Source organism: Taudactylus pleione, unplaced genomic scaffold (assembly GCF_031769625.1).
Source record: "Taudactylus pleione unplaced genomic scaffold, aTauple2 ptg000064l, whole genome shotgun sequence".
In the NCBI taxonomy this organism is placed as follows: Eukaryota; Metazoa; Chordata; class Amphibia; order Anura; family Myobatrachidae; genus Taudactylus; species Taudactylus pleione.
In genome coordinates this window covers 7709975-7782063 of record NW_028284466.1, presented here as the reverse complement: position 1 = coordinate 7782063, position 72089 = coordinate 7709975, and positions in this window count along the sequence as shown.

Below are 72089 nucleotides of genomic sequence, written 5' to 3'. Positions count from 1 at the left end.
TGAATGAAATAGAAATTGTTTTAGATTTTTTGAGAATAATGTCAATTAAAAAAATAGGGGTTAAAAGAAACAAATGGTGGTCTCTAAGCGCAAACTGGATCTGCTGCCTGTAGTCATTACTAGGGGTACCCTTCTGCCCAAAATGCAATTTAGAAAGACCTGGGCACTGAACATAATATAAACTCCACTGAGAGATAAAAGCAATAATGAATTTATTAAATAAACAAATAAAGATAATATCCAAATATCACAAAAAGTGAGTGAAAGCATACAAGCATACCAGTCTCTGATGGTGAGTGTCACCTTGGGTAAAGCAACAACAGGGGTTTACAGAATACACCCTTGCTGGACACTCACAAGCTTGAAAATAGGATCCTGGAATAGTAGATGGCTGCACACAGCTGGCCAACGCGTTTCAAGCAGGTTTGCTCTTCCTCAAGGCTGTCTGTGTGCAGTCCTGCTATCTTTAAATAGCAGATGCCTCATGTGTCATCTCGCGTAACCATAAGTCGTCATCCTGTGATTTTTGGTTTTTGGAACTCCCTCTGTATGGGGTAGATTGTGTCTATTCCTGCTTATGTCAATGCTTATAGTTGTTATCAGTGTTTGGAGCCACAAAAGAAAGTTCCTGGGCATAGTCAGTTTATTGTGCCGCGTGGTTTCCGAAAACCGGAAGTGCATCTCTGTGTACTTCTGGTTTCGGCCTTAGGCATGATGGTCTCCGAAAATCGGAAGTGCATCTCCGTGTATTTCCGGTTTCAGTTTAAAGCGCGATGGTTGATCCTCTAGTGTTTAGGTAGATGTTTCTCCATTTTGTTGTGGATAGTATTCGATGCCCAGATATATATGGGGATAAGAAGACAAAGCATTTAATCAGGAGTAAATGAGTTTAAGTGTATTAATAGAAGATATACTAAAAGTATATGTGTGGTACTTGGATATGGCATACTGAAACATTGTATATATTATATAAAATGATGGTCTATAACAAACATGTCACCTTCGCTGGAATGCATCAAAATAAACATATATAAATTATGAGGCATAGAGATTATAAATGAGTTATACATATAAAACCAATAAATATATGTTAAAATCCATATAGGAATCACACATATAAAAACATAAATATATGTAATAAAAGAGGGGCATGCGAATATGATAAAAGAACCTTATAAGAAATTAAACTGCATAAAGGCCATATAAAACCTGTAAAACCCAATAAAATATATGAAGGGCATGTAAACCAGATATACAGTATGTTATGAGTCTTTACAGAAACAATTTAGACAAAGAGTGTGTCCAGGCCCTTTTTTATATTTCAGAGATGTTCCATCATTCTTATTTTTAGGGCCTTGGATGTACATCTGATATACAGTAATCCACAAGCACATTCGATAAGGTAAATAACATTTGGAGTGACATGTGATAAAGTCTTTAATTGGGTATTCTTTTCCTTTGACTGGAAATTTAGTAAATTTTCTCTCTTTTTGGGTTACAGTTTTTCTTAATCGCTGGCTTGATGGAGTTCCCAACCTGCAACTCTTAAAATACCCCTGCTGCCTTTTGTAGAATGAAGTAGAACCTAAAAACATAGAGGCATACGTACAATACATTAACAGAAGGATAGCATTGGGAACCTCAAACTGATCGTTGTACACATTAATATGGTAAATACAAGATGTGTGCTCCATATTTCTGAGATGACGTCATCTCCAAGAGCCAGGGATCCGCGTCTTTCTATGCTGTGAACGAGACCCGGGGCGGATGACCCAGGTCACTCGTTCACAATGTAGGGTTACACTGGTCGTTCCCGTGTTCAACCCTGCTTGCTATTCGTGTTGGATTGCCAGGTCACTCGTCCCGGGAATCCAAACCTGGATACTTGCTCAGTGTAAAAGGGATATAAATTGCCCTGTAGTAGCTTAGAGTTCTGTATGCAGTCTTCAGAGTTGCACAGAAATCAGTTTGCAAAGTGGACTTGCATGCAATTTCTAACTCTGCCCCAGAGTGTGCTATGTTTATTTTTCAGTCTTCCTGGATTGCTCGTTGTTACTGAATAAAAGTTATGATCACACTTATGCTCAGCAGTGTAACAAGGCTGCAGTGCACCCTGTGCTGGCTCCGCCCCCTGAGTGTATGACATCATGACATTGGACAAAGAGGATGGGGCCAACAGCAACGAGAAGTGCAGCACTGCCAGAAGTGTTCTGAGGATTACCCAAGCAGCTGTACAGACTGCAGGGTGTCTGCCTGAAGCGTTCAAAGTACGCTCTGGAAGGCACTGCCGCAGTAAACCTGGCTGCAGGCACCCTGCTACCCAGGAACAAGGGCCGCGTGGGCAGTGACGGTGCCCTCCCCAGAGCCCTGCACTCTGAAAGCCCTGCTTATGCTACAGTAGGTCCTTAAGTAGCAGATTTATTTATAATTTGAATGACATCTGTAGAACCCCAAAGAGTGGTCTCATTAGAGGAAGCTAAGCCACTCACTTCCAAAAAAGTTTATTCATCCCCCATTGGCCTTGTTTGTTGTTTGCGGCTAAGTCATTAATTATTAATCCTATTGTCCGAGATTTCATTCCTAAATATAAACAAAACTAAAAGAAAATCTAAGTAAAGTACCAAATGTTTACTGAAGATAATATACATTGGATATCATTTTCACTACATGCTCTTTAATCTTTGGCCACAGCAGGAAGCTTGAATATTATAGTGTGGTAATCAAAATTTGTTGGTCGGGTACAAGACTTCTCAGCAGAGGTAATTAGTGTAGCAAGGCAAATGTCTGCTAGGAAAGGTGAAAGGATAGAATGATATAGAAACATAAAGCTTTTAACTTATCCATGCCTATATGATTCAAAGGTTCATTAGTTTCCGTTTAAATAAAATTATTTGCTAGAATTTGAAGCAAGTGAAGTGAACTAAGTGTGGCACTAATAATGATGGCCATCAATGTACGTTTGATGTACCTGCCATATAACCTCTGACCTTTTACATTAATAACCAATGTTTTAGATTCTAAAGAACTACAAAGTATTCTAAATAACGGGAGTTAAAAGACCTTATGCACTTAAATACACATTTCCTAATTAGATTATTGCATCCATTTTCTTCTGCTTATTATTTTTGTTCCAGAGGTTTGGATTGCTCTATCTTCTTTCAAGTGGTTTATAAGATATAAATGTACAAATAATATAAATATTTTTACAATGCTGTGCAAATTGATATATACAGTTTAGTTTCAAACCTATATGGCTGGAATTTGAGAACTGTTCAAGTGGATGAGTACCTGCAACTGCGGAAACACAGCAGAGCAATCCAGATTCCCCAAAACATGCACAAGAATAAGATTGTACTAACAGTGAACAAGGAACACCTCCTCTCTACCAAATGTATCACTCTCATTAAGTATCAGACATATTACCACAACTTCCTACTTAAATCAAACTAGTTCAGCTTTATCCCTTCAAGAAGACAAGATGAACCTCTCCATATTCTACAAACCTATCTGTATCCATGTAAACATTATTACCCCAATAAATTTATGAACACTAAAATATATATTCCATTGGGTGCACTGTACACAGTCCAAAAGACCATTGTATATCTACTCAAGAGAATCACCCAGGACTTCATCAAACATTAGTGTGGCTCATCAAACTTAGCTGACAACTTGCAATGTGTAACCTTAAAAAAGCAGATATTCTAACAAATCTTAATCACTACCATGCAAACTAGAGTAATGAGTTTTACTGTATTGTGGCAATCAGCCACCAGAGGGCAATATGATACCTACTTACTTATAAAAGCTTGATCTATGGAAAAGTACAAGCACAAATAATAACCCAAGGCAGCAAAATGTACAATTCTTGTCTTTTTGAATGACACCTTGAACCATCAATCTAGTGATTCCAAACATTCTAACTCTCAGTTGCCTTTAGAGAAGGGATGAAAAACCTATTAAAGACATTACAGTATTGGGACTACTGCTTAATGAAAAACTGGTGGGTCTTAAAAAATCAACTGATAGACTGACACAGTTAAACACAACTTTTAAATAGAGCAGAAAAATCTCAAGTGCAGGTAATGACCAAACCTCCAGAAAGACAATAGGGGAATAATCATTGGTTGACAAAGTACATAACTTAGAATCACAGAGGGTGCAATAACATCATAATAGTGAGCACTCCAGAGACAGTTCAGAACCTTCAACTAACTAACTAACTATGGCCCTCATTCAGAGCCGGACGCTCTGAGCAGAGCGCTCGCTCTGAATGAGGACCGTCCTCCATAAAAATGGAGCATCCTCCTGGACGCTCGTATAGCTGTGGGTCACCACCCACAGCCTATACGAGCGTGCAGGTTGATGGTCGCGATGGTCTTGACCATCGCGACCATCGCCACTGCGAGCCGGAGCCTGCGGTTGAGTTTCTCAACCGCAAGGCCCGGAGTGATTTTGGCTCTATCAGAGCCAAAATCACTCCCACTGACATCACTAGTGATGTCAGTGGGCCGGCTTCTGACGGTAGGCGTTCCCTTGGGAACGCCCCCGTCTGGGAGGCACGCCCCCGGCATGCCCACCAAAGGGGGCGTGCTGTCAATCAACATCGACAGCACGCCCCCTTTGATCAGACACAACGAGCGAAGGAAAGTCCTTCGCTCGTCGCGTCACGCGCATGCGCACGACGGAGCTCCCTATGTCATGCGCATGCTCAGTGCACACCATCGACCCACTTGCGAGTGGACAGCCGCTCGCGAGTGGGTCTGAATCAGGCCCTATATTCCATCCTAAAAATGGAGTACTTGCAATGATATCTGCTCAACTACAAAAGAGGTCCTTATTCTTTGAATCTCACATATGAGATTGAATTTAAGGGGAAGAAAGTTTGCGGCAATGATGGACTGAAGGACTGTTATACAAAGTAATTTTATTCCTAAATCTGAATGAAAACAGTAATAATAATCATCTGTCTACATGTTAGGGAACATAAGTGACTCTAGAGTAAAAGTACACCCTAAGATTTGTAGAGTCTTGGATAATTACACAAAGACCACCTTGGCACATTGAAAATTAAAGTTCTAGCTATGAGTTATGTACGGTGTCCTGGAACTAATTTACAGATCGATCATTAACTAAAAATTCTGAGTGATCTCTAAAGATTAAAAAATCTACCCCTCCCCCCCTAACAGCTCCATTACACACTAGAGAATGCCCCTCATCCGCATGGCAAGGAGTTCATATTTATTTTGCATGTCCATTCATGATCATTGGATTCTGATTGTAGTGGATGCACGTTCACCTGATGTCCAAAAGATGAAGTCAGTGTAATCTGAGAAGACTGTAGCACTATATTCTCCAGAAGTGGGTTACCTGAACAATTTTGTAGTGATAATAAACAATAGTAAATTTTAGAAGAATCCCAGATATTCTTGAAAAGCAATGGCATAAAGCAGTTTACGTCAACACCATACCATGCAGCCACCAAGAGCTAAAAGGTTGTTTAGACATTCAAGAAGGCTGAACATCTGTCTAGCAGGATGCCTTCAACTACAACTTGCAGCCACGATCACAGCTGCAGTGCTGTCTGGAACATCCTTAGGCCGCTCCAGACGTGCACACTGCAGCTCTTACAGCCCCCACCGGAGCACCCTGAAGATGCTCCAGGCAGTACTGTAACTCCCTCCGCTGGCGAGAGCCCCACCCCTTTTGACATTATGTGCTCTGGGGGCGTGGCCAGGAAACAGGGCACAGTAAACCCTGTTATAGCTCTGCAAGAGAGACTAGCTGTTACACAAGTTATTCCACAAGAATGTGAATCTTCCACTATAGGCGGGCTGCTTCATAGTACCATGGAGGCAGACACTGGGAGTGCATCTTGAGGAAAGTAATTGTTTAGGCAGGTGCTGTTCCCCATATGCCATGTGGTCAGCATGTTTATTCAAAACTACATACTTAACAAAGAATAAATTAATTAACATTTATAAAAGATCAAAATCAAATACTTGATTTCGAATAACAATATGTTTGTGTGTTTTTTTTAAATGAGAACACAAGGCAAGTGACAGGAGAATCAGTGGGTCCTCCACGAAAAGCCCTGTCTCACACCAAGTATGTAGTACACTTAAAGCAACAATGTATCTGCGTACAGAATGTGAGAGGGAAAAAGCCTGTAAAGTTCCCCCAAACAATAAAAGTATTAAAGTACCGGCCACTTTAGGTAGTGAAGCCTCCACCCACTTCATACAGAACACAAAATAAAGCTTAGATAGGATATGCTAATAACAGGGGGGTGCCCCTGGGTCCAAGACTGCAAGATGCATTTTCTAGACACTGCAGAGAGTACCAAAAGTAAACATCTCCCACCACCAGAGATGCAGAGAGATGGGTCAACGACACCCAGGATTGTCCACTCTGGACATAGGGAAGCATAATTGAGGAGGTGAGTAGAAGGATAAAGCTGTACCTGTCTCGAAAAATGTTTAATGGTAGGTCAATCCCTAATGCAGTGAAAGATAGAGGTATCTTGTGTCTTTTATTATTTGACAATATTGTACAGTATAGCAACAATGATTTCAAAATATGGTGCGCATGTAGACTGTTTGTGCATCCACCAAGTGTTTTTAGACTGTGCGGAACTCCTCAATTGCTGCAGCCATATCAGGAGCAGATGCCACTTGTTCAGCCATGCTAGGCAGAGGAGTAGAAGTCTGCTGTGCATTGTAGACTCTTGCATGTGGCAAATATGCCTCCTCAGTAACATGAATAATCACTTCTGCATTGTCCTGTGTGTCACTTGTTGTTTATTGTAGTTAACTATGATGCCGTGGTACAAGGAACTCATTGACTTGGGGGAAACTGTAAATAAATGTATTATAGTAATAGTGTAAGTACAGGTATGACAGTTATGGATAATATCTATGTTACCGGAACTTTGGGTTTGGTATGTTTTGTTGACATTAATAATGTTGATATTCATTATCTAGACATCATAATGTTGAGAGACAAAATGTTGATATGTTCAGAATACCGACATTCAAAAAACTGACATGTGCATAATGCTGACCCCCACTTTCAGCTATTGTTGACATTTTGACTGTGTTGACATCTCACATATTGAAATTTTTAAAGATGTCGACATTGTAGGTGGGCAGTGGCGGAACTCCCGGAGACAATGGAGGCATTTGCCGCCGGGCGCCAGCCCTTCAGGAGCTGGGCCTCCCCTGCACCCTCCGTGCACTCACTGAGTGTGTTACCAGCGGGCGCCCAGCTCCTTCTCTCCCCACGGCGGTAGGGCGGAGGACGGAGCTCACTCCTGAGCTCCGGCTTCCGGGTCCCGCAGTGCACTATGGGAGTGATGTCATGACGTCACTCCCATAGTTTTGAGGAGCGGGCGCCGGGGACGGACGGCAGCAGGCACTGGAGCGAGGTTTAAGGTAAGGTTTTATTTATGTATGTGTGTGTGTGTGCGCGCGGGGAGGGGGCTTTACTGGAGGCTTACTGCTGGGGGCATTACAGGGGGCTTACTACAGGGGGCATTACAGGGGGCTGCTGCTTATTACAGGGGGTTTACTAGTGGGGGCACCTTACAGGGGCTTACTACTTGTGGCACTACAGGGGGGTTATTACAGGGGGCATTACAGGAGGCTTACTACTGGGGGCACTACAGGGGGTTTACTACTGGGGGCTTACTACTGGAGGCTTATTACAGGGGGCTTAATACTGGGGGTTTACTACTGGGAGCACCACAGGGGGTTTATTACAGGGGACATTACAGGGGGCTTACTACTGGGGACTTACTACATCATTGAAACTAAATTCACCAGGAAATCTATAGCAATATGGGTACAGGGTTTTGTAGGTATGGAGAGTGGTGGAAGTAGGCCAGAAGGAGTCTTGTTCCTGGTGCAGATGTCAAAGGCCAGAACAAACTCATGGACATCTTGAGACAACAACGGCCACCATACAGAATGGGAAAGCAACTCCAGAGTCTTGGAGATACCCGGACAACCTGCTGCTTTGCTAGAATGAAAGTCTGCCAGGACTGATTCTCTGAGTCTTTCCGGAAAACAAATAGTAATCAAGGAGGGTTTCCAGAAGGAGCTTCTGACTAAAGAGCCTGAAGAGTGTCAGTCAAACTGTTGGTTAAAGCCACATGGATCCGAGAACCAGAAATAATGGGCTCATCTGAGGCAATAGATTGTTGGACAGGAAGAAAGCTCTGAAAGAGGACATCCGCTTTGATGTTTTTGGATCCTAGCCGGAAAGGAATTATATAATTGAATCTGTTAAAAAACATTGCCCAACAAGCCTGTGTAGAGTTTAATCACTTAGCAGTTTCAATATACGACAAATTTTTAGTGATCAGTTATCTGATGTTTTGCTCCCTCCAACCAGTGTCTCCGATCCTCGAATGCCAATTTGATGGCAAGTAACTCACAATTACCCACATCGTAGTTCTTTTTAGCTGAGGCAAAAGAAAAGAAGGCAAAGGGATGTAGTTTGTTGTCCTGGTGATCTTTAAATTGTCAAAAGCCTGAACAGGTTGTGGGGAGCAATTAGCTGTACCTGCTCCTTTTTTGGTTAATTCCACTATTGGTGCCACAGTATTGGAGAAAGATTTAATGAACCTCCAATAATAGTTTGCGAATCCAAGGAAGCATTGGATTGCCTTTAAGGTAGTGGGTTGGACCCAATCCAGAACTGTTTTCACCTTGCTGGGATCCATGGCAAATTCATGAGAGGAGATGATATATTCAAGAACAGAGACTTCAGTCACCTCGGATTCACATTTTTTGAATTTCGCCTAAAGTTGGACCTGATGACTGTGTTGATCCAGTGACTGGGAATAGATCAAAATATCGTCCAAGTAGACCACAACAAAAACACCAATAAACTTGTGGAGGACATTGTTAATCTGATCCTGGCAGACAGCCGGGGCGTTAGACAGTCCAAATGGCATAACCTGATATTCCTAATGTCCCAAATGAGTATTGAATGCTGTCTTCCATTCATCACCCTTCTTGATTCTGATTAAATTGTATGCTCCTTGGAAGTCTATTTTAGAAATTATGGTTGCTTCATGTATTTGATCAAAAAGTACTGAGATTAATGTCAGAGGCAAAAAAGGGAAAGGGGGTTGGGGATATCCCAAGCACTGATAATGAACACACAAAAAATATGGATTTAAAGGTAGGTGTATTCCAAATTATATAAATTGAAGAACAGTATCTGTATGATAATCTCTTCTATGGAGGTGCACCCATAAGAGTTATATTAGACCTTGAACTTCTTCTCTCGTATTAATGGCAGAGGGTAAGATTTTTTTACCATAACCTTGTTGAGTCCCTGATAGTTAATACAAGGTAGAAGCAAGCCATCTTTCTTCTCAACAAAGAAGCAACCTGCCCTCACAGGTGATTTGGAAGGACGAATAAAGCCTTTAGCTAAGCTGTAATGAATATATTCTTCCATCACTTTATTCTCCGGAGTAGAAAGAGCATACAGTCTGCCCTTGGGTAGTTTTGCTCCAGATACCAAATCAATGGCATAATCGTAGGACCTATGCGGAGGAAGAGAATCTGCCTTTTTCTTGGAGAAAACATCCATGAAGTCATGATAAAGGACAGGTAACTATGAAGGAGCAGATGACGAGGCAGGCTGTACTGTCCATACTGGAAGAGTGAGGCACCTGGAACAGCAATCAGGGCCCCATTGAATGATCTCACCTCAGTTCCAGTCAAGAACTGGGTTGTGGTCTTCGAGCCATGGTAACCCAAGGACAATTGGAGCCAAGGGACAATGTAGTAGAAAAAAGAAAATAGACTCTTTGAGTAGAGCACCCACTGTAAGACAGATGTATGAGGTTTGGGAGGTTATAGCACCGCTGGACAATGGACTACCTATTATGATTCCTGGAGGGAATTGACGGTATTGATGTAGAGCCAACTGATGACAGCCTTGAGGGCTGGAATGTATTGTACTAGTCATGTCCAAGGGTTAAGTATTTGGTTGCTGCCATTGGGCTGTCGATGCTGCCTTGGGGCTGGTTTGCTTTGGCTAGTTTTGCCAAGGGCAAGAGGTGTGACGCAGCCTGTGGGCTGTAGGAGCAGCCTTGAGTGCTGGTTGTGGTCTTTATAGTTGTGGCGAAGGTACTGGTGATCTGAAACAGCCTTTGGCCTGTTGGAGCAGCCTTGGGGGCTGATGGTGGCCTTTAGAGTGTTATGAATGTACTTGCACTATTTCTATGAGACCCCTAGAGCTCACAGATTGGGCTCATGCAATAGGCAGGGATCCACAGAAAATAATTTACCTGGAGTGAAGCAGCAAGCAAGGTAGGGGTTAATAGCTGATGCAGGAGTGTGCTGGAGACTGCTGCTGGAAGTAATCAACTGGCAAAGGTGGATATGCACAAAATCTGCAGATCTGGACTTGTAGCAGGCCAACTTTGCAAGATGCAGGCTGGAAGATTTGGGCTTGGTTGTGGCAGGCCAGCTACTCAGGATGCAGGTAGGAATAATGTTGTACCTGTAATGCTGTATATGAACTTGGTTGTGGCAGGCCAGCTACTCAGAATGCAGGTAGGAATAATGCTGTACCTGTAATGCTGTATATGAACTTGGCTGTGGTAGGCCAGCTACTCAGGATACAGGTGTGAATATTGTTGTACTTGCAATGTTGGATATGATTGTGGCAGGCCAGCTACTCAGGATGTGGGTGGGAATACTGTGGAACTTTCAGCACTGGAAATGGATTAGATAGTGGCAGACCAGTTATTCAGGATGCAGGTGGGATTTTGTAACAGAACCAGTACTTGATATGGTTAAACTGACTGGTGAATGCAAGTTGGAGTTTGTATCAGAACCTGTACTTCAAATGGTTGAACTGGCAGGCAGATGCAGGTTGTAGCAGAACCATTACTTGATGTAGTTGAACAGGCAGGTTGAAGCCATAGGTACACGCTGGATTAAACACAAACCGGAGGGGACACAAAAAGTAAGCTGGAGAGTCTTGGTAAGGCACAAACACATAGCAGGAATGGACACGGGAACAGGCAGAATCCAGCAGGACACAGGAGTAGGACTGGCAGGGACAGGACACCGAGCACAGAGTCTATGAGCAAGCGTATTCAATAGCAGGATACTGGACACAGGAACAAAGGTTAAGGAGTAAGGAACTGCACACCATGCAGCGACCATGTGAGCCTCCACTAGGTGCAGGAACTAGTAATATCACTGGCAGGCAGGAACAAACTAGAATCCTTAATGAAGAGAGAGGTCTCCTGTGATTGGTCACTCAGGCTGAGTTCAGGTAACGAGACTACCAACAGGTGAGTAACTGCACGTAGCAGCCAGAGTCCAGATAGTTAGGATAACCACTGAGAGCCGCAGCGGCACATGTAACATATAGTCATGGCCAAAGGACTAATGGTGTGAAGCAGTCTTTGGGCTGTTGCAGCAGCCTTGAGGGCTGATTGTGACCTGGGGCCCCAGGACCATTGTAGCCTTTGGGCTGATGACACTCAGGTGAGGTATGCAGGTATGCAACAAGAACATGGGGCTGCTACCAGTGCCGCCAGGATGACACTGGCGATGGTGTGCTTAATAGTGCACCTGGAATGCAGAGTTGCTACCAGTGTCGCTGGGATGACACTGGCGATGGTGTGCTAGGTTGCGCACCTGGAACACAGAGTTGCTACCAATGCCGGCAGGATGACACTGGCGATGGTGTGCTAAGTTGCGCACCTGGAATGCAGAGGTGCTACCAGTGCCACCGGTATGACACTGGCGATGGTGTGCAAGGTTGCACACCTGGAACGCAGAGCTGCTACCAGTGCCACCGGGATGACACTGGCGATGGTGTGTGAGGTTGCGCACTTGGAACGCAGAGCAGCTAACAGTGCTGCTGGGTGACACTGGCCACTGGATGGTGACAGATGCTTCTGGGGTAGGAAGCACTCCATGCTGCCCAGATGGTATAAGCAGCACGTGTGGATGGGATGCAGGTGGAGTAAATATTACACACGAAACACAGCTAGACTGACTCAGGAACTCGACTGACAAGCAGGAGACAGGAACCGGAAGTACGAATGACTCTATCACCGGCATGGAGTGCAGGGCTGGCTGGAATTTAACAGGAACAAGGCCCAATCAGAGCAAGTCTCCCATAATGATAGACCAGTGTGCAGCTGTGCTGTTCACAGACAGGAGAATTAATCAGCATGCACCTGACACTGCACACAGACAGGCAGTAATTAATGTAGTGCCTCAGGCTGGAAGCTGCAGATCCTGACACTACCATTAAGCCCACAGATGGAGATCGGGGGCATAAGGTTTTCAGATGGAATTCCTAGGGGCATATACAATTGGGCACGAGGTTTAGCAAGTTAAAAACCTCGCGCCCCTCGCTCCCAATTCCGGAATACCACAGGTATGCACACTTCCGCTACCCGTGGTATTCAATTAAAAAAATAGTGGTCGCTGGGTTTTCAGCTCTGAAAACCCCACGGCGTGTAAAATGAAAAAAATAAAAATAAAAATACACCTACCTGGCAGGGGGTCTCCATGGCTCCAAGTGGCTTCCCCTCTCTCTTCTTACTGGAGACGGGGCTGCTGGGAGTCCCGGGGGCTGATGGGAGGAGCAAGGGCTGCTGGGAGATGTAGTTCTCCCAGCGCCCATTCCAGGGGGGCCACACACACCACACCGGGGGTCACGCACACTCATGCACACACACTCACTCACTCATACACACTTACATGCACCACACACACTTGCATACTCACCCTGCTGCAGAAGAGCCGGCTCCCGATGCTGGATGTAGAAGAAGATGCAGAAGACATTGCTTTGGAAGGTGAGTAATTAAGGACTAATTAAGCTAATTGGATACTTCCAATTGCTTAATTAATCCTCTGGGGGGGTGCCGCGAGGGTATCAGAGCAAGTCCCGGTGATTTTTCCTTAAATCATCGATTTTAGGAAAAAACGCGCTTGCTCAGGATGTGCGTGAAAAAAACCTCCCGTGCGTTTTTAAAAAAAAAACATGCACCTAATAGAACAGCAAAAAACCCGCACCTGCAGGAAAAACCTTGCATGTGCGGGTTTTTTGCTATTCTCGCACACAATTTAATACGCCCCCTAGTGTCTTAAAATAGGAAAAGTCCATAAAATTTCCAGCTGCACCTCTATCCAAAAATGCAGTACCTGCAATTTCTTTTCCATTTACCTTGATACGGGCAGGTACAAGAAAATACATTTTGGGAGAAACAGATGAAAGGCCTAGATATAATTCCCCCAGTAGATCTAGACCTTACCTTCTCCTGACTTTGGATAACACAAGTTGGCAGTGTGTCCCTTTCCTCCACATTCATTGACCGTCTCCGGAGTTTCTCTTCTGCGGACAAACAAAAAGCTCCAATCTGCAAGGGTTCTCCCTGAGCTGCTGATGACTTCCAGGGTACTGTCTGAAGGAGCAAGGTTGGAAGATCCCTCTCCAATCCAGAAAGTTCTTGCGATTCCCAGAGAAACTATCTGGGAGATTTATTTTAGCTTCCATCGATGATGAGCAAACTTCCTCAACACATAAATGCAGTTCCTGCACCTTCTGGGTAAATGCTTGGATCTGTGTGGCCAGAACCTGTGCAGGATTCATGCTGGGATCCATGATAATCATAAATGTGGCCAGCTATAATGTTAAGGTCACTTAGGACTCACTATGCAAGACCTCTAGAATCACTCAGACGAGTTCTTCACCAATAACAAAATAGCATACAATAGGAGTGAATTAGGGGCGCTGTCTGTTTGTGTAACCAGGGAAATGTTCAAGGAAAAATACTTATCTTCTGACATCTTAGTGTTTTTCCTTGTATTGTTGTGATTCTACTTGATGTCTTTCTTAATGTTCATCCAACCCGAGTTGTTCATACATATATGAAAATAAACATAATACAAAAAATGTGTAGTTTCTTTCAGGTAAAACCAACTTCCTATTTGTTAAGACAAATGTTCAGGGGAGATTTTAAAGCTCTGTTAACCACCTGGTGAATAAGTGTATCTGATGTATACACGTTATTCGCTTCACGAGGAAATGAGCGGTTATATATATCCATATTAAGTGGTACACGACGCACCTTACTTACACACGTAAGGTGCGAGCCAAAGCCCATAACGGTATCTTTGGGGAAAAGGAATTTGTTTTCTTTAATCCACTTAATGTGGATATATATAACCGCTCATTTCCTCGTGAAGCGAATAACGTGTATACATCAGATACACTTATTCACCAGGGGGTTAATAGAGCTTTAATTCTCCCCTGAACATTTGTCGTAACAAATACTGTAGGAAGTTGGTTTTACCTGAAAGACACTACACATTTTTTGTATTATGTTAATTTTCATATATGTATGAAAAACTCAGGTTGGATGAACATTAAGAAAGATATCAAGTAGAATCACAACAATACAATGAAAAACACTATCTAAAATGTGTCCCTGGTTACACAAACAGACAGCGCCCCTAATTCACTCCTATTGTATGCTATTTTGAATTTCTAACAGACCTAGAGGGATAGGTCTTTTTCGGTGTGGATCGGCTGAGGTCTGCATGCAGCACCATTCTCCTCTCCTAATATTTTTTTCACACTTCACCAATAACAGCCACCCGTTGTTCCCATAGAACTGGAAATGGTACTAAGGTGGCCTCCTGGACTTAACTTGAGATACTAGAGGCTTGCACAGTTAATCTAGGGCCACTAGATGTTATGCGACTGATGGAGATACGGCTTTGAGAGCCGAGGTGGTACAGACTAAGATGCGGCATTATAGGCCGAAGTGCAGCTAGAATGATGGGCTGCAGCTTTGAGAGCAGAGATGGTAACAGACTGAGGTGCAGCCTTGTGGGCTGAGGTGCGGCTAGACAGCCGGGTTGCGGCTTTGAGAGCCGAGATGGTAACAGACTGAGTTGCGGCCTAGTGGGTCAAGGTGCGGCTAGACAGCTGGGATGTGGTTATGAGAGCTTAGATGTTAACAGGCTGAGGTGCGACCTAGTGAGCCAAGGTCCGGGTTATAGCCGGGATGTGGCTATGAGAGCCTTGATGGTAACAGGCTGAGATGGTTACAGCTGACAACAATGAGCTGTGAGACACAGCACAACCAGGAGCACTGCAGGAAGCACAAAATGAACACTCAAGATGACGGAGTGAGAGCATGGGAATAGAGTTCTTGAACTCAGCAGAATAGGCACAGACGAGCAGGACCACGACTGGCAAGGAACCGGAAGAACACGTACAAACACACTATATCCGGTAAGCCCGCGATGAACCAACTGGCTTAAGAAAGGTGCTGAACCAATGGATGCAAGGCAGGTGATTAATGGAATCTACAGGTGAGAAGGAGGCATCATCACGAGTCAAAGACCGACGTTCCAATCCCCTAGCAACTGAAGATGCCATCCCAGTACAGTGTGTACATTGTCCAGGAGCATGATTCCAGGGGAATGACTGGTGACCAGCAGTAGAGACACCCAGAGCACGAGCAAGTAAAAAGGCACACTATTGACTTGTAACATTAAGAGGAATGATCATATTTAAAAAAAAATAATACAAATAAGAAGGGCTATTTTCCTTGAAAAATAGGTACAGGAACTGTGGGTGAAGCCACTTGGGGTGGAGCTATAGAAAAACAATTATACATATATATTATGTCAACATATAATGTACAAACACACACATTTAAATACACACATACACACACACATCAATCATTAATCGATTCCCTTCACCATGAAGCCAGCTCCTTGTCTTGGGGTGGATTATGTTACTGACAGGCTCAGGAGGACCCGAGTGAAGGAGAGGACTGGAAGAGAGGGAATGGGTGGCCACCACACTGCCTGCATGCTGCACGGCTCTGAGCACAAATCTTACTGCCAGGTGAGAGTTCAAGTGCAGTGCTGGAGCCAGAGGACAGCTGCTGGAAGTCTGTGTACCAGGAAAAAGTTTTTCATATTGACGTTATCAGTCACCAGTTGGCCTATTTTCAATGGGGACTGGAGCTGCAGCTCCACCCACCCTGTTGTTAATCCAGCCCTAGTCAGTATTTCCCTTAAGTGGACTAGATGATCTGCCCAGAGGTTGCTAAATATATATTTATCATTCAGGTAGGAATGAGTAAACTCCTTACACCTTTTCAATAGGTTATCACCATGCACTGGAAGGTGGTTTGGGTGTGTTTCATCCTTAATGGCATTTTCATGAATTCAGATAAGGCAAATGAGGTGTTAAATGCAGATAGCTTGTGTGGTTCCTTGGTTAAGGGTATTTTCTAATAGCCCTTACTGAGATCCCAGGTGGACACGTAGCGTGCTCTGCATAGCATGTCCAACAGCTTATCAATTCAGGGCATCAGTAATAGTAACCTCATTTAATTTTGGATAGTCCACGCATAATTTCCAGCTGCCCAGGGATTGCATGATGGGACAATTTCCCCTAGCTACAACATCAGCTATATCTCAGCTTTGGTTTTCTTTAGGACCTTAGTAGTCACTCTGTAAGGCACCTGTCTGCAGGGTCTAGTCTCCCCAGCTTCTACATGATGGGAAGCAAGTGAGGTACATCCAGGTAGGCAAGTTAATAGGGCCTCTTGTTTTTTAGGTCCTCCCCCATTTCCCACTATTTTAGGAATCTAACTGGGGCCCAATATTCACTGACTCTATTTAGTCTTACCACCTTTAACAAGTCCGGAAGAGGGTCTGATTCTCTGTACCTCATAGGTGATCAGCACACCATCAGAGCCCCTCTTGGTCTGTCAGCAAAGGCTTTTAGCCGGTTGATGTGGAAGATGTGTATATGCCTTGCCTCTTTGTCCAATGTGATTAAAGTACTTAGGGCCTGATTCAGACCCACTCGCGAGCGGCTGTCCACTCGCAAGTGGGTCGATGTTATGGACTGAGCATGCGCACGATGGAGGGAGCTCCGTCGTGCGCATGCGCCAGACGCGACGAGCGAAGGAAAGTCCTTCGCTCGTTGTGTCTGATCAAAGGGGGCGTGCTGTCGATGTTGATTGACAGCACGCCCCCTTTGGTAGGCGTGCCGGGGGCGTGCCTCCCTGACGGGGGCGTTCCCACGGGAATGCCTCCCGTCAAAAGCCGGCCCACTGACATCACTAGTGATGTCAGTGGGAGTGATTTTGGCTCTGATAGAGCCAAAATCACTCCGGAGCTTGCGGTTGAAAACCTCAACCGCAGGCTCCGGCTCGCAATTTCGATGGTCGCGATGGTCTCGACCATCGCGGCCATCAAAATGCACGCTCGTATAGCCTGTGGATGGTGACCCACAGCTATAAGAGCGTCCAGAAGGATGCTCCATTTTCATGGAGGCCGGCCCTCATTCAGAGCGTGCGCTCTGAGCAGAGCGCACGCTCTGAATGAGGGCCGGCCTCCATGAAAAGGGGGTGAATGGAAACAGTAGCTGAGGATGGTATCCTCCCATCTACCTATTCCTCCCCAGAATCTCTTAAGGTATTTCCCTATAATAAATAGCAATCCATAATGTGGACAAAGGGGTTCAGTTTCCACCAGAAGTGAACTTTCCAGAGTTAGCCCCTTCCAGTCAAACGTGATGTTACAAGGGCTACAGCTGTTCCAAGTTTCCTGTGGTATTTCAAACAAGGTATGTGGAGGATCTTACTGACAAGGAGAAATGTCCTGCCTGATGCTAAACACTGCACATTTGTGGTCTTTTGCAAAGACGGGGCTTAGCTCGTAGGATCACCTAACATGACGCAGGACTTTGTTCCTTTTCTACTGGCTGAGCCTGTGTGTTATGGCTCTATTTATATTCCAGTTACATTGGGACATGACATCACATTTCAATATTCCTAATACCCCAGAAGTGGACATAACAATTTATACTTATTGTCTGTCAGTTCACATTTGTGTTATAAATGATCGGAGTAGAAGGGAAAGTACTAGAAAAGTACAGTGTCAGTTTCACTACAATGGGCAAGGTGAGATAAATGGACAAATATAAGGATGACAATCCCTAATCTTGTCACAGTCACCATGGATTCTCCTTGTATAGGTAAAAAGTAAGTTGTACATTTCCTTTACATATTGGCCAGGAAGTATATTCTTATTTTGCATTTCTATCTGCTGTGCGGGGGCATAATGATACATAGAGGTTCTGCTTAGTGTTGACACATTTACCTCATAATTTTTACCATGAAAACATCAATCCCAGCTTGTCTTTTTCACATTCATGTGCTGACTGACCCAAATGTTCTTTTATATTTATCAAGCGTAATCTCCATTATCAATTATCTCTTTCGAAGTAGTCAAAATACAGCTGTGCATGTTTTGTTGGTTTCACCACACATTTCTAATGTGCATTAACTGTTCGCAATTTAATTTGTCTTAAATGAGTCAGAGATTAGTCAACCTTGAGCTGTATGAGTTGTGTAACCCTCCTTGAACGCCCACCATCTCTCAATGTATTTGGTGTGGTCACATATGTAATTTATCAGTTGTCCTACTCATTAAATTACTGCGAGATTAAAGACTGGGAATACAAATGGAGTTAACTACCCATGATAAATAACTAGGCTTCTTAATCAACCTAAATCTCTTTATGCCTAGAAGAGTGAATACAATAATAGTTTGTTTGCCTTAAAAAAAAAAACACCACTACAACAACCCTGAAGCATAATAAAAAATGCATATCCTTTATATGGTAAAATCATGTGTGCTTTAACATGTATTGAAATAAAAACACAGCATCAAATTTACACAATAAAAAAAATTCATATTCATTGTGTTATTGTGATTGAATTAGTTATACTGTAAACTGAGAAAGGTATTACAACAAACTGCAGCAACATTGACACGATCCTTATGGTGTATAACCAAAAAAATCATATTACAATAGCCATCCTTTTTAAACTTCTTGCCTACAAGTATTTGTCACAAACTTTCTATTAGTTAGCAATATTCTGGTTGAGGTGCATCACGACTAGTTCACATGGGTTGGCTGCTGGTGGAGGTTGGCGGGGTTCTCCCCAGAAAAAAAATTCTTTGCTCTGAATTTTATGAATGCAGGTGCTCGGACACATACAGTATGTTACATATGTGCTAGGGAGCCAACTGGCTGTAGTATTGCCATTTATTGTGTCCATGTACCAGTGTGTAGCATAACCTCATGTCTAACAGCTCATTAATTCAGGGCTTCAGTAATAGTAACCTCATTTTATTTGGGATAGTCCATGCATAATCTCTAGCTGCCCAGGGACTGTAGGATGGGGCAATTACCGCTAGCTACAACATCTGCTATATCTCAACTTTGATTCATGAAGAAATATACAAAAACTTTGGCATTCACTTTGACTTCATAGACAGACAACTCTGTGATTCCCAAGTATACTGGAGTTATGGCCTTAACCCGGACTGTGCTCATTGATAATCCCTTGTTTATAAATATACCAAACCTATTGCATTCACCCTGTGTCTTGTTAATAGGGTTAATAGTGTAAAGATGCTACCCAGATGATTTAGATTGATGCCACAATAGCAGGAGCTTAGAATTTAAATGCTGGAGCAAGGAAGCAACCTAAACAGAAGGTGTGTAGTATTACAAGGATGTAAATTACCTACATCTGACACAGACTTTCTGATATCACCAGGGTACATAAAGCAGCCAATGCCAGTGTCAGACCCCACATATTCCTGGAATCCTGACATCCACTTGATGATTGATCATGGTCTACTGATGCTACTACAGACTGTAGTAGCATTAGTAGACCATGATCAATCATCAAGTGGTCTACAGTAAATATTCTCTATAGGGCATCAAGGTTTTGAGATGGGAGGTGGCTTTGAGTCCACCTCCCTAGCAGTCAAATGTCTTATGTCATCTTGAGATAATTGATTTACCTTTAAGATGTGGTTGGCAAAATATTGAGTATGGGATATCATACAGAAGCTGGAGTTATCAATATAAATTATTCACTAGTTTTCTCTTTGGCTAAGTTTTCCCACTAAATATAAAACTATATAATGCACCACAATATCCATGGTAGCCAGATCTTAACAAGAACACCACAATTACATCAAATTTAAATACAGTATCCACAATTACCATTTACTTAATATGGAGTTTTAGGAACATATTATAATATTAACCAGCACAATCATTTAGCCAAACATACAGTTGCATTGCAAAATTTGAGTACTTGAATACTGTATTTGGTTAATTCAGTGCTTACAACCCTAAGATATCAGGAATAGGACCAGAATCTACAAGTTGGCTGTGATGATAATTGAAAGAAAAGGAGAGGTCAGTGTGCTTTCTAGAAAATTTGCATGTGTTGAAAATAAGTAGAGAAGCCAATACTGGGATCGGGATTGGCAGGATCCTGGGTTTTAGTGGGAAAAATGCTGGGATTTGAATCCCGGGATTAGTGCCTCCAATAACAAGATTTTCGGAATTAAGCTGCATCTTCCCTTCAGCCCAAGGGAAAGCGCTGAGCACTAGTTCCATGGTAAAGCTTATTTCCCCTTCATGCTAGGGACCTGGAAGTGACGTGAGTGAGGGCAGAAGTGCAGCTCACACCCATTAAGGCCACCTAAAGAAGTAAGTTGTCCCCACTTAAAGAAGTAAGTTGTCCCCTCGCTGGCTCGCTGCGCTTCGGACTTGGTGGCTCGCTACGCTCGCCACATGTTTGTATTCCCCCTCTATGCCCACTTGGATGGTAGGGAATGACGCTGGACTCTGACTGATGACGTCAGGGTCCTCTCCGTGAAAGAGATTTAGACACTACCCTAGTTCCATCGGCCTCCTACGGCTGTGCTGTGCAGCTGCGTTTGACATAAGGGGTCACCCTGTGCAGCCAAACACAAGCCTGTCCCTTATTCAGCTGTGCCCACCTGCACTGGAGTCTGCTGTTTGGACGAGCAGTCGGCATTGATGCTAAGTAGGGGCCTGGCTCTGGCTGAATCTGACTCACTCTCTCACTCTCTGGAGTCACTCTGGCAACACTGTTATACCAGTGCGGCCTGACTAAGGAGGAGGACTGGAGCAAGAGTGACTAGCTACTGTGGGAGTCGGTGCCACTGCCTGCTCCTGCTTGCCAGTGCCTGGTCCTGGGCTGGCCCTGCTACCCTGCCTGCACTCTGCAAATATTAATTTGTTGAAGAAGAGCAAAGCAAGCCTGCTGTTCTACAGGGTGAAGTGAGTCAAGTGAATGTGTAACAGCATCACACACACTGTCTGTCACATCACAGTCTACACACAGACTGGTTTTTGTTAGTGCACTGTGGGCCGGAGGGGCTGGGCTGGCTGGGGGGCCATGAAAGATGACAATTATTTTATTCCTGTGTTTGTGTAGGGGGGCATGAAAGTTTTTTTTCATGTGGGGCTGAGGCATATATTCATTGTCCAACCCAATCTCGGGTATTTTTTCAATCCCAGGATTAATAACATCAGGCGGGATTGGCTTCAAGCATGAAATAAGATGAGTGATAACTAGAACTGACATTTCAGAAATTAAAATGACAAGTCATAGTTATTAGATGAAAGGTAACAATTAGCAGGGATACTTGATAAATGAAAAAAAAGAGATGTAACGTATTGATAAACATAAGGTGACTGTGACTTTGAAATGAAAGTGACTGTTCATTTATATATCAACAAGTCTATCTAGTAAGAGGTTTATCTTAGAAGGGAATGTACGATGGTAAGCCCACCGCATCGTGCAGTATGTTATATAATTGTAGTGATGACCATTCAACTTTCATAATTCAAATTAAACCTATAATCCTAGAGAGGTGCTAATGTATTAACAGAGGTCAAAAAAGAGTTAGATTATAGCTGCACTGATTGCTGTATTGAGGGTCAGAGTATTATAAAACACAACCTTTATTGATTACAAGAAAATTCTTTCGGGTTACACTATCTAGTGAAATATTAAAAGTGTAAAAGAGTGAATACATTTTAAAACAAACTTGTTCAACTATTATATTGTGCTTGTCTTGAATTATTATTCTACTTGAATATATATACTATACACAATTGTTCTGTATATTACTGTGCTGTAGTCAAAGTTATATTCAGTCTTCAGTAGACTATAGTAATTGCTCATTACTGCAAGAGTTTACAATAGAATAGATACTAATTGTATCTTTTATAGTTAGAGAGCACTTTTTTATTTAATTTATTTATTTTATTTTATTATCAGTTTCTTATATACTGTAGAACAACATATTCCGTTGCGCTTCACAATTGGAAGCATTATTAGGACAAAACTTGGTAATAACAGACAGACATAGAGGTAGGAAGGCCCTCCTAGCAAGTTTACACTCTATTGGGAGATAGGCATTGATACACAAGGATAGGTGCTGTATATTGCATTTTGGTCCAGCCAGAATGCAGGGTTTCTTGGTTGGCTGTATGATCCACTCACATAGGAATGTTGGCCAAAGGTAAGGAGGATGTGAAAGAAAGACAATGTGTAAGGTTATGTGTGTACTGTAAAAGGGGATGTAATTAGATAGGAAAGCTATGAAGGTTATGTAGGTGGTTCTGGAATCTGGTAAGCTTGTCTGAAGAGGTGGGTTTTCAGGGAATGCTTGAATGTTGGAGCCTAGAGGAAAGCCTTATTATGCATGGGAGGGCATTCCACAGAGTGGGTGCAGCCCCCAAAAAGTCCTGTAACCATTAATGGGAGCAAGTAATATGTGGGGATGAGAGATGCAGATCTTGTGCTGAGCGGAGAGGTCGGATTGGGAGATATTTTGAGATGAGTGAAGAGATGTATGTTGGTGTGGTTTGGTTAATAGTCATATAGAATGTGTAAGTAATAGTATGTTGTATTGAATATGGTAGATAACCGATAACCAATGAAGGGACTGACAAAGAAGAGAAGCAGACGATGAATGTTTAGTAAAGAAGATCAGCCTTGCAGCTGCATTCATAATGGATTGTTGTGGCAAGAGCCTGATTTTGGGAAGACCAGTAAAGAGACTATTGCAATAGTCAATGCGGGAAAAAATGAGTGCAAAGATTAGAGTTTTTGCAGTGTCCTGAGATATGGTTGAATTTTGTATATGTTTTTAGATGTATGTAACATGATTTTGAGACATATTGAATGTGGGGAACAAAGGACAGTTTAGAGTCAAGGATGACACCTAGGCAGTGACCTTGTGGGGCAGGGTGGATTGTCAAGTTATCAACAGTGATAGAGAGATTAGGTTGGTAACTTATTGGCCAGTGGAAATATAATGAATTCTATTTTAGAAATATTATGTTTGAGGTGGCGAGATGCCAACCAAGATGAAATGGCAGAAAGACATTCAGTGACACGAATCAATACAGATAGTGACAAATCTGGGGAGGATAGGTAGATTTGAGTATCATCTGTGTATGAATGGTACTGAAATCCAAAAGAGCTGATTAGTTTGACAAAAGAGGTGGTATAGATTGAGAAAAACAGAGGACCTAGGACTGACCCTTGTGGTACTCCAACTGATAGAGATAACGTAGAGGAGACAGAATCAGAAAAAATGAACAGTGGAAGAGTGATTACATACAGTAGATAGTATGAGAACCAAGAAAGAGCTTTGTCCTTAAGACCTAAGGCTTGTAGTGTTTGTATGAGAATAGAGTGGTCAACAGTGTCAAAAACAGAGATCTAGAAGAATTAGAAGTGAGTAATGGACTTTAGCCTTGGCAGTGACCAGATAATTCACTACCTTAGTCAGTGCTGCCTCTGTGGATTGTTGGGAATGAAAGCCGGATTGAAGTGGGTCCAATAAGTTGTGTGAGTTAAGAAAGTGTGTGAGGTGGGTGTAAACAAGTCTCTCAAGTAGCTTGGAGGGGCATTGGAGCCGGGAGAAGGGATGGTAATTAGATAGAGTGTTATGGTCAGAATTTTGTTTTTTCAGAATGGGAGTAATCACTGCATACTTGAACAGTGATGGAAATATGCCAGTAGAGAGAGAGAGAGAGAGAGAGAGAGAGAGATTACAGATTTTAATTAGGGTTGGGATGAGCACAGGAGCCAGAGCTTTACTGATTTGTGAGGGTATAGGATCAAGAGGAGAGGTAGTAGAGTAGGAGGATGAGAAGAGTGTAGATACTTCATCTTCATTTGTTGGGTCAAATGAGGAGATTGTGCCAGAGGGTTCAGGTAGGGAATTGAGCAGGTCACTGGCTGAGGAAGAGCATACCATTTCATTTAGGATCTTATCAATCTTGTCCTTGAAGTAGGAAGCAAGATTTTGTGCACAGATGGTAGCAGGTGGGTTTGGTAAGAAGCAATTTAAATGTTTTAAAAAGTCACTTGTGGTTAGAGGTTTGAGCAGAGATTAGAGATTTGAAATATCTTTGTTTGGCAGCATGCAGAGCATTACAGTAGGAGTTGTAGATAGTCATATATGTGAGGAAGTCATAAGATTTATGCCACTGACGTTCTACTTTATGTGATCATTTTTGTAAATGCCTTGTTAATTTAGAATGCCTTGGTTGATGTCTAAGTCTACGAGGAGTGTGATGGGTAGCTGGAGCTATTTCATTGAGGGCTTTTTCTAGATTCTGGTTCAGGTGTGATGCAGCAGTCTCATGAGAAGTGAATGTAGAAATTGGTGAGAGTAGTTGCTGTAGACAGGTGGACAGTTGTTGAACATTAATAACATTGATATTTCTGTGGTTTTTTGAGGAGGCTTGGTTGATTTCAATGACATTGAGTTTAACATAATGGAGAAGAGAGTGCAGGTGATAAGGTTGTGATCTGAGAGAGGGAAAGGAGCATTAGTGAAATCAGAAATTGAGCATAGTCTGGTGAATACAAGATCAAGGCAGTGGCCATCCTGATGAGTAGAGGAGTCAGTCCATTGGGAGAGGCCAAGAAAGGAGGCTAAAGAAAGTAGTTTGGAGGCATGATGAGACTGTGGACTGTCAATAGGGATATTGAAATCACCCATAATTATGGTGGAGATGTCTGAGTAATAACCCAACCCCACCTCCTTTACTATTACCAGGCCGGTAGGTGTGGGTGAAATGTAGGTCACCGTGTGAAATGCTGCAGGGGAGACAGTGTCTGATTGTGTGAGTCATGTATCTGTTATCGCCAGAATGTTGAGGTTAGTTGAAATAAAGAGGTCATGGATGGATGTTAGTTTATTGCAAACAGAGCGAGAACGACTTGGAGGGTGAAGGGAGACATGTGATGTTTAAGAGGTTAGCTGGATTTATAGTCTGTTGTGGGTGTGGCATGTGGGTGGGGCCTGGATTTGGTGATATGTCACAGCTAATAGAAGCAGCAGGAGAGAGATATAAATATATTTGTTGGATTTGTATGAAATGTTTTTATGGCAACATGTTGTGGATGTTATTGTCAATGTGTGTATATAAGTTAAAAGCTCATGTGTGTTCATAAGAGGATAGTAGATTATTGAGGCGGCAATATGTACAGAGGAATGAGCTGCAGGAAGAGTAAAGCATGTAGAGCCTTAGAGATGATTCTATGAAGTGAAATTATAAAAATAAGTTTTTGGTACATTGTGTATTTTAAAAATTTTATATTTTGGTGAAACATAAACAACATGCAAAAATTGATGTTGTAATTACCTGATCATAGATGCTGTTCAATGTTTGTTCATCTGTTTTTTTAGCTGTTCAGAAAGCACACTTAAGGCGCACATCCACATGCCGACTAGGGAAAGACAGTACGATTGCGACATCGTAATCATACCGTCGTTCCCCATCCCCTGCAGTGCCTACACTGAACGATCAATCATTTAGTGTAGGCACCCTCCATCATCCCCGAACATGGCCAATATGTTGTTATCGGCAGATTGACCAGCATGTTCGGGTGATGATTGATGTCGGAAATGACCAGCGGGAGCGCGAATCACTGGTCGTTTCCGACATTTGCATGCCCGATTTGTGCCCGATTAATGAGTGATTGAACGATAACAATGTCATAATTGTGGAATCGCTCATTAATATCCCCTAGTGGATGTGTCCCTTAAGTTTATCCACACTTCATGTATATCCACATCAAGCTACATCCCTCAGTTAGCTGCCCTTAAGACTGATTGTTAAGAAACAGTATGGCTGATTAAGACAATTGCCTACATGTGAGCCAATTGGTCAGCTGATTGAAATGAAGATTGATCAATTCCTGTTAGGTATCCACGACACCAAAAATGCCTACAGGCCGGCCATGAGGACATCGACATGGTGGAACCCTTACAGTTCGCCCAGAGTGTGCAGTTCAAAAATCTTAAAGTCAGGAATATTATCATCACGACCAACATATTACAAGATTAACTGATAAGCCACTTGCATTGAACAGGACATATTCGCCACAATACTACACTTTGGTTCCTATAGATGTGCAATGTGTGAACCGTGATGCCCTACACTTCTTGGTAGAGGAGAGTAATGGACATTTTTCAGACTGCTGTCACAATGTAGTTGTTCCACCATATTTAGGAGAACTCTTTATGACAAATACCATCAAATTACAGACTCATTATCTCCATAATATCCTCAGTAACTAATATCATAATATCCTCCATAACTAAGGCGGATACCACCAGGATTCCTTAGAAAATATTATTGTTGTCAAAATGTTTCAATCATTTAATTGGTTATGATCGGTTCTACTGTTATGTAGTTTTATAAGTAATCAGTGCATATCATTAAATGCTCAAAAACATTACATTTTGTCCAAGGTCACAGTGTAATCCAAAATATTTTTTTTTTATAAATAAAATACATGTTTTAAAATACTCATCCTAGTACTCACTAATTTACTAATTTACTGAGCCTGGTCAGTATTCAGAGTTAGTTGAGTATTCTTCAGTTGCCTCTACATTACTTTACTGATACTTTATTGATTGACTATTTTATTGATACATACACATATTCTATGGGTCTAATATATTTAGTCAACATTCATCATATTAACATTCATAATGCTGACAAGAGAATGTCGATATGGTTTTAATGTGTACATGCAGGATGTCAGCATGCTTGGCATGTCAACACTAACCACATAGACATTCACCATGTTGACACTGATGAAATGTTGACATGATTAGAGTGTTGACAAAATGTTCCTGGCTGTCTAATGGTGATTTACCAGTTAGCGGTGGCGCCAGCAGCATCTTGTGGGTCCACGTATTGATGACGTATTGATGACTTCTGGCTCATCGTGTGGCTCTTCCAGCAGTGAATATATCTCTAACCCCTAACCCTAATCCTCCCATAGTACCTAACCCAAATCCCCTCCTGTAGCCTAACCCTACCCCTCCTTTCCCACAGCCTAACCCTAGTACTCCCTTAGTGCTTATCATTAATCTTCCTCCCATAGCCTAACCCTAATGCTCCCCTTAATGCCTAGCCCTAACCTCCCTACTGTAGCCTAACCCTATCCCTCCTGTCCTGCTGCCTAACTCTAATCCTCCCTCAGTGCCTATCCCTAACCTTCCTCTCGTAGCCTAACCCTAATCCTCCCCCTAATGCCGAGCCCTAACCTCCCTCGTGCTGCCTAACCCTCCTTTCACACAGCCTAACCCTAGTCCTCCCTTAGTGCCCATCCCTAACCTTCCTACCGTAGCCTAACACTAAACCTCCCCCTAATGCCTAGCCCTAACCTCCCTACTGTAGCCTAACCCTGACCCTCCTGGCCCTGCAAATTGTCAACATTTTACATTTTGACTTTTCATATTTCGACATTGTAAACTTGTCGACATTCTACAGATGCCAACATGTATAATGTCGACATTTCAACAATGTCAAAATCAAAACTGTTGACATTGTGATGACATTATAAATGTTGATTTTATGACTGCATCCCATTTAATATCGCTGTGTAAAGCCAAGATAAAAATTACTTGTTATAGCTACTCATTATTAAATAATCTATCTGATAAATAAAAATAAGTCATATAGAGTATTAATTTTAGTGCAATGCATGAGTCAAGCATTAGAGGCAGAGAATTGTTTGTTCAGGTGTCAGCGTCACTTTTTTATACAATCTACAATTCATGAAATGACAGTTGACAATTGGCAAACAAAATAAAAGGTGATAGTTTATTAATAAAAAAATGTAATTAATAAACAAAAATAAGACATGTAATTTGATAAAAGATAAGAAACATTTGATGAATGAAACAAAAACCAAATGCGTTTATTCTCAGACTCCTTCATATAGATATTTTTATAGCATGCATTAAAGAACACTAGAGGGGGTTACTCGCAGCAGATATTTTGCCATTTAAATACAGTGAAAGTATTTCTGTTGCTTTAGCATTAGTTTGTTGCATGCATACCTCCCAACATTTTGTTCTCTCAATTCAAGATTCCCGCGCACGCTGAAGGTGCATGCTCCCGTAAAGGGGACATGGCCTCAGTCCCACTAGGCCATGCCCCATGGAGGATGATGTTTTGTGAGCATTACCTCATGTGACGTCCCCATTTCACGTCATGCTTGGGGAAAGCCTAGCACTCCTGCAGCTGCTGAGCTGCCCCCAGCCACCTCCCTGCGCTGAATGGACAACACACCTGTCCCCCAACCTCCCGAATGCCAGTGGGATGATGCTACCTCCCGAATACCAGAGGGATGATGCTGCCTCCCGAATGCCAGTGGGATGATGCTACCTCCTGAATGCCAGTGGGATGATGCTACCTCCTGAATGCCAGTGGGATGATGCTACCTCCTGAATGCCAGTGGGATGATGCTACCTCCTGAATGCCAGTGGGATGATGCTACCTCCTGAATGCCAGTGGGACGATGCTGCTTGCGGGTGGGACAGCGGCTCAGTCTCACTATAATCAGGATGGTTGGGAGGTATGGGCAAAAGGTTATGTGGAAACATGGATTAATTGTACAGCACATTGTATTTTAGGATTGTCTATATTTACTCTCATGATCTGTAGTGTCAATTGTAATTGCATGAACAATTTTCATACAAATTGAGTTTTATTATGTTACAGGACATTGGGTTATGCTGTTTTTGTCTCCAACCCTGTGCAGTCCCCCTCCCCCCCCCCATTCTAGATACGCCAGTGCTCCAAACCATAGAGATAACAGCCTTGCACTGACCACTGACACAAGCTTGTGGTCTCCCACCATTATGTATACCATATGCAGGCTGTCTAATGCTGGATCTGCAGAAGGATTTGGAGCTATTTAGTTATTTCTATTCATTATGGAAGTTTTAGTCCAGGGAGGCAGTTTTTTTATTATTATTATTATTATTATTATTATCCTTTATTTATATGGCGCCACAAGAGGTCCACAAGAGGTCCACATCGCCTTATAAAGTACAAAAATACAAACAGTATGAACAGATAACACAGGAACAAAAGTGACATACAATACAGAACATTGCAGAACATGGACATTGCTTATAAACATTGCTGCATCAGCAGTCATAATACTCAAAAAAATGGCAGGGTGGCAAAACCCAAAGGTTGGGTGCTGGTGTAGGTTGGGTGCTGGTGGTAGAAGCAAGTGAAGGAAAAGCATATGAGGCAGGGGCGTTTTAAGAGAGGAGGGGGCCCGTGTGCAGCCTCCGTTTGCCCCCTCCTCTAACGCTGTAGATTCTGGCTTCCTGCCAGAATCTACTGCGCATGCACGGGTCTCCGGGAATATGGCGCACGCGCCTACTTTCCCAGGGACATCTATTCTGCACATGCGCAGATCACTGGGAATATGGCTGCCGCCATTTTCCGAGTAAGTGTTTGCTGCTCTGCAGTGCCGGACTGGCACTGCGGAGCAGCACTTCCGGATCCACAGAGAGGTAAATATAATTACCTATGGGTGCAGGGGGTGCGGTTTGGGCCCCCCTGGACCCAGGGGCTCGTGTGCACCGCACACCTTGCACCCATTATAAAGACGCCTATGATATGAGGGAAGAGAGCCCTGCTCGTTTGTCACATAGAAGCGCTCATAGTGGTAATATCCTTCTCTACATGGTTAGCAACTATTATCTATTTACATTTTTTCGTCGCTGTATGAAAAAATTCTACTACATTATATCATCAGGACAAAGAGATGACAGATAAATACATTAAAAAGGGAAAATAAACAAAATTTAGAATAGTAGTGGATTAAAATATAAGCACAAAATTAAGACTTTTTAAACTGATTCCTAGTGTTAAATTTACTAAGATCTGAGTTCTATTAAGAAGTGAAGTAACCCATAGCAACCAATCAGATTCCAGGTAACATCTTCTAGAAGGTGATAAATGAGAAGTAGAATCTGATTGGTTGCTATGGGCAACATCACTTATTAAAAGAATGCCCATCTTAGTAAATTTACCCCCCTAATGTAAATTGGTGCATTACACAAAATGGTTGCCTCCACAATGTGATAAAGTTAAATAGACAATTTTAATAAATAAGCTATACTAAAAAATAATGTATAGTCATTGACATCCATAACAACAGGAACACCTACATATGGTAAAAATACTAATATACAGGCTAACATAAATTTATTTTATGCATAATACCTAAGCAACATTTCATTACTAATTACACACTACCAATGATAGCTTGCTAAATAAATATATTGCTCATTTATTATTTTCTTTCATTTCAGCTGTATAATAAAATACTAAAATTGGGGGCCAACAAAATGCTGTTTACCAACCATTTTAATTACAGGAGAAAATGTACATGTATTTGGATGTCCTTTGTTTAATTAAATGGTCCCTATAATAGAAAATAAAATATATTTAAAAAAAAAGATATAATTTTTAAACTAAGAATCTCCTCTGTTCCATGTTTGGCACAGTACACAGTATGTTTTTGTTTGTGTTTTTTTTGGATGTACTTCTTTTCATTCTATACAAGTGTGAACCACTTGCTGCAACTAATTGTCATCGGGACTAAGCAATAAACCGGTTTTAACTGAAGTGAAAAAGTAAACGCATGCAAAGATATAAGGTGTTCTGAGTAAAATAATCCATTCTACTTTTTGTCCTCTACTCAGAGCGGAAACAGCCTTTTTGTGGCCTGAATTTAAATTATTGTGAAGGCAGCCTGGAAAGATCAAATTACATAATTGAGAAATGAATCACTTTGTACCTCATTTCAATCAGTGATGATTAGTTCCTACTGCACTGCTAAATATTTGGACCAACCAACAGAAGGGTGACTCTACTGTGAGAAGGCGTTAGGCACATCCAGGGCCTCTTAGACTTCGGGCGTGCCTGGATGCTGCGGAAGCATGGTTACCCTTCCTTGCGCTGTGTACAGTACATGGTTATGGGGCCTATTCATCGTCATTAAAATAACGTTTTTAAGGACATTTTCCTTAATTAACGTTATTTTAGTATTCATGGAGAGACTTAACACAGGAGATATCACTGATATCTCCTGGTTAAGTCCCCCTGCGTTAATTTCCACACTCCCCGTACATTAGTATGGGGATATGAAAATTATAGTATTCATCAAATTCCGAAAATTATGCATTTTCGGAATTTGATGGAATTACTATCCGCCACTATGAGGTGGTGAATAGCAGGCAATACTTGCCTGCTTCCAGCTGGTGAGGTCCCCCAGCGTCTTCCTCTGTCGCTCTGGTCCCTCCTCTGGATCCGGTGGATGCTCAGACACTGTGTTCTTCCAGCAGAACACAATAAAGTTGAGAAAAAAAAATTGTTTTTTTTCTAACTGTACTGTGGTCTTCTGGGAGAACATGTGTCAGAGCAGCCTCCGGAACCGGAGGCGCTGCAGCGAGCAGGTAAGTGCGGGGACGGGGGGAGAAATGGGGTGGTATGCAGAGGGGGACACAATATTACGGCAGGTGTAGGCAGTACTGCACATGCGCCGGTTTTACAGATGTAAAAGCGCATGCACAGCACAGATTCCAGCTGCGGTACGTTAGTGTAGAGAGGGGAAAAGTATCTATTTCCCGAAAAGCTGTCATCACAAAAATGACAGCTTTTCGGAATAGTTAGTTATGTAGGGGAGGAATGATGAATTCCTACGGTCATTAGGTAGAACTCCATGCGATTTCTAGACCTAATTACCTCCATCGATTATTTAGGTATGATGAATAGGCCCCTATGTCTCCTTGGAAGGCTGGGCCCCTACAGAGAGCCAGTTAAACCTTATTTGCCCACCCAGCCCCTCCTAGAACCCCTGGGCAAGCTTCAATAAGCAATTCAAGAAATGAAAGAAATCCTAATAATAAGTAATCACAATTTCCAATAGATTCAAAATTGCACAGTTTTGCTGTAATATTTTTCCATCATGTTGCTGTGATTGACAGTAAAAGCAACAAAGACACACTTTGAGAAGTTACTACACAACATACTGTAATGATGAGTATGTACATTATAATAAAGCAAAATATATACAGTAGTTTACAATGTGTATGCTTCTAGAATGAAAAATAAAGTGTAGAAAACAGCCGTTCAATAACAATTCTTTGTATGTAGCATATTACAAGTTACTGTATATCATTCTCTTTCAACAAAATACACATTTATACATTTCACCCCTGTTAAACTAAATTTGTGAGTGTTCTCTCGGTGACTACAAAACATACTCTTATTTCATCAATATTGAGGCTGTATTGAATCACTTACAGCTGACAACACAGTAAAGGATTTTAAAAAAGAAATACTTGTGATAGCTGTTATTTACTATGCAAATAGTCTGTACCATGGCAACAAGGCATCCAGCACTTTGTTTTATTTGCTATATAGTACACAGCCTGCATGTTTAAATCGCAATCGCTTACTTTGTTCCTACACATTACTCAGATTTTGTTTTCCCTGACACTTGCTAGAGAACAAACTGCAATTAATACAGCCTATTTTAGCAGACAGCATCCAATTAATTATCATCCATTTTCAAACCGGGATGCTAGACAAAAAAAACCTGGAGCTTGCTTCTTATTCAAAAGAAAAATACATACAAACTACAGGTTTTCAAAGTCACATTTTGTTCACAATAGAAAGGATACTCACTTGACCTTTAATGTGAAACGGAGTGTTAATTTTTTTCTGTCACCTCTTAATTGCTTCCTTATTATACTGTTCAAGCAGTTAATTGCTAGACTAAGGGAGAATGTGTTTTCGGGGGGCAAGGAAGTGCCACAGCATGAAAAGAACAGTATGCTCGGGTAATTGGGCCTGATATAACACGAGCTGTGGCTTTGCGTTTAATGGTATCTACAAATATTAATAGGGGAATCTTAATTGTTTTGTTGTTAAAGCAGTATCAATGACATCCCATGATCCTGATTGCATTGGTATTATTGTTGCTGTACTAATCTACATTTTAGTCAATATTGTTATGATATAAATATTGCACTGAATTATGAAGTCTGGTAAAAAAAAAGTCATAGCTTGTTCAAGGCTTTAAATCCAAGTTAAGCTAGAAAAAAAAAACTAATAAAACATAAATGAGTACAACTCAGTGCAATCAGTCATTTGCTCCCAAAACCCCAGGAAAACAGACAAAAACTGTCATTCAGACAAGTTGTTTAAATCAAACAGATTTAACCAACTTGGCATTTTCCAACATTTGGGAGCAATGGTTAATTATGATTTGCTCCCACAAATGACCAGAATTTATTCTAACCAACCAACTAGTTGGAAGCTTAAGATGTTGATTACAAAAAATAATTAAGTTTATTTAGGAAATGTAGTTTAATTAAACCTGCAAAGTGATTACATTAATATATATGTATATATATATATTATTATTATTATTATTATCCTTTATTTATATGGCGCCACAAGTGTTCCGCAGCGCCTTACAAAGTACATAAACAAATAATTTATATATATATTTTGTCGGACCTGGATAAGAGGAATCTCAAGGGACGGCACGTTAAAAGTGAGTATCCGCTAGGCGATTAAACAACATCATTATCGTTCAATCGCTCATTAATCGTTCACAAATGGTGCATTAAAATGTTGATAATGACCAGCAATGCGCGCTCCCGCTGGTTGTTTTCTACATCAATCATCAATCTGCCAATAACGACAGATTGGGTATGTTCGGGGATGAGGGAGGGTGTCTGCGCTGAATGACATTTCATTCAGTGTAGGCAATTACAGGATGAGGAACGACTGTACAATTACAATGTTGTAATCGTAATGTTGTTCCTCTATCGGCAGGTGGAAACGTAACTTTAGTCTCACTTAAAGAGGTACAGTAGCTCACTTATCCAGTTTCTCACTTATACCCTTTTTACACCAGAGCTAAAACCCGGGTTATTGCAGGGTTAACCCAGGTTGCGCCTAGGTGTAAAAGGAGACAGGGTTAGATTCCCTTTTTGAGTGACCCGGCAATCCAACTCAAGTAACTTGCAGGGATTTACATGGGAACAACTTGTGAAACCCTGCAGTGTAAACATGTACCCCGGGTCATTCAACCCGGGTCCCGTTTGCAAAATGGGGACTTCCTGGTTTCTCGGCGCTTGGAGATGTCATCTCCAAGTGCCAGGAGGAGTGTTCCACTGCATTCGTGTGCACTGTGAATGGCGCCGATCCATGAAGAATCCGTATCTGCAGTAGAAAAGGTCTATCCTGGGTCTGACCCATTTTGGAACTGTGTTCCAAATCTCAGGTCAGACCCAGGATTTAGGTGTAAAAGCAGTACCATCCAGGTTTAAGAAGTGTTTGTCTTACTTATAGAGGTATAGAGTCTCATTATTTATTATTTATTATTTATTAACAGTTTCTTATATAGCGCAGCAAATTCCGTTGCGCTTTACAATTTGAATCAAGATTAACATTATACTGGGTTGTAAAAGACATACATACATGACATACATAAGGGTAAGAGGGCCCTGCTCGCAAGCTTACAATCTATAGGGAAATAGGTGTTGATACACAAGGAGAGGTGCTATTGCAAATTGGTCCAGCCCAATTGCAGATATTCTTGGTGGGCTGTATAATCCAATCACACTGGAAAGTTGGCCTAGGGTTAGGAGGATGTTCAATTGAAGAAAGAGAAGATGTGATAGGTGTTTACTATAAGAAGAGAGTTAGATAGGGAGCTATAAAAGGTTAGGTGGGCGGTCCTGGAATCTGATAAGCTTGTCTAAAGAGGTGAGTTTTCAGAGAACGCTTGAATGTTTGGAAACTAGTGGAAAGTCTTATTGTGCATGGGAGGGCATTCCACAGGGTGGGTGCAGCCCGAAAAAAGTCCTGTAACCGTGCATGGGAACAAGTAATGCGCGGGGATGAGAGACGCAGATCTTGTGCAGAACGGAGATGTCGGGTTGGAAGATATTTTGAGATAAGTGAAGAGATGTATGTTGGTGTGGTTTGGTTAATAGCTTTATGTGTGAGTGTAAGTATTTTAAATTGAATACGGTAGAAGACCGGCAGCCAATGGAGGGACTGACAGAGTGGATCAGCAGACACTGAACGTTTGGTGAGAAAGATCAACCTCGCAGCTGCATTCAAAATGGATTGTAGTGGGGAGAGCCTGTTTTTGGGATGACCAATAAGGAGACTATTGCAATAGTCAATGCGGGAAATTATGAGTGCGTGTATAAAAGTTTTTGCAGTGTCTTGCGTAAGATATGATCAAATTTTGGCTATGTTTCTTAGATATATGTAACAGGATTTAGAGACAGATTGAATGTGGGGAACAAAAGACAGTTCAGAGTCAAGGATGACACCTAGGCAGCGAGCTTGTGGGGTGGGGTAGATTGTCGAGTTGTCAACAGTAATAGAGATATCAGGTTGATAACTGCTATTGGCTGGTGGAAATATAATTAATTCTGTTTTGGATATATTAAGTTTGAAGTGGCGAGATGACATCCAAGATGAAATGGCAGAGAGACATTCAGTGACACGGATGGTGACAAATCTAGGGAGGATAGGTAAATTTGAGTATCGTCCGCGTACAGATGATACTGAAAACCAAAAGAGCTGATTAGTTTGCCAAGAGAGGTGGTATATATTGAGAAAAGCAGAGGACCTAATACTGAACCTTGTGGTACTCCAACTGATAGAGGTAGCGAAGTGGAGGTAGAATCAGAAAAGCGAACAGTGAAAGAGTGATTAGATAGGTAAGATGAGAACCAAGAAAGGGCTGTGTCTTGAAGACCTATGGATTATAGTGTTTGTATGAGAAGAGAGTGGTCAACAGTGTGAAAGGCAGCTGAGAGATCTAGAAAAATTAGAAGTGAATAATGGCCTTTAGCCTTGGCAGTGACCAGATCATTGACTACCTTAGCAAGTGCTGTCTCAGTGGAGTGTTGGGAATGAAAGCCTGACTGAAGTGGATCCAATAAGTTGTGGGTGTTAAGAAAGTGTGTGAGGCGAGTGTAGGCAAGTCTCTCCAGTAGCTTGGAGGGGCAAGGTAGCTGGGAGATAGGACGGTAATTTGAGAGAGAGTTAGGGTCAGAATTTTGTTTTTCAAAATGGGAGTGATCACTGCATGCTTGAACAGTGATGGAAAGATACCTGTAGAGAAAGAGAGATTACAGATTTTAGTTAAGTGTGGAATGAGCACAGGAGACAGAGCTTTACTGATTTGTGAGGGTATAGGATCAAGAGGAGAGGTAGTAGAGTAGGAGGATGAGAAGAGTGTAGCTACTTCATCTTCATTAGTGGGGTCAAATGATGAGAACGTGCCATTGGGTTCAGGTAGGGAATTGAACAAGACCCTGGCTGAGGAAGTGCATACCATTTCATTTCGGATATTATCAATCTTGTTTTTGAAATAGGAAGCAAGATCTTGTGCACTGATAGTAGCAGGTGGGTTGGGTGGTGGAGGGTTAAGAAGTGATTTAAATGTATTAAAAAGTTGCTTGGGGTTAGAGGCTTGGGCAGAGATAACAGATTGGAAATATATCTGTTTGGCATTATCCAGTGCATTACGATAAGAGTGGTAGATTGTCTTATACGTGAGGAAGTCACTTGGAGTATGAGACTTTCGCCACTGATGTTCTACTTTACGTGAGAGTTTTTGTAGGTGTCTTGTGAATTTGGAATGCCACGGCTGACGTCTAAGTCTACGCGGAATGTGATGGGTAGCTGGAGCTACTTCATCAAGGGCTAGTTCTAGGGTCTGGTTCAGGTGTGATACAGCAGTCTCAGGAGAAGTGAAAGTAGAAATAGGTAAGAGTGATTGTTGCAGAGAGGTGGATAGTTGTTCAAAATTAATAGCATTAATATCTCTGCGGGTTTGAGGAGGTTTGGTTGATTTGCTTGGCATTGAGGCTGATGTAATGGAGGAGAGTGTGCAGGTGATAAGGTTATGATCTGAGAGAGGGAAAGGAGAATTAGTGAAATCAGAGACTGAGCATAGTCTGGTAAATACAAGATCAAGGCAGTGGCCATCTTGATGAGTAGAGGAGTCAGTCCATTGGGAGAGGCCAAGAGAGGATGTTAAGGAGAGAAGTTTGGAGGCATGAGGGGATTGTGGACTGTCAATGGGGATATTGAAATCACCCATGATGTTGGTGGAGATGTCAGAGGATAGGAAGTGAGGGAGCCAGGCAGAAAAATGTTCCAGAAATTGATTGGGTGGTCCAGGTGGACGATAGATAGCAGCAATGCGCAGAGAGAAAGGAGTGAAAGTCCTAATAGAATGTACTTCAAATGATGTAAATGTAAGGGATAGTACCTGTGGAATAGCTGTGTATGTAAAAGATTGGGACAGTAGTATTCCTACTCCACCTCCTTTACTATTACCAGGCCTGGAGGTATGTGTGAAGTGTAGACCACATGTGAGAGTGCTGCAGGGGAGGCAGTGTCTGTTTGCATGAGCCATGTTTCTGTTAATGCCAGAAGATTGAGGTTATTAGAAATAAAGAGGTCATGGATGGATGTTAGTTTGTTGCAGACAGAGCGTGCATTCCATAAGGCACATTTCAGTGTTTTGGAGGGTGATGGGAGGCATGTGATGTGTCTGAGGTTTGCTGGATTTATATTCCGTGAGTAGGGCATGTGTGTAGGGCCTGGATTTGGTGATATGTCACCAGCTAAGAGAAGTAGAAGGAGAGAGACATAAATATAGTTCTGTGTTTTGTATGAAAGTTTTTTATGGCAACAGGTTGTGGATGTTATGGTCAATTTAGAAAGATAAGTAAATAGCTCATGTGTGTTCATAAGAGGGGAGTAGATTATTGAGGCTGCAATGTGTACAGAGGGGTGAGCTGCAGGGAGAGAAAAGGATGCAATATCCTTAGAGAACATGCCATGGAGTGAAATAAGAATGAATAATGTTTGGTACATGATGGTTTAAAATAAAAAGAGAAAATCCATAGAATATAAATAGTTATTGTTTGCATTTAGAAATTACCTGCTTTATGATGTTTTTCAATATTTGTTCAACTGTTTTTTAACTGTTCATCCCTGTAAGTCCAGGTACAGACATAGAGACTTGTCAAAACCTGTACTATTTCCAGTTACAGAGGTTCTAAAGGCGGTCATCTTATATATAGAGGTTAATAAACTGCACTAATATCACTTAAAGAGGTCCTAACAGCAATTGTCTCAGTTATAGAGGTGATTATTCCTAATAATCAAGAAAAATCAGTCTCAGGTAAAGAGGATTGACAGTCTCACTAACAGAGGTTTCTTGGTGAAAAAATCCTTGAACCTCACAATTAGTCCCAGTAATAAAGGTTTCCCATTCATCCAGGTCCCACTTATCCAGGTTTGACTGTGTATATATATATATATATATATATATATATATATATATGTACACACAATGGTGGTTCAATAACTAAGGTAACATGACCTCTCATTGCGTAAATTTATTCAACTCGTACTTATTCGTATAATCAATAGCATGGCCTTGGTACAGATTATTTTTTCACATACTCCCCATGCTTTTCTAAGCATTTGTTCCGTTGATACACCAAGGCATCTATCCCATCATAGAATAAATCAGTGTCAAGTGCCTGAAGCCAGGACATGACAGTTTGCTGAACTTTACCATCGGTTGCGAATCACCTTCCACCCAGGTGCTTCTTCAATGGTCCAAAGAAATGGAAATTGCTCACTGACAGGTCAGGGCTGTCAGGAGAATAGTCCAGTACCTCCCAATGGTAGTGCTGTAACAACTTATGCATGCAGTTGGCTGAGTATGGCCTAGCTTTATTATGAGGCAGTAAGATGCCTGTGTCACACTTTGGCCCTTAAAAAACTATTTTTTACTTCTTCGGTGTCTCTCCACGCTAACACTGAGGTCCGCTTGCACTGTGCATCACTCCCAGGTAGCACATAGGTTGGAGTAGAATCCTCACTACCTATTTGGAAAACTTTTGCCAAGCCCCATTACATAGTGTAAGACATTATTATATCATTTACACTTCTTTCTGACATCCAAGACTTCATTGCCTCTTGTAACAAGTGCACCCAGCATAAAGTGCCTAAACAGTCTCCAGCGGGGCAGTCACTTCGCCTCTCTGTAGCACATCAACCGTGGTCACATCTTTCGATGGCATTCATTACCAACCTCCTGGTTTCAAACATATTCAACACCATCTGGGTGGTAGTGGACCGGTTCACCTCATACCCCTCACCAGTCTTCCATCAGCTACCAAGTTGGCCCACATATTCATACAAGAAATCTTCAGACTCCATGCACTACCTCTGGAAATCATCTCTGACCGGGGAGTGCAGTTTGTCGCCAAGTTTTGGCGTTCCTTGTGTTCTTCACCTCAAGTCAAGCTCAATTTCTCCACTGTCTACCACCCACAGTCTAATGGCCAGACAGAAAGATCTGGAGAATTTCCTTCATTTATATGTACAGTATCCTCCTCTCAGGACAACTGGCCTGAACTGCTTCCTTGGGCGGAATTTTGTCACAGGTTCCAGCTGCTGACCACACCTTGCAGCACTTTTCCAAGATTTGGAAAGAGAAATCAGCTACTTCCTTGTGAAGACTTCTGAGCAGTACAATAAAATTTGCTGACACGAAGAGTTGAGCAGCCTCCAGTCACAAGGATAGGAGATTGAGTTTGGCTCTCTACATGAAACCTGTGGTTAAGAGTTCCATCCATGAAATTTGCTCCCCGATACATTGGGCCATTCACTTTTGTGGCGTGTTATCATCCTGGTTTAATTCAAACTTAAGCAACCTCCATCTCTGTGGATACCAAATCCCTTCCATATTTTTTTACTGAAACCACTCATGACCAACCGGTTTCATTCAGCACTTCGAAAAGCACCCAAAGATTCTGGACTCTAGAATCCATTATGGACGTCTTCAATACCTGATCGTCTGGAAGGGCTGAGGCCCAGAAGAATGTTCTTGGACTTTTGCCTCTAATGTCCATGCTTCTCAGTTGATACGAGCATTCCATGCCAAGTTTCCATGTAAGCCTAAGAGATATCTTAGGGCCACCTGTGAAGTGTGTGGGGGGGGTGCTGTGACACTCCTGCACTTATAAACCACTTTCTTGCCTCTCCAGTGTCTGTCCAGGCTAGTGTTGTGGTCCGCTTGTGCTGTGCATAACTCCTGCATAGCACAGAGGTCCACTCACCCTGCACATTGCCCTGGCTGGTGCTGAGTTCTGTCTGTGCTGCTCCTGCCCAGTCCACTCAGTGTCTTGTCACTGAGCATGGAAATTGCTTTCTGCAGCCCTTTGCTCACAGCACATCTTCCCAGCATGATGGCACACAGGCTGCATGACAGAGTTACCTCCTAAACCACAGTATGGATGCAGCCATGTTGGACTCTCTTCCTCCACTCAGAGCGCTGCTCCCAAACCAGCTGATCGCAGCATCCATTCCCTGAGGATCCTCACCTATAAATTCTATTTCTTGACTATCCTCTGTTGCAAGTACAACATCGCTACTTGCTGAAGTTACAGCTCTGTGCTGAGCTCCCAGGTACTCTGTATCTGAATGGTTCCAGTCCATTATATCCAATTCCTATTTCTGGTAAACAATACCAATATCATCTTGCAGACCAGTCTGGTTTTACCACTGAGTCACCATCGGTTCCAGCCTATACTTCCAACCATCGGTCTCATCCAATGCTTCCAACTTCGGACTCATATCAATTAAGTTATTCAATTCAAAAACATTGGTCCCAACCGATCAAGTTCATTAATTCATCAACATTGGACTCATATCAATTAACTCCTTCAATTCTTCAACATCAGTGCCAACTGAACAAGTTCATCAAATCTTCAACATTGGATTCAAATCCATCAAGTTCTTCAATTCATCAACATCAATCTCAACTGATCCCGCTTTCAATTCAGCATCATTGGTCCCAATCCGATTCTGCTTATTCATTCAGTAGTACTATTTTTGTCCTTGCCTTTCGGCCCATCATCCACTGCCATATCTCTTCCTTCTCACATCAATACATGAGGAAGTCCTGGCTCAAGCTACCTAAGTTCCTTTATGCCTCTCAAATCTCATTTTCAGCCTTCCATGCCTGTTCCAACCCAAACCAACCTTCAGACGTGACAGCCTGTTTGCAGCAACCCTGGTCATTTTAGTCTAGTTGCCCTTCACAACAGGCTCAATGTGTCACATTAACAAACAGCTTTCACAGTATCTACCTTGGTGAGGAAATCAGCAAGAAGCATGCCCTTGTGGTCCCAAGTTACAGTCACCATGACCTTCTTTGCTAATGGAGTTTTGAATTTCTATGCACGAGGGGACAATGGGTCTCATTCACACCCAGTCGCAAGCGATGAGCGCTCGCAACCGGGTCGATGTTAAGGCCCTGTGCATGAGCAGCGGCTGCACTGTGCGTGCGCAAGCCCTGGAGCGAGAGAGAAACTCTCTCGCTCTGGAGCTCACTATAAAAGGGCCAGCTGTCGATGTTGATCGACAGCTCGGCCCATTTTGTAGGCGGGGCAGGGGGGTGGTTTCACAAACGGAACGCCTGCCATTTTGTGGGCAGCCACACTGACATCAGCAGTGAGGTCAGTGGGGAGCTTCCTGCTCAGAGCAGGAAGCTCCCTGGGGCTTGCAGTTGCCAAGACCCAACCTTAGAGTCTCGTCACAAGCCCCGATGGTCGTGATGGTCTTGACCATCGTGACCATAACCCTGGTCGGTCGCTAAGCTGTGGGTGGTAACCAACAGCTTAGCTAGCTACTAGGAGGCTAACTTAAAAAATCAAGTGGCCGCCCTCATTCAGAGAGAGTGATCGCTTCTTGTGACCGCCTCTGAATGAGAGCTAATGTGTGTTTCCATGTCATCCATGTCATGGATACTTGCTTTGTCTGCGGTGTCACATGATTCGGCCACATTTCATCACCTGTAACAATATGCTGCAGGAACTGCACTCCCTCGCCATGGTACCACGTCAAGTGCACAAGAGACAATCCCATCCTATTGGTTCTGTAAACTTCTGTGAGTTGCTACAGTACTTAGTGTGAACAATTTTTAATGTAACCCAGTCTGGTGTGGCTTAAGGGGTGGGCTAGCATGGCTATTGCCTGGGCACTGTGGTCTGACAGTTGCTGCCCCACCACCCCGCCAGTGCCACTGCCTGTTAGACAACTAATGGGCAACAGCAACTGGACACTAGGATCCAGTGGCTCTCCACGGAGAAATATATGAACCAGGAACTGCGCTATATCAATCACAACAATAATGTAGAAATGATGTAAATATAGAAATATTTATTCAACCTGTATCTGTATAAAATAATTTTATGACATAAAATAAATAAATAAAGTATTAATATAAAAAAACAGGATAGGTGTAATTCAGTCTATACAGACAATAATTCTTATATAAAAACTGTAAGATTATTCCCAATGACATGTAGAGCGATCCAAAAATAAATAAAAATAGATAAAGAGTCCTCCATATATTAATTAGTATCAATATTCCAAATGTGTTGCAGGGAAAGAGAAAATTCCATTGATACAAATACACTTTTAATGTGAAACAATGTCTCCATCAGGGTGCAATATGCAGTAATTGACAGTGTTCCATATGAGCAGCCATAGATAGATGGCATAATCAAGCTATTTGATCACTGCAGTATATAATATAAAGATGTTGAAACTGTAAAAAAGTCTAATGTTTCTTGTCCGTACTGTGGACTATGATGAAAAAGTGTGATTGATATAGCGCAGTTCCGGGTTCATAATTTTTTTTTCTTTTTTCTATTGAGGAACTACAGAGTTCCTCAGGAACAGCTGCTTAATCAACCTCAATATTCTCACTCTTCAGTTCCCTCTAAACTAACTAGCGCCGACTGGTTTCTAACTGTTCTCTACGGAGGCATGGCTCAGTGCCATGTCTTTCCTCCACGCTGCTGCACTGCTGAGCTAAGGAAGAGTAGCATGAAGGAGCATGCTGGTTGTAAAAATAGAAGTCAAGTTGCAGGAGGCTGGGAAGGGGGTTAGTTTTTGAGGTGACAAGAGGCTGTAGAGACAGGAGGCAGTACGCTGGAGTTACATGAGGTTGAAGTGATGGAGGCAGGGGGCTGGAGTGACAAGAGGCTGAAGAGACATGAGGTAGGGGGCTGGAAAGGCATGGGGAGGGAGGTTGAGAGACAAAGGGCAGGAAGCTGGAGTGGCAGGAGGCAGGAGGATGAAGAGACATGGGGAAAGAGGCTGGAGTTTGCCGGAAGCTGTAATAACAGGTGGAAGGAGACTGGAGTGGCAGGAGGCTGGAGTGACAGGGTGCAAGAGACTGGAGTGAGGGGCAGGAGGTTGGAAAAACAGGGGGGCAAGAGGCTGGAGACACGGGGCAGGAGACTGAAGTGATGGGGGACAGGAGGCTTGAAAGACAGTAGGCTGGCATGACAGGGAGCAGGAGGCTGGAGTGAAAGGGGGTAGGAGACTGGAGTAGTAGGAGGCTGGAATGACAGGCGACAGGAGACTTCAGTGACAGGGGGCAGAGGATGGAAAGACATGGGGCAGGAGGCTGGAGTGACAAAGGTCAAGAGACTTAAGTGACACGGGTATATGCTGATCTACACTATATTGGAATAATCTGACCACAACTAGAACCCACTAAAATTTTATTATGGCTCTCATATTGTTAATCTAACCAATCCTACTATTTTTCAATAAAATATGCTATATCCAGCACCAGAGAAAATGACACAAACATATCACCTGGATACATGCCCACTCTGTCCCCCTCCTTAGCCACTACAAGACATCTGCAAACATGAAGGGCTCTCTGGCCATGGGGCTGGAATGGATGGGGCACATCACCCACCGATAGAGCTGATAATTCATTCTCTACCAGGTGGGATGGTGGGCAGCATAATGTTTAGAGTGGGAAGAGATCTGCAAAATGGACAGAAAATAAGAATAAGGGAGGATGAAAAAGAAAAGAAAAAAGGAGGAGGGAAGTAAAACGATTCAAAAGAACGAGCCAAAAGTAAAAGAGAGGAAGCATGGAAAGAAAGAGCAGAAGCAGGGGTGTATTAAGAGAGGATGTGTTCCCTCCCAGTCCTGGTCCCCTCCTCTCTCCCCCAGCTGCCATTAGTGAACTGACAGCAGCAGTAGACTCATGACACTAGAGTATGCCCAGCGTCTACTGCGCATGTGCAAGTCACCAGGAAAATGGGATGGAAGCCATTTTCCTAATGATTTCCTACTGTGCCATCACAAAACACTGGGAAAATGGCCATGGTGCCCATTTCCAGACATTTTGTGTAGTGCTACTCCATGGGGAGTCAGAAAAGTAAGTATAAAAAAGTACGGGTAGGGTGGGTGGCGTGGGCCCCCCCTGGACACAGGGGCCCATGTGCACAGCATACCCTGCACTTATTATAAATATGCCCCTTAGCAGCAGACAGTTGTACAATGCAAATATACAGTCAAGTGCATAAGTATTGGGACATTGACAGAATTTTCATATTTTGGCCTCTATTCACCACCACAATGGCTTTGAAATGAAACAAACAAGATGTGCTTTAACAGCAGACTTTCAGATTTCATTTGAGGGTAATTACATCCAAATGAGGTGAACGGTGTAGGAATTACAATGGTTTCCATATGTGCCTCCCACTTTTTAAGGGGCCAAAAGTAATGGGACTATCAACTCAAAAGCTATTTCATGGACAGGTGTGGGCTATTCTCTCTTTATTTCATTATCAATTAAGCAGGTAAAAGGTCTGGAGTTGATTCTAGGTGTGACATTTGCATTTGGAATCAGTTGCTGTCGACTCTCAATATGAGATCCAAAGAGCTGTCACTATCAGTGAAGCAAGCCATCATTAGGCTGAAAAATCAAAACAAACCCATCAGAGAGATAGCAAAAATATTAGGTGTGGCCAAATCAACTGTTTGGAACATTCTTAAAAAGAAAGAACGCATCGGAGAGCTCAGCAACACCAAAAGACCCGGAAGACCACGGAAATCAACTGTGGTGGATGACAAAATAATTATTTCCCTGGTGAAGAAAAACCCCTTCATGACAGTTGGCCAAATCAAGAACACTCTCCAGGAGGTAGGTGTATATGTGTCAAAGTCAACAATCAAGAGAAGACTTCACAAGAGTGAATATAGAGGGTTCACCACAAGAGGTAAACCAATGGTGAGCCTCAAAAACAGAAAGACCAGATTAGAGTTTGCCAAACAACATCTATTAAAGCCATTACAGTTCTGGAACAACATCCTATGGACAGATGAGACAAAGATCAACTTGTACCAGAGTGATGGGAAGAGAAGAGTATGGAGAAGGAAAGGAACTGCTCATGATCCAAAACATACCACCTCATCAGTGAAGCATGGTGGTGGTAATGTCATGGCATGGGCATGTATGTCTGCCAATGGAACTGGTTACTTTGTATTTATTGATGATGTGACTGCTGACAAAAGCAGCAGAATGAATTCTGAAGTGTTTTGGGCAATATTATATGATCATATTCAGTCAAATGCTTCAGAACTCATTTGACGGTGCTTCGTAGTGCAGATGGACAATGACCTGAAGCATACTGCAAAAGCAACCAAAGAGTTTTTTATGGCTAAAAAGTGGAATGTTATGCAATGGCCAAGTCAATCCCCTGACCTGAATCCGATTGAGCATGCTTCACTTGATGAAGACAAAACGGAAGGGAAAATGCCCCAGGAACAAGCAGGAACTGAAGACATTTGCAGTAGAGGCCTGGCAGAGCATCACCAGGGATGAAACCCAGCATCTGGTGATGTCTATGCGTTCCAGATTTCAGGCTGTAATTGCCTGCAAAGGATTTGCAACAAAGTATTAAAAAAGTGAAAGTTAGATTTAGGATTGTTTAGTTTGTCCCATTACTTTTGACCCCTTAAAAAGTCGGAGGCACATATAGAAACCATTGTAATTCCTACACCGTTCACCTCATTTGGATGTAATTACCCTAAATTAAATCTGAAAGTCTGCTGTTAAAGCACATCTTGTTTGTTTCATTTCAAAGCCATTGTGGTGGTGAATAGAGGCCAAAATATGAAAATTCTGTCAATGTCCCAATTTTTATGCACCTGACTGTATGTGAAAGTGTAACAGGTTATAATATAATGCAACAGCTAGCACTTTCCTGTGTCCTGGAATTTCCAGCAGAGAAGAAGAAAAGATTACTGCCAGCAATTACTAAAGTAATCTCATAAACACAGCCATTAAATACTATAGGCTGCTACCACCTAACACTGAAATTTGCATTTTAAAGGGATACCACTAAATATTAAAGGTGTCACACTTAATCAACCTTCCGGTATAATTTTGCTTTGGCTTATTCAGCCCTATGCATCAATTCCTTCTGTAAACATTTTTTCAAGCAGTCTGCCTCTTTTCTTTTTGCTGTAACTGTGTCTACAGCAATCCTACATACAATAACTTATCCTTGACTTCTTTAATATCATTACTAGTAACAACAAGACTATCACCTTTGCTTCTCACTTGTCCCTAAGCCCTCTTTTGGACTTGCACAATGGTCTTAAGGTGCATATAATAAATTTATCACCCTGTTCTTTCTTGTCAATCGGTATAAGTTCCTAATTGCCAACTCAGTACAACAATAGAAATAATTTTCACTCCTTTTACTGATCCTATATAATCATTTGCAACTAAAGTTTTTGCTTCCAACTTCAAAGAAGAAATTAGATGCTGAGCATGAGACACTGTGGGTGGAATGCATCAAGCACCGCATTTTGGAATGTGTGGACCCTGGGAGGGATCTCCTGAAAAGAAGCATATAGGCTCTATTAAGCAATGCCATCTCTAGATGGCATTGCCTATCAGGTCCAATCTAAGCTTATGGAAGATGCAGTCAAACTCCTGAAAACGTCATTTTTGTAGGGTTAACCACATTTTTAAAGTTGATGCATCCCACCTTGCATTTGTCATATAAATCCTTTAACCCACCAATCACAACCCCATTCCTGTCCCTCGACCTGTTTCTACATTCTAACTAGACATGAGCGCCTACCCCCATGTTTTGGTTTTGAATCAGTATCACCTTCGTGTTTTGGATCTGGATTTGGTTTTGCCAAAACCGCCCTTGTGTTTTTTGGTTTTGGTTTTGGATCTGTATTTTTTTCAAAAAAATCATAAAAACATCTGAAATCACATAATTTGGGCCTGTTTTTGTTCTTATAGTATTAATAACCTCAATAAAATTTATTTCAAGTCATTTCCAGTCAATTTGAACACCTCACAATATTGAGTTCATCCAGTTTAGGTCAAAAGGTTGTATCGAGCTAGCTGGCTAACAAAGCTAAGCGACAGCAGTGGGTGGCACTAACATGTGGCAGTTCAGCTTCCAACATGGCACAGAGTGGCACTGCAGTGGTGGATGGCAGTTTAAGAAAATATACAGCCATATATCAAGTTTAAAAGCCAAGAATGTTTTCATTAATCAAGAACTAGGTCAGAGGCCTGAGGAAGTTGGAGTATGTTTAGGGACTGAAGACAGGGAATCGATTGATTAGTTTGTAAAAAAAAAAATTTTATATTTTGATTCTGAAGAAAATTTATGAGGGAGGATCAATGTAGGATCAAGTTCTTCAGTTTCTGATACAACATCTTTGATCTGGTGGAAGTTTTTTATACATGTAATAGAAATGCGGTGGCCTTGCTTGTGGAGGTGCTGCTAAAAAGTACACACTGTAAACAGATGTTTACTTTGTGTACAGGGAAGTTGTAAGGTCTAACCGGACCAAGACTTTGTTTTTACATCAGAGGAAAGCAGCCTGTAGCTCTCTGGCTGAATTACAACTCCCAGCATCTGTGCCGTGCAGTTTGCCGGGCCTGCTGGAAGTTGTTTGTCAACAACAGTTGGCATGCCTCAGGTTACATCAGCCAGATTTATGCACAGTATGCACCATGTAAATATGTATGTATGTGACCAATATACACAACTAATTTTTGTATTAAACGTATTTGCACATTATTGCACACATCCTGGCAAGAAGATGCTCTGTGCTACTGCTCAAATTCATGGTCTCTCGCATGATACCCGCCATCTACATTATCCAGTTATTATGCTTAGAGTCACCTACATACAAAGGAGGCAGGCGTTTGTTGAGCTGGACCGTTATTTATAACAACCTATCAATTCACCAGTTGGGTTGGGGGGGGAGCAATGAAAAACACTGGGTAAGTTTGAAAATCTACCATGTTTTGCCCACCCAATAAACATGGTGGTTCAGAAATTTCTTTTAAATGAAAGGGTCATATATGTCTGTGGCCATAACATTTTCTGGACATTTTTGAAATTCAGCAACCGAATGTCGAAGACTTCAATGGCTGTGGCAGTTCAACTTCCAACATGGCACATCAGGAAGCAAATGTTTTCAGTAATCAAGATGCCTGGGGGAGATGGAGTATGTATGTAGTTGAAAGCAGGCTAAGGAAAGGTTGACTCGTTGTAAATTGAATTTAAGTTTTGGATTCCAAAGCAAATTTATGAGGGAGGAGGGGAGGCATTTTAAAAATTTATTTTAATCATTCTCATTAGTCCTTGCCCCAGTTGAGCTCTTTGGTGGTTCTGCATTTTTTTTTATTAAATGAAAGGGACATGCAGGAGATGCTGTCTGTGGCCATGACATTTTCTGGAATTTTTTGGCATTCAGCAACCGCATATCGAAGAGTTCAGCAGCTGTGGCAGTTCAATTACCAATATGTCACATCTAGGAAAAAGTATGACAGGATGGCAGTATAATAAACTATAACAATAATGTTTGTCATCTACACAAAAAGACAGTCTGCAATACCCCAAACAGTGCATAATACGAGGTGCAAGATGGATTTGTCCTTGGGCCCTCCCACCGACGGGAGTAATGCCGGTGTCTCACCTTCCATTTCGATACTTGAATGAATGGATGTAATGTGGCAGCACACAAAATGGAAGCTCTGCACAGGAAGGGGGCAGAGTGATTTAAAAGTCTGGTACTAAACATCTCTTATTATTGTGCTTCTGGCATTATGTATGGGAAAGCTGGGAGAAGAGGGGAACATCTCCAGATTTCATCATAAAATAGCCTCTCCATTTGGTGCTTGAGTTGCATCTGACCAAACACGGCTGTTATGATTAAGGAAAGCCAAGCCCACCAGGTTGGTATCTACAAATAAAGGTTGAAAAATGGCATGATTTTTTTGCAAGTATACCTATTTAAAATTTTAGTTGAAATAAATACAGAATGAAACAAAAAAAAAGTATCAGAGCAGCGGCACAAACACTCAGTGCTTATATGGATACACTGGGGTACGGCTTGCAGTGTCACAGTGCTTATATGGATACACTGGGGTACGGCTTGCAGTGTCACAGTGCTTATATGGATATACTGGGGTATGGAAACATACACTGTGGTATGGCCTGCAGCGTCACAGTGCTTATACGGATACACTGGGGTATGGCTAGCAGCATAATGGTACTTATATGGGTACACTGGGGTATGGCTAGCAACTTCATGGTACTTATATGGATACACTGGGGTATGGCTAGCAGCTTCATGGTACTTATATGGATACACTGGGGTATGGCTAGCAGCTTCATGGTACTTATATGGATACACTGGGGTATGGCTAGCAGCTTCATGGTACTTATATGGATACACTGGGGTATGGCTAGCTGCTTCATGGTTCTTATATGGATACACTGGGGTATGGCCTGCAGCATCATGGTACTTATATGGATACACTGGGGTATGGCTAGCAGCTTCATGGTACTTATATGGATACACTGGGGTAAAGCCTGCAGCGTCACAATACTTGTATGAATATTACACTTTTGGTATGACCTACAGCGTTACAATACTTGTATGAAATTGAATATTTCACTGAGGTACTGCCAGCAGTGTCACAATACTTGTACGGATATTACGCTGCGGTATGGCCTGCATCGTCACAATACTTCTATGAAATTGAATATTACACTGGGGTATGACCAACAGCATCACAGTATGGGTATGACTATATCACTGGGGTATGGCCTAGAGCACCACAGTGCTTACAAGGATACACTGGGGTACGGAACCATACACTGTCATACGGCCAGCAGCGTCACATTGCTTATATGGATACCCTGGTGGAAGTATGGCCTGCAGCATCACAGTGCTTATATGGATACAGGCATGTAATAGGCATTGCATAGCGGGGGCGGGGCCAAACTGACGCGATCGCGTGGCCCCACCCCCACCACGCCTTCGAGTGATGTCACCCACCCGGCAACTCCCCCTTGTCCCGGCCACGCCCCCCCCTGTCCTGCCGATCTGGCTGCTCCCTCCCGGAAGGAGCAGCCAGAAAGTCGGCAGGTATGCAGTGCTTATATGGATACACTGGGAGGATATGGCCTGCAGTGTCACAGTGCTTGTACGGATACACTGTGGGGGGGGGGCATGGCCAGCAGCATCACAGTGCTTATATGTATACACTGGGGGTGGGGGTATGGCCTGCAGCGTCACAGTGCTTATATGGATACACTGGGGGGGGGTATGGCCTGCAGCATCACAGTGCTTAGCTTATATGGATACACTGGGGGGGTATGGCCTGTAGTGTCAGAGTGATATGGATACACTGGGGGGGGGTATGGCCTGCAGCGTCACAGTGCTTATATGGATACACTGGGGGGGGTATGGCCTGCAGCATCACAGTGCTTAGCTTATATGGATACACTTGGGGGGTATGGCCTGTAGTGTCACAGTGCTTATATGGATACACTGGGGGGGGGGTATGGCCTGCAGCTTCACAGTACTTATATGGATACACTGGGGGGGTATGGCCTGTAGCGTAACAGTGCTTAAATGGATACACTGGGGGGGTATGGCCTGCAGCATCATAGTGCATATATAGATACACCTGTGGGGGGGTATGGCCTGCAGCATCACAGTGCTTATATGGATTCACTGGGGGGTATGGCCTGCAGCATCACAGTACTTTTATTTTAAACATATTTATTTTTTCACTTTTATTGACTTTTTTTTTACAGCCCCTGGACAGACAACACGCCCCTGGATGGACAGCACACTGGATGGACAGCAGAGCACACACTTGGATGGACAACAGCCCCCTGGTTGGAGCACAGCACACCCCTGCACACCCCTGGATTGGACAACACAGTACCCTGGATGGAGCACAGCAAAGCCTGGACTCGGCAGGGAAATGGTGCGGGGAGAGACTTATATACAATCCAAAACCTGCGAGAATCCGACACGGGATTGATGATGTTTTGCCTAGTTTTCAGATCCAGGAAAATAATACTGTGCCTTATTATTTAAGCTGGGACATCAGAACAGCAAATATGAATGATATAGGTATAATGAATTTAGATTTTATTTTTGTACATGCAAAAACACATTAAATGTAAGTAAATAGCAGTTTAGCACCATAAATCTTATTAGACATAAAAACATTCAGCAGTAAGAGTTGATCAGACTCTTATACAGAGTGTAAAATGAAAAATAAAATAATAATAATAATAATAATAATAAAAACTCAATTAAAACAGAACAAATGTCCAGAATAAATGATCCAAAAATGTATCCAATAGAGGAACAGATATCTATTCAGCTGATACAAATAAGTTACTTTGGATGGTAACCCCGGAGAGTCTGTCAAAAGGATATATATGTAACAGATCCCCTCTCAATAAGAATAGCCAGGCATTGTTTAGGGTGGAAATAAGCCGATTTAGGGGAAAATCTGTATCCTTAATTTTCACTGTTGTGCATACAAGTCTCGTATGTCCGTAATTGACCACAGCAGATATTTATTAGTGAATACTCACTGATGCTCTGTGTTCAGGACTGTACCATGGGGCAGGAAAAGACCAGTCCAGTGTAGCATCCGCCACAGGACGCTCACGGCTTGCAGTTGTGAAGGAAATATGGCACTAATGTATTGGTCTGCCGCAGGAAGCTCACGGCCGCCGTCTTCGTACACCGAGGGCAGCGAGATTAACACAGCGTGGAAGGAGCTGGAAACACTGACCGTGTAGAGCAGCGCTGGATCAGAGTAGCTCACGTGTCACAGCCACCCATTTGCTCTATAGTTTCAAGCTGGGAGGATATTGTAAAATCAGTCCGTCAGCTCACCAGGTGCTGGTCAGTGTAAGATATCGGATCCAAAATGGATCTCCAGCTCAAAGATGGGGGAGCAACAATGCATTTAGGATACTAACTGTATCCATTTTCATGGATCCGAGCAAGGTGGGCAACTTTGAGCTGGACTCGGATCCGACTCGGAATAGTGATATTTGGGCGGGTCTGGTTCTCTGAGAACTGGACCCGCTCATCTCTACTTCTAACCATTTACTGAAGACAAGGCTGTTCTAATTATGTCCTGCAAACTTTGGACCATAGCCCTCCCCTTCTATGTAATAATCTTTAATCCATTTGCATACTTGATGCTGCTCTCCCCTGGTTTGTCCAAATACAGTGTTTTTTCAGTCTCCCTCTCAAGTAAAGCTCCGGCACTTCTACATTTATTAATATTTATTTATTATTTTATTTATTTATTAACAGTTTCTTATGTAGCACAACATATTCCATTGCGCTTTACAATTGGAAACATTAATAGAACAAAACTGGGTAACAACAGACAGATATATAGGTAGGAAGGCCCTGCTTGCAAACTTACAATCTATAGGGAAATAGATATAGATACACAAGGATAGATGCTATATATTGCAATTTGGTCCATCCAGACAGTAGAGTTTCTTGGTGGGCTGCATAATCCAGTCACACAGGAATGTCGACCAAATGTCAGAAGGATGTGAAAGAAAGACAATGTGTGAGGTTATGTGTGGACTGTGAAAGGTGATGTAATTTGATTTGGAAGCCATAAAGGTTATGTGGGTGGTTCTAGAATCTGATAAGCTTACCTGAAGAGGTGTGTTTTCAGGGAACGCTTGAAGGTTTGGAAACTAGAGTAAAGTCTTATTGTGCATGGTAGGGCATTCCACAGAGTGAGTACAGCCCAAAAAAAGTCCTGTAACCATGAATGGGAGCAAGTAATGCATTGGGATGAGAGATGCAGATCTTGTGCTGAGCGGTGAGGTCAGATTGGGAGATATTTTGAAATGAGTGAAGAGATGTATGTTGGTGTGGTTTGGTTAATAGCCTTATGTGTAAGTAAAAGACAACCGGCAACCAATGGAGGGACTGACAGAGCGGTGCAGCAGACGGTGAACATTTGGCAAGGAAAATCAGCCTCACAGCTGCATTCATAATGGATTGTAATGGAGAAATGGAGAGAGCCTGTTTTTGGGAAGACCAGTAAGGAAACTATTGCATGCGGGAAATAATGAGTGCATGGATTAGAGTTTTTGCAGTGTCCTTGTGTGAGATATGGTCGAATTTTGGATATGTTTTTTAGATGTATGTAACATGATTTGGAGACAGATTGTGGGGAACAAATGACAGTTCAGAGTCAAGGATGACCACCTTGGCAGTGAGCTTGTGGAGCAGGATGGATTGTCGAGTTATCAACAGTGATAGAGAGATCAGGTTGGTAACTGTTATTGGCTGGTGGAAATATAATTAATTCTGTTTTAGAAATATTAAGATTGAGGTGGCGACATGATATTCAAGATGAAATGGCAGAAAGACATTCAGTGGCACGGACCAATACAGATGGTGATAAATCCGGGGAGGATAGGTAGCTTTGAGTATCATCTGCATACAAATGGTACTGAAATCCAAAAGAGCTGATTAGTTTGCCAAGAGAGGTGGTATAGACTGAGAATAGCAGACGGACCTAAGACTGAGCCTTGCGGTACTCCAACTGATAGAGGTAGCAAGGAGGAGGCAGAATCAGGAAAACGAACAGTGAAAGAGCGATTAAATAGGTAGGATGAGAACCAAGAAAGAGTTGTGTCCCTAAGACCTTGGGATTGTAGTGTTTGTATGAGAAGAGAGTGGCCAACAACGTTTAAAGCAGCAGAGAGATCTAGAAGAATTAGAAGTGAGTAATGGCCTTTAGCCTTGGCAGTGACCAGATCATTTACTACTTTAGTCAGTGCTGTCTCTGTGTAGTGTTGGGAACAAAAGCCGGACTTAAGTGGGTCCAATAAATTGTGTGAGTTAAGAAAGTGTGTGAGGCGGCTGTAGACAAGTCTCTCAAGTAGTTGGAGGGGCAGGGAAGCTGGGAGATTGTTTTTTCAGAATGAGAGTAATCACTGCATGCTTGAACAGTGATGGAAAGATGCCAGTAGACAGAGAGAGATGACAGATTTTAGTTAGGGTTGGGATGAGCACAGGAGACAGAGCTTTACTGATTTGTGAGGGTATAGGATCAAGAGGAGAGGTAGTAGAGTAGGAGGATGAGAAGAGTGTAGATACTTCTTCTTCGTTTGTTGGGTAAAATGAAGAGACTGTGCCAGCGGGTTCATGTAGGAAACTGAGCAGGTCACTGGCTGAGGAAGAGCATCCCATTTAATTTTGGATCTTATCAATCTTGTCCTTGAAATAGGAAGCACGATCTTGTGCACAGATAGTAGCAGGTTGGTTGGGTGAGGGGAGGGGTAAGAAGCAGTTTAAATGTATTAAAAATTCGATTGGGGTTAGAGGCTTGAGCAGAGATTAGAGATTGGAAATATGTTTGTTTGGCAGCATCCAGAGCAGGCCACTGTATGAGAGTGTTGCAGGGGAGGAAGTGTCTGATTGTGTGAGCCATGTTTCTGTTATGGCCAGAACGTTGAGGTTAGTTGAATACCAAGGTCATGGATGGATGTTAGCTTATTGCAAACAGAGCGTGCATTCCATAAGGCACATTTTAGTGACTTGGAGGATGAAGGGAGACATGCAATGTTTATGAGGTTAGCTGGATTTATAGTCCATTGTGATTGTGGCCTGGATTTGGTGACATGTCACCAGCTAATAGAAGCAGCAGGAGAGAGATATAAATATATTTGTGGGGGGGCATGGCCGTGGCTGCAATGGAGTGAGGAGCTTCTTCTGTGAGCTCTCCTGCAACTCATCCTGCACACCATTATCCTGCTCACTGTGACGGTGTTGGGGGGTACCTGCCGGCTTGACTGCCCTCCGTGCCCTTAAGGACTCACCTGAGGAGACCACCGGTGCTGTCATCTGCCCGGGAGTGGTCTTCCTGCCTGGGGCCTTATTCGTGGTCGCCTCTGATAGGCGGCGCGGCCGCGATCTTGTGCTGCGGTGGCTGCCGGTCACGTGTGCTGAGACCCGGAGGAAGACGGTCTCTCCCTTTGCTGTCGCGGCTGCTGGCTTCTCCCCGGGAGTGGTCCTCCTGCCTGTGGCCACCCTCACGGCCGCGTATATTACACAGAGCGGCCCGCGATCTGCAGGGGAAGCCACCCACGTGTCTCCAGATCCGGAGGGGGAGGCTCTCTCACACCACTACTGTGGCTGCTGTTGTCTGCCTGAGTGGGGATCTCCTGCTGGGGCATTCTGCACGGCCTCTTCCTGTAACAGCTGGCACCTGAGTGCCATCAGTCCAGGCAGGGATTGGTCTTTCCCATTCCTATTGCGGGTGCTGCGTGGGGAAAACTGCCGCTCTCCATATCGCAGAGTACAGCTCTCTACTACACCCTGCCGTGACTGACACTGATTGGCAGCCACATTTGATATTTGATATCGTGTACCTCTCCGTAGCACTAGCTCCAACACTGCCATTGGGATCCGGTTGTTCCCATAACTATGGGCAAATCTGGTCAGGCAGCTACAGCTGCTAAACTGGAACGATTCGCACACTCCACTACGCCGCAACCTCCATCTGCCTCTCAGTCAGAGAGTTTGCAGAAAACATCTCAAGATGCAACATTAGGGTGCTTTCAAGGTTCTACAGCTGCAGCGCCTCCTGAAGTCACCTTTCAGCAAGTTCTAGATGCCGTTACTGTAAATGGAAAAAATCTATCAGATAAAATTGAAAAGGTGCAATGTGACGTCTCTTTGCTCCGTAATGATATGCAGCAGATTCGTGAGCGCATGGAGGAAGCTGAAACTCGTATATCTTCATTGGAAGACTCTCATGGCCCTGTACATGAACGTGTCTCTAATATGTGTCAACAGATGTCCGTTATGCAAAACAAGCTATCTGATATGGAAGGAAGACTTCGCCGCAACAATATTCGATTCGTTGGGCTATCTGAAAAATAGGAGGGTTCCTCGCCTGAATCCTTCCTTGAGACGTGGCTTTCAACTACTTATGGCAGAGAATCCTTTTCCTCTCAATTTGCAGTTGAGCGGGCGCACCGAATTCCATCTAGGTCTCTGCCTCCTGGTGCTCCGCCTCGCACGTTAATTGCTAAATTCCTGCATTTTAAGGATCGAGACACTGTACTCCGGCTAGCTCGTACTAAAGGTCCGCTTGAACGAAATAGAGTGCGTATTTCAGTGTTTCCGGACTTTGCGGTAGAGGTCCAAAAAGATAGAGCAAAATTTCTCCCCATTAAACGCAGGCTGCGAGACTTGAACCTCTCATATGCCATTCTATTTCCATCAAAGTTGCGTGTGGTGGTTGATGGGGAGACCCGCTTCTTTACTTCTCCGCGTGAGGCGGCTGTCTGGCTGGATCTCTATGCCCCGGGCAATGGACAGTTAGCTCCAGATTGATGTACCTCTGATATAATATCAAATCCGTGATATTATCTGTAACCTTCTTTTTTTTTTTCTCAGGTTGTGGCTGTCTGCCTGTTGCCAGAGGCAGAAGCTCTGCTCTATTTGTGTTTTATCTGTGGTTGTGTGATTGTTTTGGATGTTCTAGAGGCCTCTATGTTAGGAGGGTAGTCTATGTAATTCTCCTGTATATGATATGTTAAATGCTCTCACTGTCACAGTCTCTAATGGAGGGCTCCCATGTATTGGTGGCTACTTTTGTTTATTGCCCCTGCTACCGGTAGGGAACTTAATTTGGTTTAGGTTGTTCTAGGTTGGGTAATTTGTAATTTTGGGATCCAAGTATGCCTAAGTTGGGAGGGGTATACAGGGAGGGGGGTTGGCTGGGTTTGTTTAGAATGTTTACATTTTATTTTTTAAATTTTTTTTCCTATTATGTATATGCTGGCTGGTTTGTCACATATTTTTTGTTTTTCTGGAAATTTGCTATGTCGCTATTCCCGCTTCTTAGATATTTTCTATTTTATTATGGTACGACTACTTACGTGGAATGTGAGGGGCCTTAATGACAGAATAAAAAGATCTCTAGTGTTAAAAATGCTTAAACATTATGACCCTGATATCTCCTGTTTTACTGAGACTCATTTAGTCGGAAGCAAGATTTTATCCCTTAAACGTCCCTGGGTGGGATGGGCGTATCATGCCTCACACACTTCGTCCTCACGGGGGGTCTCTGTACTTATCAAAAAATCAGTGCCGTTTATATGTAATGCCGTTAAGATTGACCCTTATGGGCGCTATGTCTTTCTTGATTGTAGGGTTCACACTGTCCCTATATTTCTGCTTGCTGTTTATATACCCCCTCCATTCTCATATGAGGTGCTAAAAAAAGCAGCAGAATTTATTGCTCTATCTCCTACTACCCCTGTGATCTGTCTGGGTGACTTTAATAACTATTTGAATCCCCATTTGGATAAATGGCGAGAGGCCCATATAACAGTCCCAGTGGGGGGTGAGAGTGGATTTGCTAAATTTGTGGCTGGTCTGGGATGGGTAGATGCCTGGAGGATGAAGCATCCGGGAATACAACAATATTCCTGTTTTTCCTCCTCTTTTTGCTCGTTCTCCAGAATTGATTTAGCTCTAGTCTCCCCTAGTTTGATTCCCAAAATATCTGGTGCTGAGTATAGGACGAGGGGTATATCTGACCATTCTCCCCTTATTTTGACTGTGGACCTGAACAATCCAAGAGGGCAGACATTATGGAAATTACATCCCTCCTGGCTTTTACAGATGGGGGCAGGTTCGGAACTTGAAGCTGCTTGGAGGAGCTTTTTTACTGATAATGCTGGTTCTGCTCCAATTGAAGTAATTTGGGATGCATTTAAAGCCTTTATGCGTGGGACTTTGCTTAAACGGGTTGCCGATCTTAAAAGGTATTATAGAGAGAAGGAGGTTGAACTTGAGAATACTTGCCGTTCACTGGAGTCTGAATATTTACTAAATAGGTTAGAGGAGACTCGGGTCCGGTGGTTGGCGGCTCAGTCTGCTTGGACTACCCATCTTACTGATAGGAATACCCGCCGGCTGTTGTTCCAGTCTCACTCTCACTATATGTCTGCAGATAAAACGGGCAGTTTTTTAGCTCACTTAGTCCATGCTGACCGTCCCTCCACAGCTGTCCATGAAATATTTACTGCAGATGGGTTACTAGTTTCAAACACCTCTGACATTGCTGACACCTTTCTTAACCATTATAAAACTATTTATAGCTCTAGACTGTCTTGCACTCCGGCTGAATTGATGTCATATGTGGCAGCATTTGATCTCCCACATCTGGATCCTGAGGAAAGGTCCTTTTTGGAAGCGCCTTTTACCTTAGAAGAGGTCGAAATTGCTATTAACTCCTTCCCAGGTGGTAAGGCTCCTGGTTCTGATGGTATCCCACTGGAGGTTTACAAGAAACATGCTGATTTATTCATTCCGCGACTGTTAAAACTTTTTAATAATTTACATGATAAAGGTGTATTTCCAGCTTCCATGTCGGAGGCCATCATTATTGTGATACCTAAACCTGGGAAGGACGCTAAATTTCCAGACGCATACCATCCTATTTCACTAATACCAACAGATGCAAAAATACTCGCTAAAATTCTTTCAATTCGTCTTAACCAAGTTATCACTAAGATTGTACATCCGGATCAAACTGGCTTTATGCCGGGTCAGTCGACGTCGGTTAATATCAGGCGTCTCTATTCTCATCTCCAGGCCTCTCATGGGGAGGAGTCCTCCTCTGTAGTAGTCTCTCTAGATGTGGCAAAAGCATTTGATTCGGTGGAGTGGCCCTTCCTGTGGGAGGTCATGAGATGTATGGGTGTAGGCCCAATATTCTTGAGATGGGTTCAGTTGTTATATTATAAGCCTACTGCTCGTATCTCTGTGAATGGTTTCATTTCGCCCTCATTTGTATTGTCCAGAGGTACTAGGCAGGGATGTCCTTTATCTCCGAGCCTCTTTGCTTTAGCTATTGAGCCATTGGCGTGTCTTCTGCGTACACATCCTGGTATCGTTGGCCTTACCTTGGGTAGCAGGATGGATACGATAGCTTTATACGCAGACGACATGCTGTTATTCCTCCGGAACTACGAGACTGCTGTGCCGCTGGTTCTACAGGTGATTGACAGGTTTAGTAACTATTCTGGCCTTGCCATTAATTGGGACAAATCCTCCATTCTCCCCCTCAGGGGACGCCCTCCTGTTAACCCATTAATTTCCATACCTCTACGTTGGGTTGACTCCTTTAAATATTTAGGTATTTGGGTGTCTAATAATATGGAGGATTATTCCTCTCTGAATATTTTGCCTTTGTTTTCATATTTGAAAGATAGGATAAAAATTTGGCGCAAACTCCCCCTGACAGTAAAAGGACGGGTCAATTTAATTAAAATGATAGTGCAGCCTAAGTTTTTATATATTTTTCAACAAGCCCCAATTTATCTTCCTAGATCATTATTTCGGAAGCTGAACAGTATAATATCTTCCTTGATTTGGTTAGATAAACGGCCACGAATAAGGTTGGATGTACTTACTAGGTCAAAAAATTCTGGTGGTTTAGCACTTCCCCATTTTTTATACTATTATTATGCGGCGTAGTTGGCTCATTTACGGCTGTGGGTGCAGGACAGTTCAATTGACTCCCTTCCAGCTCTGTTAGTTTCCCAGGTGTCAGCGGGACATACACCCCTACAAGCTCTGCTCAATGCTTCGGGTTCTCGTAGTGTTCCCACCTTAGTTTTACAGGCTCTGAAAATTTGGCGTGCTGCTCATGCACTAATACAATTTAGCGAAATAGACCCAGAAACCTCTCTTTGGGGTTCCCGACAGCTGTCAGAACTCTCTTCTCTTAATGCTAGAGAGATTTGGGGAAGTAAAGGTATTATTAAGATTCATCAGTTATATCAAGATAGGATTCTTAAATCTTTTACTCAGTTGGTGGAAGAATTTAAACTCCCATCTACATATTTTTTTAGATATTTACAGCTCCGCCATGCACTGAATACCCAATTTGCCAGTAAGCCTCTCTCGTTGCAGCATTCCCCTTTAAAATCTTTTCTTTTACATCTAGGCCCTAAGCGGACACTCTCCTGTCTATATTCATTTCTGCTATTGTATCACCACGCTTCTAATTTATCTAATTTGAAACAGTGCTGGGAATCGGAGTTAGGTGATCTCACTGATGACGAATGGAGTGGAGCACTTGCTTGCCCCCGTGTATCTACTGCCTCTGTTCGGTTTCAGCAGATTCAGCTATTTTTACTTCATAGAACTTATTTAACTCCAGTGCGATTGGTGAAGTTTGGAGGGAGGGCTTCGAATATTTGCCCAAAGTGTAATTCAGCCTCTGGAACCTTTTGGCATATGTTATGGGAATGTCCTGGGGTGCAAATCTTTTGGAGCCAAGTCCTCATGGCGATATCTGATATCGATATTCCTCATTCTATTCTTACTCCAAGATTTTGTTGCCTTGGGATTATAGAGGATAATATTTTAGATAAATACAAATTGCAATGTGCTATAAATTTATGTGTATTAGCTAAAGTTTGTATAGCAAGACTTTGGATGGCCCCTATAAGTCCTGACTTTCAAGCCTGGGTGTCCCTAGTTGCTCTAATGGTGCAGCATGAACGTTATATGTATGTAACACGGAAAGCGGAATCTAAATTTGATAGGATTTGGTCTGGTTGGCTTGAATCAAAGTATGCTTCTTCAGGTCCGTCTGTCTGAGCATTTTTTGGCAGGTTTGATATGTGATACGGAATCTGATCTTTTATAGCTATGCAAATTTTCACATGCTGTATTTAATTTGATATTTTATGTGATTTCTATATTATATGATTATATAGTAATTTATTTATTTATTTATTTTTTTCTTTTTCTCTTCAACAATATTTGTATTTGGTGATGTAATTTTTTGCTATATTTGTCTGCTAGCAGTTATTATCTATGTATACTGTGTTTAACCATTATTATCATATATATATATTTTTTTTTTTATATATTATTTTTTTTTTGTTTTTTGTTTAGTTGTTTGAAAATGTTTTTGTTTTGCATATGCAAAATAATTAATAAAAAATTACTCAATTAAAAAAATATATATATATTTGTGGGATTTGTATGAAAGATTTTATGGCGACAGGTTCTGGATGTTATTCTCAATGTGTACTGCTAAGTTAAAAGCTCATGTGTGTTCATAAGAGGAGAGTAGATTATTGAGGCAGCAATGTGTACAGAGGAATGAGCTGCAGGAAGAGTAAAGGATGTAATAGCCTCAGAGATGGTTCCATGGAGTGAGATTATAAAAATAAGTTTTTGATACATTGTGTTTTATAAGTTTTTTGAATGATTTGGAAAGACAAACTACTTTGAAAAATGATGCTGTAATTACCTGGTCTTAGATGTTGTTCAATGTTTATTCAACAGTTTTTTTAGCTGTTCAGAAAGCACACTCAGTTTATCCACACTTCGTGCAGATCCACATCAAGCTGCAAACCCTCAGCAAGCTGGCTTTAAGACTGATTAAGAAAAATATGGCTGATTAAAGCACTGGCCTACATCTGAGCCAGTTGGTCAGCTGATTGAAATGCAGATTGATCAATGGACATACATTGCACTGTGAGTTTAAATAAACAGGCAGTGTGGCACTATAAACTATACTTCAGTGAACCCCATCAAAAACACAGGTAATTACTATTACTAGCAAATCATAAAAAGATACACATACTTTTAAAACAAATGATTAGCATAGGATGGATATGCATAGGTTGAAAATGCTGGTTGGAAGATGCACATACTTTTAAAACAGATGATGAGCGTAGGTTGGATATGCATAGGTTGAAAATGCTGGTTGAAAGATGCATGTAATTTTAAAACAGATTATAGTATAGGTTGGATATGCATAGGTTGAAAATGCTGGTTGGAAGATGCACATACTTTTAAAACATGATTAGAATAGGTTGGATATGCATAGGTTGAAAATGCTGGTTGGAAGATGCACAGACATGATGAAAATGATGAGATGAAAAGAGAAGAAAGATGATTAGTCCAGTTTCATGCAGGATAGAACTGTTTTTTAACTGTTCAGAAAGCACACTTAGTTTAAGCTGCAAACCCTCAGCAAGCTCCCCTTAATCGGTTTTATACATCTTTCTGATGTTGTTCCACAAGGATCAACTATTGGTGCTCAGATTTTTTACATAATCTGCATTACCTACAGTACCTTGGAAAATTCATAAAATAAATAGGTTTTCAGTACCACCTGAATGCTGATTACATCTAGTCTTACATTTCTATTATAAATAACATCTCTACTAGCCTCTATTTATCACCTGTAACATTGTTCCCCATTGTCTCCACCTTTCAAGTCTGTTGCCTAGGTATAATCTTTGACTCTTCTTTTCTTTCATTCCACCTGTACAGTCACTTGTAAAATCCTGATGAATGAATGATGAATATATTTTAAAAACCAGAATATGCCCTTTCTCACCCAAGTTACTGCAATACCATCTGTAGTATTATGCCAGTTCTCCAATGTTTATAAAGCAGGAAAGCTAATGTGTTTATTGTAATCACCCCTTATATGACATAGAAATGTGCGCTGGACCATTTTATCTGGTTTTGGTTCTAATTAGTCAGCCAGTTAGGCTTTGATTTTGGTTTTGCCAAACCGCCGTGACTGGTTTTGGATTTTTTTCGCAAAATTGGCAAATAACGCTAAATATAACATAATTGTAGCCTTTATTGTTCCTAGAGTAGTATTTACCTCAATAACATTCATTTCCACTAATTTTCAGTTAATTTTGACCACCTTACTGCTCACAATATTGTTTTCAATATTCAATTTTGCAACTAGGTGAGAGCTGTCATACTTGCTTCTCCATGGCAAAGGATTATTTCACAATCAATTGTTGTTTGAAACTAGTCTTCTTGGTCCCCTTCTGGGATGAAGATCTAGCAGCAGCAGTCCTAGCGCTGAAGGATTCTTCTAAGGAATCCTGGATAGGGAAGGAGTCAACTAGCCTTAACAAATTGGATGAAGGACTACCTCTGATCATTACAGTGGATACTGAGGATGATGAAGATGTTGGTGGTAGAGATTGCTGGTGCTGGGAACTAGAGAGAAGGGAGCTAGCTGATGCTGGACTGCTTGTTGTTATTTTTCAGCACCAGTTCTTGATGTTGTCAAAAACTTTTCATGAGTTTGCTGCAAATTACATAACAGGGAGGAGGTTCCTAGATGGTTAACATCCCCACCTCTACTTATTGTTGTTTTCCAAATGCTACAGATGGCTTGACAATTGTTGTCAGGATTTGGGTAAAAATAATTCCACACATAAGAGGTGCATTTGTTGATCCTATGCCCAGCCTTGATAATGGCCTTCCTCTTATCATGGCCAAGAGCTGCTTCCACTGGTGCCTGACTTAGACAAACAACATCCTCATCCTCAACCTCCTCATTAGCGCTGGCATCAGCTCCACAAATATCCGCCTCAGCCTCTTGCACTTCCTTGGTGGTATCCCCAATTTCTATGTCATTAGTTATATTTGTGCTGCTCATCCCCACTGCAGAGGGAGCAGAAATGGTGGAAGGTGGCTTCTCTGCGAGTACAGCAGTGTCACAGAGATCAGGCTCACACACTGCACTCATGGACACACTTACACCATCCTCAGGGATTTGTGACATTTATGTCTCTGAATTCACAGTTTGTTCTACTGCCTTAGTGGTTTTAATTTTTTTTACACCTCTTCTACACTCTGAATGATAAGGTCTTGCATCATCATGAGAGTCAGAGGAAGATGTCTCACTGATATTTGCAGAACTACCACTAAATAATAAGTATTTCCTTGCCACTGTGTGTGGTGAATTGCATGTTAGCAATTTTATGTTTTTCTGCACAACACTTTCCCTTTATTAGATGTGTTTTTTTCTTAAGCACTGTGGGCCTGATTCATTACGGATTGTGCCTGCGATTATGCACGCAGATCTGCTGCAAAAATATGCTAATGAATGCTATCGCAATGCCATCGCACAGCCACCCACTACTGCTAACTTACATCCGTAATACCTTGCAGTTGTGCGTATACATCTGGAACATCGAGTAACATTGGTCCCTCACGAATAATTACAACAGGTCTGACCTTACTCAGAAATTGCTAACCTCATCACATGCAGTGAGTACAAAAGCTGCATATGCTGTCGCAGTGGCTAATTTATGAACGCACATGCAACGGCATTCAAACTGACAGGCAGGCCAGCGTTTCTCCTACCACTTCCCTGGCACCACCCCCAAATGCTGAATACCTGTCAATTACTCTGCGATGGCTTTCCGTTGTCTGCGTAATTGCAGTGCGATGGCAATGCTGCCGCCACCCCCCATGCATGCGCAGTGCGGTGCATGCGCATGCGTATTACACAACAATCGGCCATCTGCATTCACTATCGCAATAGCAATCCATGCCAAATCAGGCCCTGTATGTTGTTTTTATTATTTTAGATGCCCTAACTTAGACCCACTATGCCCTTGAGCATCGGCTTTAGTAGATGAAGTTGACGTCTTTATCATTACTGGTGGCAGCAGCTGCAGCAACAGTATTTGGTTGCTCTTCTTCTCTAAACAGAACATTATCCATTTTTAAATTCTCAGATCACTGTGTGGCTTATATATGCATGCGTGTCACTGCTCCGTGTGTCACTGCATGCACACTAGTGTTACTGCTCTGGAAGGAGCAGTAAAAAAGATTCACTACTCCGAAAGGAGCAGTGAAACCACTTGTGGGACAGCTGATTTTAGGAACAACTGTCTACGTGCCGGAGCAATGATGAATTACTCCGGCATCAACGACGAGTTAGAATGTTAATTATCGGGGTACGTTTGGACCCTGATAATTAACATCATGAATAGACCCCCTAGGCTAGGGAGGTGACTCTGGACTTTTATCAATATGTGTTTTCAACAAATATATATTGTTAGACCTTTAGCTCTGTATTAGAGCTCATCTACACAAGTGTCACTTTAGAATTTACTTGTTTGGCATTCCGACACTTTGCAGTAATTATTTTGATTTGTTCTCAAGTTTTTAAAGTCTAACTATATTAATAATCACTATATGATTAACAAAAATAACACCACCACCAAGCAAAAAAAATGTACAAATCTAAATTCCAAGTCTGATAAATATAGACCATTTCCTCATTCAGCAGAAGGAGGTTATATAAAACTACAGTACGTATATTTCAATCTGTACACGAGACAGCTTTGGGGATAATTACAGGCTTTTGTTTTGAAGACAGTTCCACAGCTTATATAATAACATTTGCTTAGATTCCCAACAAGTCTTCGTAATTGCTTCTGCTTTTTTCATTTACCATGTAGATTATTATTTCCACAAGGCTTGCCAGTTTTTGTCATCATTTCTAGTCAATATTCCTCGCAGCCTTCTCTAGCAATGAATAGAAGTGTTCAATTGATTGCCCAATCATTCAATGACAGAGTTTCAAGATCCTGTCTAGGGCTCTTTCAAAATATTAATTTTCCTTTAGAACTACCTGGCAAGAACGCATTTGTTATCTCTCACAGATGTTTCACCATAGCTTGTTAAATAAATGAGAAGCAACAAAAAATTTGTATAGCCATAACTGTAAAGACTACAAAGGACAACAAACATTATGAGCCAAATGTTTTAGGTAGTCAGTTTAAGTAATAGTACACACTCAATAGCCTGCAAACATTTCAGCTCGAGGCTACTGCATTTGCGAGTTTAGGCGAGTTTTTTTCCCTATGTAAACTGACACCTTTTAATGCGACTAGCATTAAAAGGTGCGAGTTTTACAGAAGCCATCAAAGATCAGTGATGGCTTCTGTGTGTGTTTAAAAAAAAATGACGTGCACCCCCTCCCCAAAAGCATAACCAGCCCCAGGCTTTATAACCTGTCCTGGTTCAAAAAATACAGGGGCCAAAATGCGTAGGGGGCCCCTGTATATTAAGAACCAGCACATGGCTTTGTTGAGCTGGTCCTTGTTCTGGAAAATCAGGGGACAAAATGAGTAGTGGTCCCCTGAAATTCCAAAACCGGCACCGAACTCTTTCTAGCGGGGGGATAATGCCACAGCCAGGGAGAACCTTTCACCGGTTTCCCCGGCCAAAGCATTAGCCCTGACCACTAGTCAGCCCAGTCCAGGGATCCCTGGGGAGTTGGGGACCCCCCCAATAAAGGGTCCCCCTCTCCAGGGCACCCCAGGCCCAGACTGATAGCCCAGGGCTATCCCCGGCACCCTAGGGCGATGGGTGCCGGGTTGATAGTGTTAGTGTTTTGTGTAAAATAAAGGGTTAAATATTATCTTTAGTTGTAGAACCACAAGTACCAGCAAGCCTCCCCTGCATGCTGGTATTTGGAGAACCACAAATACCAGCATGCGGGGCATTACGGGCCTGCTGGCACTTGTAGTTCCACAACTAAAGAAATACACAAAAAAACAAACACACACCGTGAAAATAAAAGTTTAACAAAACTTACTTGCACATTCACACTCACACTCACCTAGTATCCCTAGTACTCCATAGGGGTACCTGAAATAAAAATCCATACTCACTTCTCCTATGTGTAGATCGCGTCCTCTTGTCCAAGTAGGCATTCCAGGGGTTAAAACAACAAAACGAGGGTAACTGATTCCAAGCCAGACTGAGTAAAGGTATTTGTTTCCACATACCTTTACTCCGCGTAAATGACCGGGGCACACGTGTGCCCCATCATTGAAGGAGCCGCCAGCCAATCAGCGGGCATCTCTGTCTGAGCAGCTTGCTGATTGGCTGTGTGCGGTCAGCCTGTGTTCCCCATAGACTTCTTTGGTGAGAATTCACCATTGAAGTCTATGATGAGAGCCGCTACATCGTATCCACAAGGTTGACTGAGTATAATCTTGTGGTTACATCATTGATACAATGTTGCAATATTGTATCAATATTGTAACCACAAGATTAAACTCAATTAACCTTGTGGATACGATGTAGCGGCTCTCATCAAAGACTTCAATGATATACTTGCTAGCCTGAAGCAGGTCTATTATTTGTGGACTTTTTGCTATCTATTTTCTGCGAGACTAAAACAGACACCCTATTACATTGGGCGAATTGATTGTTTTCAATGTGAAAACATCTGGATGCGAGTTTGAGAATGGAGATTTTAGTAACTCTCAAAAATGCGAGTTTTAGTGAACTGACACCCTATTACATTCGAGAGTTGTGAAAAATTGTGAGTTTAGCACCAAACTCGTAAATTTACCAAAACTGACACCCTATTACATTTGGCCCTAAATGTTTTTTTGTTTTTTGTTTTTTTGCTGTGACAACCATTTAAGTTAACCATGTCTGTGTTGTCCCGGCCTGTAACTTCTCTCAGGGGTGGTGAAGTACAGTATAGTAGCTATGAAAAATAATACATTTGTCGTACACAGTTACATTTTATTTGCACTTTTACAAACTTCTGCTTCAATAAAAAAAATAACTCCCTGCTCCTTTAGGCAAAATATTGTTGTAAATCATAGAAAACAATCTTTCTCTAATGCTAATTATCTCACCAACCACTTTTATGAAATAAAATTGTGCTTGTTCTGTAACCAATGAGATATTAATTTAGTCTTACTACACTAGACTGCTAAAATGCTGTTTCTGATAGGTTGCTGTAGCACATGGTTACTCCATGCATTATGTTATTATACTGTATATTGTGGGGTCTGTTTAATAAGTACAGTATTGGGATTCAGAGCTGACAATAATGGATCGCTGGATTGTATTAAAATACAGATGCAGGGGCTCTAATAGGAACCCATCCGTGCGATGCCTAAAAGTAAAATGATCACTAATTCAGACACTTTACTTTCTGCTTCGGGGAACAGCTACGCTACTGTGCATTCGGGTCATCCGTCCATGATTGTGCAAGTGACCGTTGTCGAGGAGGGATCCCATGGATCCCTCTACTGAACTATTGTGATTCCTAGCCCACAGGATACTATGGCTACTGTCATCTGAAGATGGCTTTAGCTTCCGAGGCCAGGCTCGAGAATTCTTTGCATTCCAAAGTTTAATACATTTGGCATTTGCTATGTGGGCTGCTCTTGCACTCGAAAACTGGGGATCAGAGCTGTCATAAATCGAGGTCTTAGCATCCCTTACAGACCTAGACATTCATTAATTTCAGTTTCCAAAACATCCCAAGGAGTCCTCCCTGTGATTACCTGATGCACCTGTGTGGTCACCTGGTTAGCTAGTACAATGGCTATTGACCATCTCCTATTTTAGCCAGTACCTGTGAGCAACCCATTGCCTTAACAATGTGTTGCTACCCTGGATAGTTCAAGGCTCCAGGCTTACTCTTGTATCCTGTGCTCGTGTTCTCTGTGACTTCATCTGATACTTTGTGGGTTCTCCCTATTTACCATCTATGCTGAGTATTCACAGCTTCCACGCTGCATACAGACATGTGTTCCATTTGCTGCTGTGTTCTATTACCTGTCAGCACTGCAGAGTACATGCTGCGTACAAACCTGTCTTCCATCTGCTGCTGTGTTCTATTACTTGTAGAATAGTAGAAAAATATCCGCACAGACCACTCTTTTGTTGATTGTCCTTCCCAAATCTTAAATTATTACATGAACTATACTCCTTATATAGGGAGGTGCTCCCAGGAATAAAAAATCATCATAAGAAAACAAAAGACAGCAAAGTATTCCTATAATGGGGCACACTCGGACTAATGACTAAGCCGAAGGACGAAACGCGCGCTAGGATATGTATGCACAGACACGCGATGCATAGCGTGCTCTGTGCCCTGTAAACTTTATGTCTCCACACTAACTCCTGTAGTTGTATCACCAACGGGGTTACCGTATATGCTGAGAGACGCTGTTGTACTGCATATGTTTAGAACTGCAGAGAATGACACTTATGTATGTTAAACAAAGCAGTACCAATATAGGCATAGTTACTATGTCAGTATCAGCGGCAGTGAAACAGTAATATAACTGCATTATGAGATTAATGATAGCGGAGTAACTAGTTGTATCAAGTGTTAATTGTTTGGGCAGAGTTACACTGCCCGTGAGAAAGAAATGTGTGTGTGGAATAACGAGAATTGTTAAATACTGGCAACATAATAGATACACTTACTCGTCAGTTGTTTTGACAACGAGTTTACCTTGTATACTGATCACTGTGGATGTACTGCACATGATGTGAGCTGCAGAGATAGATATTCGTGACTATTAAATATAGCAGTACCAGTATAGGTTGATTTATTATGTCAGCCACAGCGTTAATTAACTAATAAAAGAACCACACCATGAGAGCAGTGTTAATGGAGCAAAAGGCTTCATTAACTGCTTAATAATTGGGCAGAGTTACACTGCCTATGAGAAAGAATAAATGTGTGTGGCAAATAAAGTTATATAATAACAGCACACAGAAGAATCCTGATAACAATTAATATTATACGGATACAATATTAGAGAGGGTTTGATATTTATGTAATAAAGGTGTCCCGGCTGCCCTGGTAAATATACTAATTACAATATAATTGGTAATAGTGGCAGCTGAATAACAGTGTGTTCCTACCTTATATGAGGGCAGTAATGTAAGAGTGGATATCTCTATAATATTTTGCCATTTGCCCTGGTTAGAAATAACACTGTAGACAAGAGTGTGCGTAGCAGTAATACTTGTAATATTAATTAGAGGTATAATATGAGAATAATACCTCTTGTTAACTAAGTTGATACTGTGTGGCTAGTGATACACACTGAGCGCTGTGCGGCGTCAGAGTAGGATCTATGAGCCCTAATAGATAGTTATCTCATAAGCAATTCCCTTATATGTATACTGACTGACGCACACCTTATGATGAATAGTGACACCAAATGATCTATAACTCATAATATAATTGAACAGGAGCCAATTATAGTGGAGACATACGGCTACAATTTAACAACATAATTATTTTAAAAAAGAATGATTTTATTTTATTTCGCCTATTTATTTTATAAGTACTTAATAAAAGTTATATTTTATCAATTTTCAGATGGGTCAACAATATAATATTACTTCATTGTGATTAGTCCGAGTGTGTTCTATTACTTGTCAGCACTGCAGCATCCACGCTGCATACAGACCTGTGTTCCATCTGCCACTGTGTTCTATTACCTGTCAGCACTGCAGCATCCACGCTGCATAGAGACCTGTCTTCTGTCTGTCACTGTGTTCTATTACCTGTCAGCACTGCAGCGTCCACGCTGCATACAGACCTGTGTTCCATCTGCCGCTGTGTTCTATTACCTGACAGTACTGCAGCATCCACGCTGCATAGAGACCTGTCTTCCGTCTGTCACTGTGTTCCATTGCCTGTCAGCGCTGCAGCGTCCACACCAGTGGCGTAACTTATGAGTGGTGGGCCCAGGCGCAGACATTTGCTTTGGGCCCCCCTCCTCCGCCCTACTACAAGTTAAAAGTGCAGTGGGTGACAGAGAGAGGTAGAGGGTGCCAGGGAGGGGCAAGAGGTAGACAAAGAGATGCAAGAAGGTGACAAAGAGAGGGTGCCAGGAAGAAGCAGTGGGTGACAGGGAGAGATAACAGGCAGTGGGTGACAGGGAGAGGGAAGAGGCAGTGGGTGACAGGGAGAGGATGATAGGGAGAGGTGACAGGCAGTGGGTTACAGGGAGAGGACAGGCAGTGGATGACAGGGAGAGGGTGAGAGGACAGGGAGAAGCAGTGGGTGACAGTGAGGGGGAGAGGGTGACTGGGATAGTTGACAGGCAATGGGTGAAAGGGAGAGGGGAGAGACTGTGGGTGACAGGCAATGGGTGAGAGGGAGAGGGAATAGGCAGTGTGTGACAGGGAGAGAGTGATAGTTAGAGGTGACAGGCAGTAGTGACAGGGAAAATCAGTGGGTGACAGACAGTGGGTGACAGGGAGAGGGTGATAGGGAGGTGACAGGCAGTGGGTAACATGGAGAGGGACAGGGTGACAGGCAGTGGGTGAAAGGGAGAGGGGAGAGGCTGTGGGTGACAGGCAGTGGGTGACAGGGAGATGTAGTGGGTGCCTGACTCATCATACCACACTGTAGTACCCCCCACATTATGTCACACTGTAGTGCCCTACAGATTATGCCCACTGTAATACCCCCACATTATGCCACCTGTAGTGCCCACACATAATGCTACACTGTAGTCCCCACACATTATGCCACCTGTAGTGCCCACACATTAGGCCACCTGTAGTGCTTACACATTATGCTACACTTCAGTCCCCACACAGTGTACTCACCAGCAGCATCCACAGGCAGCTGGCAGAGCAGCAGTCACAGCCTCACAATGAGTCACACCCATGAGGCTGCACTGCTGTTGGGTCAGAGGAGCATGTGATGGGCTATTCTAATCAGAGCTCAACACATTCTCCTCTGACCCTACTGCAGACTACTGGGATTTATTAGTGCTGAGCCTGATTGCACTGTGCTCCGGTCCCCTGCGTGTAGCTGCCGGCCGACTCAATCACAGCCTTGATGACTGCCCGGTAAGAAGCTGCACTGCAGCCTGCCATACAGGAAGTCTGGACCCCTATATTGT